We start from the raw sequence: 63,242 nt of genomic DNA on the forward strand, positions 1-63,242 counted from the left end.
AAATTTTTATTTGTTTGATGTCTTTCATCGTTGGGAATGATAAAGTTAAGAGCCTACTGCCCTGTTGACAAGGTAGATTTTACACTTGTTGATGGCCAATGAGCTCTAGCTTAACTGGCACCTTCCTTCTTGTAAGTGCTAGGTGGAGGGTGAGGTTGCGGTTCAAGCTCACTGGGTGCTTGTGTAACTTACCATTTAAAAAAAAAAAGATTTTACACTTGTTGATTCAAATTCCATTCATGCATTTAATATTAAATAAAATTATATCATGTTGACTATTCATTTCAAAATATGTGCCTAATTCTAATTTATATGTTTTGTTATGGTTGCATTAAATTGAAGGAATTAAGTTTTGTGTTATTAGTTTGATCAGAATGGATCAGCAAGGACATAGCCAGGCCCCATCTATGGGAGTGATTGGTAGCGGAGCTCAATTGCCATATGCCACTAACCCATATCAGACTGGTCCAATGACTGGGGCACCGGCTCATGGATCAGTGGTTACATCAGTTGGGGCTATTCAATCTACAAGTCAGCCTTCTGGAGCTCAGCTTGCACAACACCAACTTGCTTACCAGCACATCCACCAGCAGCAACAACAGCAACTTCAGCAACAACTCCAAACCTTTTGGGCAAATCAGTACCAAGAAATTGAGAAGGTGACTGATTTCAAGAACCATAGCCTTCCTTTGGCAAGGATCAAAAAGATTATGAAGGCTGATGAGGATGTAAGAATGATATCAGCTGAGGCACCAGTAATATTTGCCAGGGCATGCGAAATGTTCATCTTGGAGTTGACCTTGCGATCTTGGAATCACACAGAAGAGAACAAAAGGAGGACACTTCAAAAGAATGACATTGCAGCAGCAATCACAAGGACTGATATCTTTGATTTCTTGGTTGACATTGTGCCAAGGGAGGATCTGAAAGATGAAGTGCTTGCATCAATCCCAAGAGGAACAATGCCTGTTGGAGGGCCTGCTGATGCTCTCCCTTACTGCTATATGCCATCTCAGCATGCTCCACAGGTTGGGACTCCTGGGATGATCATGGGTAAGCCTGTGATGGACCCAGCTATGTATGCTCAGCAGTCGCATGCCTACATGGCTCAACAGATGTGGCCACAGGCACCAGACCAACAGCCATCGCCCTCAGATCATTAGAAGCTGATGCATGGAAGCTGAGTAGCGTAAGTATTCATTTCCATTTATTGCCGGGTTGTGTATGAAAGCTGAAATAGTGAAGTGGTCATTTAAACATGTAAAGATCAGTGTTTTTGCTTTAATTTCACTTTTCCCTCCCTTTTTTTTTTTTCAAAATTTGTCTTCTGTTTTGCCAAGAGTCTTGTAACTCAACTGTCATTTTTTGGTATTTCCAACAGAGACATCCAAGGTTCAAGTCTCCGCATCCAACTATAAAAATAAATAAATAAATAAAATGTATCTTGTCTTAGATTTTTCTGATGAAAATTGGAACTATGGTGATTTAGGTAACCAAATTTTACATTCTTCTCTTTTTGATAAGACAAATTTTATGATCTTCTCATTTATCATGACATGGCATTTATTCATAAATTTAGCTGTAGTTTTATGGATAATTCCCATGCTACAATGTTTTTTTTTTTCTCATAATAAATTTGGTTTGCTTTATTCTAGTCAGAACTCTAGTTGTTATGTTGACTATTCATCCTTTGACACCTTAAAGCCTAGTTTTTTGTCATTCTCTTTTTAGATTAAGGGAGGTATAAACACAAAAAATATGCCATTTTACTTTAGAGTTGTCACTGCTGGAGGTTGTGCCCTTTGAGTTCTACATTTGGGTTTAGCAAAAGCAACACCAAGTAAAAGGGACGATCTAAATATCTTGGACTTAAGATGGATCGGGCTGTAGGCTCTGAGAAAGTTTTCTCGGGGAAGGAATAACAAGAAGCTTGCAATAACATGCTCCAAGCCTCCAATCCCTTGTGTGGATTTTTCCCTCCCTTTTAAAATATATATGAGAAACCTGAGCATGCTATATTGATTTAAAAAATCTTACATGAGTTCCTGCACTTGTCAGTCAAAATATCCTCTAATGCAGTGAGGCATTTTGCACTTTTTGTAAACATAAAGATGAGTTTTACTTAATGTTTAGGTGGATTTGATATGTTTTGAACATAAAAATAATATTTTTTATCTTTTTTTCTTGTCTTCTAGGACTATTGCTTCTGTTTCGCATTTCATGTACGTCTGTTTTTTGCTTACCTTTTTTTTTTTTCCTTTTTTTGGCAGAGTTGTTGTTTCTCAAGATATCTGGGGAATGTCAACGCACTGTTTAGGGACGTCTTAGTAATGAACAAGTACAATCAATCAAGATTTGAGCTAAAGACAAGCAAACTTTATGTAGATAACTATGCTTGAGAAGAATAGCCAATCTTGATTGGGCTGGATTGAGCTGGAGTTTCTTTCTTGCTTGTTTTATTTATTTCTTGTTTTAGCCAAAACTTGTTACTTAAGATGAATGAATAGAAATCAACTTAAAAGTAATGCCTCCATCTTTGATGAGCACAAATGAAACAAGAGTTTTCTTTTTCTATGGATTTGTTTCTTTCTTTGCCTATGCAAGATGATTTCCATCTAGCTAATAGGAAGGAATAGTAGCAGATAATATGTTGGAATTATGTGAAATTGTCATCGAAGGCCTGGAAGGTGCTTTGTATCTTATAAGATAGAGATGCAACTTTTCTACCGACATAACCTAGTGCCAATCAGTAGGCTGGGAACTAATACCTTTGTAATGAAAATGCTCAGAAGATATTTGTGTAATTCTTCCATGCCCCAGTTGATTCGACATTGGAGAATGGAGAGTTTTGTTCGGTAGAACCTGAGTGGTTAAACCTGCCCAAATTGCCTTCTTGGAGATGACATCAAAATGAGCCCAAGACACTTCTGAAACATATTTTTTGAGGATAAGGGCTACGCAAACTTTTGAAAGTTTTATTTTGCATGCATTATTTAGGTAATCCTTTTGAGTAGGGTCTTCCTTCTATGCGATACAATTTTACTGTTGCTTTTCTTTAATTGGGAATTTCCTAAGCGCCAAGAAAATCATATGCTGACTTTTGCCAGAAATCGCATGTGCATCAAAGGGTTGACATACTTTGTTGAATGGGGTAGAGCACCTGTATTTGGGTACAAAAACCTAATACAATGAGATGATACCCAGAAATAAGGGTCAACATGCTCAATCTCTATTACTAATTTTTGTATTCGTATAAACAAGAATAGTCAGCCACGATTCATCCTCAAATATTCTTTCGGAAATCCTCTATGACATGGGTTTGGATTTGTTGTAGGGTATATCAGGGGCCAAAGAAAGGAGATTGTGGAAGGCGTAAAACTAAGCCACTGTCGCATCAAAATCCCAACAGGAAAACAATATTTAAGGAAAATAAAATTAAAAACAGATGGAGATGATATACAATGGTTCTTAAAACTCATCAACCTAGAACTTCTATCCAGATTATACAGTGACCCCTCTAATGCATTAAGATGAAGAATTTTAACAACACATGAGGTTATTGATCATTTTGATGTCTCCCTTTCATCACAATTCCCTCAAGAACCCCGTCAGTGCCAAAATTACCACAGAACTGTTGAGGATCAACTGGACCAGGCAGCTGAAATGATATGGAGAAGTGTCCAGGTGGACAGAGGTTCTGTGTCTGCATTTCAAACACTTGGGAGTACCTGTACACTGTTTTCTCCCCAGTCGTTGTCACTCCTTGTATCAATACTTTGCCATCAATTTCAACTTCACAGCTAAATTCCCCTGCAGTGAGAGAAAAATCATATCAATCATTGATAGTAAGACCCATCAGGGTGAAACAAGAGGCTATAAGAGCAATAGGGAAACACTGGATGATTTTGATGTCAAGTTAGCACTTTCAGTCATCAATACAACGAAGACATCACCAAAAATAAAAGCAGAAAGATTGGGGGGAGGTGGGGGTTGTGCCATTCTCCTATACACTGCTATGATTCCATTCCTTAAGATTTCCTAAATCTATAAAATATATGATGCAAAATAAACAAGAGGAGTTTCATATATTTAGAATGCATGATACAAAATCTCAGTCCTAAAGACATTTTACAGCTACCACGGAGAGCAACTATGTCATAAGTAATTTTTTTAGTCCTAATCAGTAACTTACTTTCATCTCTTTTCACTCCTGGAAGAGACACACGAAAGAGGTACGAGTCGTCACATTCCCCAATGTCCATGAGTCCTATAACTGGTCCCACCTGTCCCATGGCTGCACTCCCAGTCAATGCAAATCCACTTTTGGTAGCAGCTACAATATTAGTCCACTCTTTTTTAGTTGGGTGAGAAGGAAGAAAAATCATAGCCGGACCAACTTTCTCCATGGGATTGGAATCATCTTTAGTTGGCAAAGAAGCCATATAACTATACATCATAGGTTTACCACTATATGGCACACTACTGATAGGTGCCACAAAATGGAAATGTTGCTGATGATCCTGTGGGTTGAGGATATCATCTATGCGTCTCGTTTTCTGAGAACCACGGGAAGAACTTGGGGAAGGCAACTCTCTGTTAGACTCATCCTCCTGCACTGCTGCATTATGTAAACCAGCACCATATATAGAAGTGTGCAACCTTGCTGCATCACTATCCAAAAGAAAATCCTCCAGCCCAGTTAGCCTCTTAAACCTTTCAATATCCTCTGGCTTAATGTAAACGATCTCCGGGTTGTTAATAAATACAATGTTCTCAATGATTTTATGTCGATTTTTGAACCTTGAATGAGGATGCAATTGCAGAGGAAAGAGATCAGGAAATTGAGGGTAATTGGCAGCAGGGTCCTGTCCCTGAGCAGGGACATTTCCTTCAAAGAACTGGTACAACAACGGTAATTTTACGGTGACAGATTCAGCAGCCTTCCTAAGTACATAATAGTACACCCGTTCTACTTCCACTGTTTTCATGTGGGTCCCAGCTAGATGATCAGAAGTATATGGAGGAAGTCCCTCAGCTATTCTTTGCAAAACTGACTTTTGCAGCCTCTCCCCTTTGAGATCCGGGCCAAAGTAAGTACCCATGATGAAGTACAAGAGGAAAAGCTGATTATCATCTAGTATATGACTTTGTACATTGTTAGATTCTAATCCCCCAGAAGTAATAGGTTCAGTAATCTGAGATGAGCCATCCATTGCCACTAGTGATGTTATAAATCAGAGGTCTGCATAAAAATGCCACAAAGATTATTAGAATTGAACAAGACAACAAGACACAATGATTTTTTAGTTATAAAAAAGAGTTTGACAAAAAGCATAGCATCAATAGATGAGATGAAATACATGCAAGTAAAGTTACTAGAAAGAGTGTAGCATTGACGCTTCTGTGTTCTTCACTAAATTCTTTGTCCTATATAGTAAACTCTGCAACATTTGAGGGCACGTAATGCACAATACCATGACTTAAGGGTACTATATTTTATGGAATCTATAAAAATCCCTTTCAAATGATTAATATCTTCAAAAGTTAAATCTTTGTTAGAAAGAGCATGCTGCATTGTCCAATACCATAAAGAATGGAAACCAAATTTATATTTTCATAGGTCATCGGAGAAAAAGGGGAAGAAGGTGCAGCTGATCTTAGAGAATCATTTTAAGATCTTGACACAGGCCAGTAGTCCAAACACTGTTAAAGAAAAGAACAACTACTAGGAGAGTGAATTTTAGCTCTGAACCAACACATATCAACATCCACACTCTAAACAAAGTTCTAAAAGCCACGCCCTTTGTAGAACCACTCCAGAAATACACTGAGATGTTCCCAAAGAAGGTTTCAGAACACAGATGTGATGTGCTGGATAGCACCCAGAATATATGGTCTAATTATCCTTGAAGCACCCTTTTAAGTGAAGATTTGCCACAAAATTGACATATTAAAATCCATTAGTTATATTCTTGAAATAATTACAATCAAGAAATTACACTATGGTTATCACAAATGGCTAGAAAGAATCTGGATAACACTATCAAAGAGGGATTTGCGATGTTTTGGACACAATATGAGTATCTTGCTTTAAAAACACAGCTAATACACCTCTTTGGGTAGTTTTAGCTGATGCAAGTCTTGAAAGTATATCAAAGGAATTTTAAGTTCATAGATCATATGGAGATATTCAATGAGTAAAGCTGTTGTAGAATGTGCTTCTTCTTAGTTGGAAAGTCAACCTTACTACTTTGCTAAACACAAAATTGGTAGCTGCAGATTTATCAAGATAGTAACAGTCCAACATAGAAGGAATAGGAGCTCAGTTTGTTTACCTATAGTTGGGAGTGTTATTCGTCACAAGCATGAGGGAAAAATATTGCTAGCTGTTAACAATACAAATCAATTCTATGTGAATTGCAGCAATATGCAGATTGAATTAAGAAGACATTTAAAACGTAAACCCATTGATGATTCAGGCATGCAGCTACACAAAATGGGGAAAATTCCAACTATAGAGTAATATTCGGATCAAAGACAATTATAATATGCTTAACTATCCAAATAAAAAAGGCATTTAAATATGCACTGCCAAATCATTTGACAATATTCAATAAATTTCAGATTTTATGCGTTGAATTTCACAAACAGTATATTAAACATGCATATCATTATCTTCAGTATCAAAAATTCTTTCATCAATTCAGGCCCTCCAATTTCAGGAGAGAAGAGTTACTTTTCACCATTTTTTGTGAAGACTGTAAAAGAAATTATTTACTGATACTTATTTTCACATACTGGAGGAGGTAAAACCATACTACAGTAATAAATAAATTTGTTAGTGTATTGTGTGTATTGCACTGCCCATATTTAATAAATAATTGATTTGGTTAAACATTTTCGGTTGTTCCTCAAGGAAAAAAAAAAATACTAGAATACATGAATTGGTATACATCTAAATGAACTAATCAATATATACAGGCCATGACCCCAATGTGACCAAATTGGCAATTATGTCAGTATGTCAAGGTTTTTTACATTCTTAACTGCTCACAACACTTCTTTTACTTTATTGGAATTGGAATATAGATTAGGGCCAGCCTATGCTGATAACTATATGCATTAGACGATGTAGCTTTGTATCAACTATAATTCAAACAATAGTAGGCACTTGAGAAGGCTTTGCGTGTGTGTGTGTTGTTCGGACTCAAAATGATTTCTGCTGATGATGAAAGAGCCCATTATCAGCAATTTTACAGAAACCCAAATTAAACTGGAAGCTTTTAAAAAATATGGCCCTATTGACAATAATCAGGAAATATGTTTAACCGTTAAGGCAGAAAGATTTAACAGGCTGTCATCAAATTGTGGTTTTTGGCTAGTGGTATACGAAGAATAAACAAGAAGTCAGAGAATACAGAAGAAAACAAATCAGTCAACTAATTTTGCAGGAAAAAAAAAAATCTATGGGCCTTCACTTGATAGACAAAATGAGCATGCTGGACAGGATCCGCTTTTTCTTGAAACTAAAAATCCTATGAAGGTACGTTAACAAACTTTGCATGGGCCAGAAACATGTCACACAAGAATGACAGGCATTAGATACATAAAAAACTTTAGCAGGGACCAACAAACAATGTGGACCATGATTGATTTTCAACCTCATTAAACTAATGAGTAATCTACAATTTCATTGCAAAAATAACAATTTCTATGACACAATTAATAATTATACCACTTTGCCTTGTATATGAGAGTTTATTTCACAAAAAGATTTGCCAACTTAATCTCTGTCATGGGAATTTGGAGCTCGATTCTGATAATATTTTGTGAACATTGCTAAACAGCAACTCGAGAAAGATGACAGGATTATTATCTTGCTTATATAAAATGTATGTAAACTGGCCTGAATGATGAAGGAAAACGAAAAGGCAAGTCAACCAAGATTTAATCCCAACTTTGAATATTTGAAATGGATTGTGAAACATTATGTTGTTTCTTTATATATTCATGGAATTTAGAAATCCAGTCAACTTGGACGAATCCTGTAATTGTAGTTGGCATGTAAAAGTTAAGCCCTGAATCCAAAAACTTGGACAAAGTTTAGAAGAGTATGGTCCAAAATTTAGAATATTCAGCTAATAATTTCATATTTTGATCAACGTATTGGATAATCAATCAAAACACAGTGAGTTTGAGAAAAAGCGTACAGAGATGGTTGCTTTGGATAATGTCAAGATTTTAAACATTTAGCAGAAGAATAAGAAATGTAAAAAGTTTAATCCAAAACCCACCATAAAATGAAAAATTAACCGAGTAAAAGATTTTGTCAGCGTGTACAAACAACAAAACAGATCAACACACTTTTTTTTTTTTTTTTGAGGTTGAAAAATTCTCATGACTATGATATATACTTCAAATAGAAATCAAATACAAAGAAACAAAATGACTATTCCATATAGCATACATCAAACATGCAAACTTGCATTCAATGAAACACCACCTTAATCACTACATGACATGGAAATAAATTCATTCCTCAAAATCTCAACTTGCACGAATAGAAGCCAAGCTCAAAGTAAATCAAACAAACCCATTTAATTCCAAATGCTATCAAAGGCATATATAACTAAGTCAGGACACATGCAGCAACCAAAGACACATGCAATTAAGGATAGTTCACCTTAATCACCAAACCAAACAAGGCATTGTGTTATTCCTTAAAATTCTCAAATGCCCATATACAAAAAAGTGGTGGGAAACACAACCAACCCAATATTACTGCCAGAAAAAAGTAAAATTGACCCAGTAGCAAACACTACATGCCAAACACAAAGGTCTTCTTATTAAATCCCCACGTGAAATTCAAGCACAACCCAGAAATCAATTCTCAAGCTTATAAGAAATCCAAACCAAACAATAGCCAATGAATTCTTTAAGAAAAAACACACAAACATTGAGAGATAGAGTTTAAGGAGAAGAAACTAACCAGAGAGAGGTTCTGAAACTCCATTGAGGTCTTTTTTGTTTTTGGGTTGGTGTCACTAAAACAAATAAAGAGCATTAGAAATGCGCAGGGGCGGTCAGTATTTCATTTGGGAAGGAAAACACAGAGGCAAGAGCAGTGTGGCACCTTTGGGTTTGGCCCGTTTGGGTGGTGACATGACATCATTTTAACCAAAAAAGCAATGAGATTTCTGTTTGTTTTTAGGGGGTTATTGGGAATTATGTTTTAAAAAATGTATTGGTGGGCCCAATACATTTTTTTGCTGAATGGTGGGCCCAATACTGGGTATTTATAGCCTAATCATGCTTATGTTAGATTAAAATAATTTTTATTAAAAAAATAAAACCTTGCAGTAGAAATGTTGTATTTACATTTTTCTTATATTTTAAACAAAGTCGTTCAATATTTAAATTCTACTCTTTTATCTTCTCTCTCTCTCTCTCTCTCTCTCTCTCTCTCTCTCTCTCTCTCTCTATATATATATATATATATATTGTTTTCCTAGGATAAGAGCTATCAGTGTAATTAGGTAAATTGTACTTAGACCCAACATTTATATCAATTATAATCAAGATTTTCACCAATTTTGTATTGTTATTGTCTAGTACTAGCATTTTATTCAATTTGATTTTCTCAAAAAACAGAAATTAAGAATAAAAAGTATTTTCAATTTTTCATTAAAAAAATTAAAATAAAAGGTACATAACTATGCAAAATTTCATTTTGTTCTCTTTTTTTTATCAATATTTCTAACTATTTAAAATAACATTAAATATTAACATAGCTATAACTATGCAAAAATTTTAAAATTTTCCACATCTAAACAATTACTTATCTTGAAACAATGGGGAAAAAAAATCTATGACCATGTATGTAGCACATATAATAAGGTTAATTATTAATTACTTGAGTTATTTTTTTATTATTTATACTACTATTTAAGGTTTTCCTTCATTGGATTCCTACTTTTTAATGCCCAAAAACCATAAAATTCACATGTTTAGAAAGTTTAAATTGTAGGGTTAAACATGTAAAATTATTGATTTTAAAACTCCAAAAATTTAGATAATTTGAAAAACTAGTTTTTCCATCCATTTTTCTCCTATCCACATTTCAAATTTAAATTCCTAAATTTTGGCCACTTTTATATCTCCCTTTTTAATACTAAAATTGTGGGGCCCGGCCCAAAATAATGGGCTAGTCTAACTACAAGCCCGTCCGAGAAGCATCCTGTCCGAGGAGAAGTCACAGATAAAGCATTATTCAAGCCCAATCGCGGTAAAAGAAACCTGTCCGAGGAGTAACTCCTCCTCGGACATTACGAAGTCCGGACGAAGAACTCGCCCCAACCATTGCAGTTCATCCTCCCAGCATATAAAAAGAATAAAACCCAAAATATCTCATGGAAAGCTGCCACCACCACATTAAATGTGCCACAACCACCCTCTTGGCCGCATTAATGAGGAAAAGACCCCTGAACAGTACTACCTTGGCCACTGCAACTCACAAGGGAGTGATAGGGGTGTCTGATGGGACAGGTGCTCAAGTAGATGCTTAGATGATCAACAAGTGTAAGGTTCAGATAAGAATGAGAGAGCTATATAATGTAGTGGAGTCCCTCAAAGAAGGGGGACAGAAAAATGTATTCGGAACTGAAGAAATAGAATCTTCTGTTAGATATTCATCCTTGTGTTTTTGTTCCTGCAACAATATTGTCCATGCATCAGACCGAATAAGCTCACTGAGGCTAAGTTCTTTGACCCATCCTCTACAAATATTTATTGTGGGTTGCGCCTTGGGCCAAGGCCTGATCAATAGGGTTTGGGCCAGGAAAATCGTGCAACTACAATTGGCGTCGTCTGTGGGAAAAACTAGGGCATCAGCTAGCACAACAGTCGAGCATGGCAGAACTAGGTCCACACCAGGAGAATCCTCACCAGGCTAACTCCCAACAGACACAACCCGCCGAGTCCAACAGGCAGAATAACCCCGCCAACCCAGGCGGCAGGGGGAATCGTAAGGGAAGCGTGCATACTATCCGGACGAGCCAGAGTCACACTCAGATAGGTAGTCACGTGTCCTAGAGGCGAAATAGTCATCAGGCCAAGCAGCGGGAGATAGATGACCTGAAAAGAAAGCTACGACATGTGCAGCGCAAACGATCTCCCTCTGACTCAGACGAGTCTTCTAATGCGGAGGATGCGAGTTACCGACGGAGGTCAAGGACCCCCCAAGTGGAACCTTTTCCTGCGAAAGGGAACCACGCCCTGTATGGAAATATGAGATCCCATCCAGCAAGGGTTCGGGGAACGATGCTATGAAGAAGGCGCTGGACCAGGTTTCAAGGTCACCCTTCACGTATAAAATTGAAGGGGCTAAGCTACCTCGACGCTTCAACCAACCGGCGTTCGCCATCTATAACGGCCGAGCAGACCCGGTAGAGCATGTGAGTCAGTTTAACCAGAAAATGGCAATCTACTTGCAAAATGAAGCCCTAATGTGCAAAATCTTCCCATTCAGCTTGGGATCAATGGCAATGAGGTGGTTCAACAGCCTAAAGACAAATTCCATAGGCTCCTACAATCAGCTCACTCAGGCTTTCTGCTCCCGTTTTATTACAAACACCAGAGTCCCTCGACCCCTCAGTTCGCTGTTGTCCTTATCCATGCACGAAGGAGAAACCCTGAAAGCATACTCGGATAGATATTGGGAGGTGTATAACGACTTAGATGACAACCATGACGATGTTGCTATCAGCACTTTCAAAAGCGGTCTCCCCACCGAGCATGGCTTAAGAAAATCCCTTACTGGTAAACCAGTTGCCGACGTTCATCAGTTGATGGATAGGGTCGACAAGTACAAAAGGGTGGAGGAAGATCAGCTGCAAGGAAGGGGAAAGGAGAAGGTTATCCCCCCCAAGGCAAATGATTTTAGGTCGGAACGGTACAACCCTAGCCAGCCGAGGAGAGATTTTTCTCGACAGGCTGGACGAGCAACCCGCAGACAGTGAATGCCGTATTCAGGGAGCCAGTACAACAGGTGCTGGAGAAAGTAAGAAACGAGCCCTATTTCAGATGGCCGGGAAAGATGGCTGGAGACCCTTCCAAACGTAACCAGAACCTGTACTGTCACTATCATCAGGACCATAGGCATACCACTGAGGATTGCAGGAATCTATGGAATCACCTAGATCAGTTGGTCCGAGAAGGGAAGCTACGTCACCTTCTGCACCCCTCGAGCGGCCATCCCGGTCAAGCAATACAAGAGTCTCGAAAGGATGTGTCCTTAAGACCCCCCACCGGAACGATACACGTTATCCTCGCCGCACCAGGAAGAACCGGGCCACCTCTCCCCTAGGTGCTAGCTGTTGATCGGCTCCCCTCCGAGGGCAGCCAAAGGGAATCCAAGAGGTCAAAAAAGGGAAGCTCTTTGATACTGGGGTTCTCGGACGAGGATAAGAGAGGAACAATTCAGCCTCATGACGATGCCTTGGTGGTTACGTTAAGAATTGGAGGCTTCGATGTGAAAAGAGTGTTAGTAGACTCAGGAAGTGCGGTAGAGATAATGTACCCTGATCTATACAAGGGGCTGAACCTGAAGTCGGAAGATTTGACAGCTTATGACTCCCTCCTTCTCAGCTTCGAAGGAAGGATTGTTACGCCAAAGGGGCAAATCCAACTACCCATACAGACTGGGTCGGAATTGGTAGAGGTAAATTTTATCGTGGTCGATGCCTACTCACCCTACACCGCAATAGTTGCCAGGCCATGGATCCACGCCCTAGAAGCCGTATCCTCCACACTTCACCAAAAAGTAAAATACCCATCCAGAGGACAAGTAGAAGAGATCCGAGGAGATCAGGTCGTGGCCAGGCAATGTATGGTGGCCACCGTCTTATATCGGCCCCATGCCGAGTCCTCGGCCCCAGAAAGCTTATAGCAACCAACCGCCTCTGCAAGGCAAAGTGATGGGCTAGCCGAGGAGATAAGGTGTGAAAGTTTGGAGAAGTTCGCTGTCAACCACGACCCGGAGAAGTTTTTTCAAGTCGGCTCTGAGTTGCCTCCTCAAGAAAAAGAGGAACTGATTAGATTTCTCAGAAGAAATGTCGATGTGTTTGCATGGGACGCCTATGACGCCCCGGGAGTTGATCCAAGCCTTATTTGTCACCACCTGAACGTCAACCCCTCTTCCACTCCGAAGAAGCAGCCACCCCGACGCCCTTCAAAGGAACATGCTGGCGTCGTAAGAGACAAGGTAGCAAAACTGAAGAAAGCAGGGGCTATTAAAGAGGTCTTTTACCCCGAATGGTTGGCAAACACGGTGGTGGTAAGGAAGAAGACAGGGAAGTGGAGAGTCTGCGTGGACTTCACGGACCTGAACTAGGCATGCCCAAAGGACCCATTCCCCCTACCCCGAATCGACCACTTGGTGGATGCAACCGTGGGACACCCTCGAATGAGCTTCCTGGACGCCTTCCAGGGCTATCATCAGATACCCCTTGCGCTTGAGGACCAAGAGAAGACGGCTTTCATGACGCCCATCGAAAATTATCACTATAAGGTGATGCCGTTTGGACTGAAAAACGCAGGCTCAACCTACCAAAGGATGATGACTCGGATGTTCGAGCCACAGCTGGGCAAGATCATTGAGGTTTACATAGACGATATGGTTGTGAAGAGTAAAATGGTGTCCGAGCACGTGAAAGACCTTGAAAAAATCTTCGCTATCTTAAGGGAGCACCGGTTGTGGCTGAATGCTTCCAAATGTTCATTCGGGGTCGGGTCTGGGAAATTCTTAGGGTACGTGGTAACCCATAGGGGAATAGAAGTAAGTCCCGATCAAATCAAAGCAATTAACAGCCTACAGGCTCCTCGGAATCCGAAGGAAGTGCAGAAGCTCACTGGTATAATTGCAGCATTAAACCGGTTCATATCGCGATCAGCGAATCGATGTCGACCCTTTTACCTCCTGATAAACAAGTGGAAAGGGTTTGAATGGTCGGAGGATTGTGTTCGGGCTTTCCAGCAGCTTAAGGAATACCTGTCACGACCACCCATCATGTCCAACCCTGAGGCGGACGAGGTGCTGTTTGCGTACGTCGCCGTAGCACCCCATGCTGTAAGCCTGGTACTGATACGGGATGATAATGGGGTGCAACGACCGGTTTACTATGTGAGCAAGTCATTACATAAGGCCGAGGTGCGATACCTACCCTTGGAAAAGGCAATTCTGGCAATAGTACATGCCACCCAGAAGCTCCCTCATTACTTTTAGGCGCATACGGTCATCGTTCTAACTCAGCTTCCCTTTCGAGCGGTGCTTCGAAGCGCCGACTACACAGGAAGGATCGCCATGTGGAGTGCGCTTTTGGGGGCCTTTGATATTAAATATATGCCCAGATCCTCCATCAAAGGTCAGGTCCTCGTAGACTTGGTAGCGGAGTTTGCCGAACCCTCTGTGGGAACAATAACCGACCGAAAAGACATGGATGGAAAGTCGGTTGGCACAATTTCAGCAGGAAGAACCTTGCATTGGAAGGTCTATGTGGATGGCGCAGTCAACTAGAGAGGATCCGGAGTCGGAATAGTCTTAGTATCGCCAGACGGTGCTGCCATTGAAAAATCACTGAGGCTCGGGTTCTCGGCCACGAACAATGAAGCCGAATACGAAGCCTTACTTCAAGGGATGACGATGGTTCAAAGATTGGGCAGAAGAGTAATAGAAGCATTCTCGGACTCCAGGTTGGTCGTCGGACAAGCGATGGGTGAGCTGGAAGCCAGAGATGCTAGGATGCAAGAGTATCTAGGACAAGTCAAACGTCTACAGACGAGTTTTGAGTCCTTCAATCTGACGCACATTTCCAGGAGTGTAAACACCCATGCAGACTCTCTGGCCACTCTCGCCACGTCCTCAGCGCATAACCTGCCGCGAATGATCCTTGTTGAAGATCTAGTCCAGGCAAGTCCCATTAGAAGAAACCCGGCCCAAGTCCATCAGATCAGAAAGAGTCCCTGCTGGATGGACCCCATAAAGAACTTCCTCCAAAACGACATCTTACCAGAGGAAAAATTAGAGGCCGAGAAGATACGCAGGAATGCTCCTCAGTTCTGGCTATCAGAGGACCACAAACTATATCAGCGCTCCTACTCTGGACCGTACCTACTCTGCGTACATCTAGAAGAGTCTGAGTCTCTGCTTGAAGAGTTACACGAGGGAATTTATGGAAGTCACACCGGAGGAAGGTCGCTGGCGCACAGGGCACTCACCCAAGGATACTGGTGGCCAAACATGCAAAGAGAGGCCCAAGAATACGCTAAGAAGTGTGATCAGTGCCAAAGATTTGCCCCAAACATCCACCAACCCGGAGGGGTTCTCAACCCCCTCTCTAGCCCATGGCCGTTCGCACAATGGGGTCTTGATATTGTCGGACCTTTCCCCAGGGCTGTGGGGAACAAGCAATACATAATAGTCGGAACCGATTACTTCACTAAATGGGTGGAGGCTGAACCTTTGGCCAACATTAGGGACGTGGATGCCCAGAAATTCATCTGGAAGAACATTATCACCCGCTTAGGAACTCCACATACGCTCATTTCCGACAATGGTCTTCAATTCGACAGTAAGAGCTTTAGGGAGTATTGCCGCGAGTTTGGGATCATTAACCGATATTCCACCCCCGCCTACCCCCAAGGAAATGGGCAAGTCGAGGCCGTGAACAAGGTCATAGTGAACAGACTGAAGAAAAGACTGGATGAGGCAAAGGGGAGATGGGTAGAAGAGCTCCCGTACGTCTTATGGACCTATCGGACAACGCCGCGACGGTCAACCGGTGAGACCCCCTTTTCGATGACTTATGGGGCTGAGGTTGTGCTCCCAATCGAGAACAACTTTCCCACACTAAGGTCTAACTCGTTTACCCCAAACGGTAACAACGAGTTATTGGGAAGAAGTCTAGACCTAGCCGAGGAAAGAAGGGAAAAAGCAACGATTCATATGGCCTATTATCACCAGAAGCTGAGACAAGGGTATGATGCCAATGTTAAACTGCGACCTCTAGGTCTAGGTGATCTCGTGATGAGGAAGATTCTCGGCAACGCAAAAAACCCCTCTTGGGGCAAGCTGGGGCCCAGTTGGGAAGGACCATACCGTGTCATATCCGTGGCCGGGATAGGCGCCTACTATCTGGAAGATTTGGATGAAAAAACTGTACCTCAACCATGGAATGTAAATAACCTCAAAAGATATTATTATTAATGAAAATGGCTTAGCCCATGTTTTGTTTTGTAATTATCCTCTGCCTACTGGTCTATTTACGACTGTTCATAGTTTTAAACAGAACCTAAGTCCTGCATGGCTCTTCGGACCACAGACTTAGGGGAAATTATCACTGATGACAATCTATCATAGTTTTAAACAGAACCTAAGTCCTGCATGGCTTCTCGGACCACAGACTTAGGGGAAATTATTACTCATGACAATTTATACAAGTTTTAAACAGAACCTAAGTCCTGCATGGCTCCCTGGACCACAGACTTAGGGGAAATTATTACTTATGGCAACTATTCATAGTTTTAAACAGAACCTAAGTCCTGCATGGCTCCTCGGACCACAGACTTAGGGGAAATTATTACTCATGACAATTTATACAAGTTTTAAACAGAACCTAAGTCCTGCATGGCTCCTCGGACCACAGACTTAGGGGAAATTATTACTTATGACAACTATTCATAGTTTTAAACAGAACCTAAGTCCTGCATGGCTCCTCGGACCACAGACTTAGGGGAAATTATTACTCATGACAATTTATACAAGTTTTAAACAGAACCTAAGTCCTGCATGGCTCCTCGGACCACAGACTTAGGGGAAATTATTACTTATGGCAACTATTCATAGTTTTAAACAGAACCTATGTCCTGCATGGCTCCTCGGACCACAGACTTAGGGGAAATTATTACTCATGAGAATTTATACAAGTTTTAAACAGAACCTAAGTCCTGCATGGCTCCTCGGACCACAGACTTAAGGGAAATTATTACTTATGGCAACTATTCATAGTTTTAAACAGAACCTAAGTCCTGTATGGCTCCTCGGACCACAGACTTAGGGGAAATTATGACTCATGACAATTTATACAAGTTTTAAACAAAACCTAAGTCCTGCATGGCTCCTCGGACCACAGACTTAGGGGAAATTATTACTTATGACGATTTATCCAAGTTTTAAACAGAATCTAAGTCCTGCATGGCTCCTCGGACCACAGACTTAGGGGAAATTATTACTTATGACGATTTATCCAAGTTTTAAACAGAACCTAAGTCCTGCATGGCTCCTCGGACCACAGACTTAGGAGAAATTATTACTAAGGGAAATCATTTTAAGGCGTGCGCGCAGCCTAGCACCATTGCAACCCTCATTCAAGTTCGCTGCCCAGCATCCTTTTTGTCTCGACCATTTATATGTATTTATGTCTTTGCAAACGTTTAAAAAAAAAAAAAAAAAAGAATGGTACTAACATACATCCATAGAAAGCAAAGCAAATATTTTATATTAATATTCCGAAGTCAATACAAAGAGAGGTCTTTACAAAAGAACGCAAAAACAGGACGACTCTCATTCAAAAAAAAAAAGAATACAAAAATCAAAAGCCTAAAAGCTAAGCCTTAGCAGGAGAATCTTTTTTCTGCTCTGGCTGAGGAGGAGGAGCCTCGGTGGTAGAGTCCGTGGCAGGATCCTTGACTTTATCAAGCACAGGGACGGCATCAGGCATCGCCAAATCCTGCTCCAAAGCCGCTGGGGCGCCATCAGGATTCTCTCGTATCTCCTGAGGATAGAAGATGTTCTCGGGCAGTCTCAGCACCGAATCCGCAGGAACTCCTGCAGCATCAAGGGCATGAGCCCATGAGATGCTGCAGTAGTCCCTGCACACCTTAGGGATCTCCTCGGATAGCCTGGCCTCCGTTTCTTGGACCCCGAGCTGGCGAGAAGCATTCTTTTCAGCCTCTGTGGCCTCTCGGATCAGTTGAACCTCCTCTTTGACCCCCCGCAGCTCATCCTCGACTTTTTGCAGGGCAATCTTGAGATCCAGCACTGCCTGCCTCTCAGTGGCAAGGTTGATCTGGGTCGAGTACAGCTCTTTACGCTGATCCTCTACCTGGGTCTCAGCACTTTTCAAACCGGCCTCTGCACTCTTACGCCGTTTCTCCGACTCCTTGAACTTCTCCGTGAGTTCAAGGTGATCGTGCTTGAGGGACCCCAAGGCTTTCTCCATCTCCGTCCGAGACTGGGTCTCAGCCTCAGCCCGACTGCGATTATCACGACAAAATTCCTCAGCCACAAATACCTGTTGAGTAATCTGCGAACGAAACAAGATTGGTTTAAAATTTAACAGGGTTAAATAAATTAATAAAACAGTAAAATGATTACTTACCATCGCGAGATCCCTTTTGAGGGATAGGAAAATCTCGGGCTGAGAGAACTGCCTATAGGCCTCCATATCCCGAGGAAGGAGTAGGGGTTGCTCCAAGGCATCAGCCACGTACCCTGCTCGGCCCCGGTTGTACTCTCGGATCGACGAATTGTAGGGGATGGCAACCCTATCTAGCTCCAATTTGGGGCTCCATGTACGCGGGGTAGCGCGCACCTCAGCACGGTTTTCCTCATCCCGGCTCTCCGTGGAGTTTGCCCTCTTACTCCTCTGTCCCTTAGTAGCCTTTTGCTGCTTGGCTGGGCGGGGAGCCAGTTCACCCTCCTCAGGAATGTCAGCCTGCCTCTTCTTTTTTAGGTCAGGGATAACCTTGAGGCCAGGCTCAGAAGGAACCTGAGGGGCGATTGGAGGAGGGTCCTGGGTTTGTGCCTTGGCAGGCGCCTTTAAGGACTGACCCTTTCCTCGGCTGGACATCAATTCTCGCAAAGACTTTCCCATATCACCTACTTCCCCGTTCGAAGAGTCGTCCGAGCAAGTTATTATGATTGGACCGCCAACCACGGAATTGCGGTCCTACTCTCCTTCAGGATCAGAAAGCTCAACCACGGGGTCTTGCTGAACCTCCTCCTCGAAATAGAACTCGTCTATCTCTTCCTCAAGGGAAAGACGAGATGATTCGACTTCCCCTTCAACCGGAACAGCAACGCCAGGCTCGTCTGGCGGAGGTAGTTGCTCTGCTAGGTAGGGATCTCGAACGCCGGGTAGCACGACTGGTGGAAGATCACGTTGAGCTAGGAACCCGGTCTTAGACACGTCAATCCTAGCCAACCTCGGACTGCCAGCCCTTATGGCGTGACCGATAGCTTGGAAAGAGCGGCTTAGAGGTTGATAGCCCAGAACCAGATGAGCCGCACGCAACTGTCCGTCCTCAGTAACGTAAATCTCCGACCTTAGAAGGTAGTTCAACGCTGGCACATTCACGAGGTTTATCCGAGGAGCGACATGAACTTTATCTGCAAACGTCCAAGAAAAGTGGGATTAGTTCATGAAATTTTCCAATCGTAAAGAAAGCGAGAAAAATAACCCCCCAATACTAAACCCTTTCCCGAAAAGGATCGGCCCTAAAGACGCCGCACCTGGGGTTCCTTCCCAAGTTAGACAATGGATACCATCGAACCACTCCCCCGAAGCAATAAGGAAATCGTTCTTCACGGTCTTATTGGATACTGGGAGACAAGAGATCAACCTAACGACCTCGGATCGGGATTTAAGATAATACCCTCCTTTCTCAATGTGGTGACACTCGTACAGATAAACCACATCGTGCCAGGTAAGGCCTAGATTCATCCGCTCGTCTAGGACATCTACGCAGCCTAGTATCTTGAACATGTTTGGGGCACACTGATGCGGCGTCAACCTATGGTTGAACAGATATTCCCTAATAATCCTACACATGGGAAGTGTCATCCCTCCCTCTATGAAAGCAATCATGGGGATAACAACTTCTCCCTCGCCTCTATCTGTCAATACTCCTTCAAGAGGACAGTACTGCAGCCCCACCCCCGGGGGAATGTGGTATTTTGCCCTAAAGGCCTTCATAGCGGCCGGAGTTTTTACTAATTTTTCGAATCTGCCCATCTGAGCTGAACTGGAGGAATGAAAATAAAGACCGAGAAGAAAAGTAAAGTCCGAGGAGGGAATCGAAACGGCGAAATAAATGAAATTTACTGATACCTTCACAAAACGCTCAATGGGATGCCTGGAAATCTCTCTTGGAGGAGACGCTTCACGAAAAACGGCTACGGTGGCTTAGCGGACGCAAGTATTTGTAGATCTCTGGAGTTCGATGGAGTTCTCTGGAATCCTCTGGGGTTTATGAGATGCAAATAAAAAGAAAAACTGAACCCCTCTGACGTCTTATATAGCCGGGAGGAGAGAGAAAAGATCGCTCCTGCCTAAAAATTCGAGAAAAAACGATGGCCGTTCGATCCACGCCACACCGTTGGATGAGGGGGACATAAAGCCTCCAGAAGTAAATGGCCGCGCCTCGTGAATTGTAGCGCGTCCAAAGTAACTGTCCGCACGCGCGCCCTAAGCCCTCCTTACTTCCATCCTCTCACTAACATCAAAACCCCGCTTTTCTCCTCGGAAGGAGATAAAAACCGGAGTTTTGAGGGGCTATTGTGGGGCCCGGCCCAAAATAATGGGCTAGTCTAACTACAGGCCTGTCCGAGAAGCATCCTGTCCGAGGAGAAGTCACAGATAAAGCATTATTCAAGCCCAATCGCGGTAAAAGAAACCTGTCCGAGGAGTAACTCCTCCTCGGACATTACGAAGTCCAGACGAAGAACTCGCCCCAACCATTGCAGTTCATCCTCCTAGCATATAAAAAGAATAAAACCCAAAATATCTCATGGAAAGCTGCCACCATCACATTAAATGTGCCACAACCACCCTTTTGGCTGCATTAATGAGGAAAAGACCCCTGAACAGTACTACCTTGGCCACTGCAGCTCACAAGGGAGTGATAGGGGTGTCTGATGGGACAGGTGCTCAAGTAGATGCTTAGATGATCAACAAGTGTAAGGTTCAGATAAGAATGAGAGAGCTATATAATGTAGTGGAGTCCCTCAAAGAAGGGGGACAGAAAAATGTATTCGGAACTGAAGAAATAGAATCTTCTGTTAGATATTCATCCTTGTGTTTTTGTTCTTGCAACAATATTGTCCATGCATCAGACCGAATAAGCTCACTGAGGCTAAGTTCTTTGACCCATCCTCTACAAATATTTATTGTGGGTTGCGCCTTGGGCCAAGGCCTGATCAATAGGGTTTGGGCCAGGAAAATCGTGCAACTACAAAAATTTATGGTTTTTTTTTCCTAATTACCAAAACAAAATGGCCAAAAGTTTTGGTTAACTAATTAATACTTGTTTTTTTTTTTAATAATTATAAATGGTTAGAAACAATTTTAAAGTGTCAATAACTATGTTTGACATCTTTTTTTCTAAAAATTAGTTCACTCAATCTCTATTTAAATATATCTCACACATTTCTTTACATACTCTTTAGAATTGCCTTATTTTTATACTCACTTCATCACCATTATCCAATTTCAGAAAGGTTTGTTTCCTTTTACATTGTTGAAATTATTATTTTGTAAGTTTGTGTATTTTTTCTGTAATTTTCTACTAATTTCACTTTTTTTAATCTCTTTCAACCGTTTCTTTGATTTCCTCAAATTTTATCTCACTTTAAAAAATTGTGACACTACTCTCAAAAAAAAAAAAAAAAAAGAGCCTTGTTGCACGCGCTCAAGATAGGCATCAATGTGATATTGGCCAAAACTTCTCCTATACTTTTTTTTTTTTTTTTTGATGAAAGGACAAGTAATTTTATTAAGATGGAAATAAATTTAGTACATCTTAAGCCAAGGTTGACTTAATGATAACTAGACCCTCTTCTACCCAAATTACAAAACTACCAATCCTTTTAGCATGTTTAGCTAAAATATGTGCTGGTTTATTAATTCCTCTTTTTTTTTTTTTTTGGTGAAAAAATGCTTCATTACAAACTAAGTAGCAACAATACAATCAGAACAGACCCTATTACAAAACATCCCATTGAGGTCATTCTCAAAAACATCTATTAGGTTCACAAGTGGACTATCAAAGGTAGAAAAATTAGCATCAAGACAATAGCTCAAGCTAGCGAGATTATCCGCACACCTATTCGCCTGACAGAAGTAATGCTTAATACAAACCTGCGGAATGCGAGAAATCTATAGCTTGCAATCATCCAATAGAGGCGATATGACATTATTCACATAAGAAGGATTTCCTAAGGCATCCACAATAGACTTGGCATCAAGTTCAACTTCAAGAGCATTAATGTTAAGGTTGCTGCATAAAAGAAGACCCTCCCTTAAATCCCATAGTTCAGCGGCAAAACTGTTAGTCATGCCAATACTTCTACTAAAACCCATAACCCACCTACCTGCATCATCTCTAATCACCCCTCCACAACTTGCCAAACCTGTGTTACCACAACAAGAGCCATCAAAGTTGAGCTTCCACCATCCTTGAACCGGCTTCTCCCATCTAATCCTCCTCAAAACTTTCCGAGTCAGCAGCCTTGGAGAGGAAAGGCAATGAAAAAATTCCACCGCTTGGTTTACAATCACCAAATCTAGCTTTGGGTTCCTACTTTTGCCATTGAAGACCGCATTATTTCTACTCTTCTAGACATTCCACACAGCAAAAAGAAAAACAACATATGACATATGACATTTGCATAGATTGAAAAACTTGTAACTTATGATAGATCTCAGATACAATATTAGATATGGCCACCAGTGAATTCCTTAACTCTCGCACAGCATCAGAGAGTAGAAGTACCAACATCTCTAGCATAATCAAGAGATTTCTTAAATTAGCAATAGAAAAATTTTCTTACTTGTAACTAGAAGTGTTTTAGGTGTGTTTTTCATACCTCTCAAATTCATCAGCCCGATGGTATTTGTAGGATCCCCATATGACCATTGAGATTGCAACCACACAAATGATTTGATCATGAGGCATGTCAAAGATGGCGGAATCATGGACAAAATGTTTGGAAACAGGCATAATGGTCTAGTAAATTCATGTGAATGTCAATCTGTTTCGTGTATAAAGTTCATGTGCTCTAAGAAAGCCTTTGAATTGGGGGATCATCCATCCTTTCTACTAAGCATCCTGATGATAATAATTGTCTGCGCTGATTATGGATAAAGATACTTGATGACCTTATTCCCATTAGTTGCACCCATTCCCGTTAGGGCATTTTGTAATTGCATGCAACCTCGAATTTCCAATCGTGACGTTTATTGTGAAGATGGTTCAACAAACTTTTTTGGCCACATATTGTTTTCCTATTGGGTCCATGAATTACCTCACGTTGTTTTCCTAATAGAATTTACATGTTATGAGAGGGTAGATGCATGCACTAGTTGCATAATATACAATTTTTTTTTTTTTTTAAGTAAGGGTTATATTGAATTGAATGTATTTTTAAAAGGGTAAAACTTATAGACAATATTTTAGTCTCGGATTTCTTGCTTAAATTTCAGTCATTGTTTTTTTTTTTTCAGTGTTTTTTTTTTTTTTTCTTTTTGGCATGTGAAAAAAGTCCGGTTGGGTATCTCTCCAACCCCAACATTCTCTCATCAAATCTCAGAAGAAAGAAATTTGGCCTCAATAAAACTATAATTCAGGTTTTCCTTCTCAAATCAATGTTGATCTACAACTTTCTCACTATCCCATTCAAAAAGCGAGGCACCCCTTTGGCAAAATATTATAATGGGCTAGGTCAACCCATCAGGTTTTCCTTCTCAAATCAATGTTGATCTACACACTGACACTCTTTTCTCTCTCTAAAATTTCTAAAGATTTCATTCTCGTTGTTATTTTCTTTCTTCTTCTTCTTCCCCCCCCCCCCCCCCCCCCCCCCCCCCCAAAAAAAAATTCCCCATTTAACATTGTTTGTTGAATTGTATAATTCATACAACTAGTTAAAATTTAAGAAGACAACCTAAGTTACGTTATCTAAGTTTTACTTTTTTACAAATCACATAAGATATAATTATTAATTGGTATGATTTTAATAATTAATTTTTTTTTAAAAAAAGATAAGATTACATTCTTTTTTAAACTTTAAAAATTAAATTAACATAACCATTCATTTAAAAAGATTTTTTTAAATATTTTTAAAAATAATCTTAAATACTAAAATCGAAATTTGTCCTTTGTTTTTTTCCTCCCTCTTATTACACACACCCTTTAAACCCCAGGAGTATACGATACTTCTGAAGCACCCGATAATTTCCTTCCACCCCCAAGGTCTGCTCCATCTATATAAGACCTTGACCAAACAGTAAAGAAAAATCAAAACAATACCCATTTGATTTTCTCAGTCCAAAATCTTACAGAGCTCCCAAAAAACTCGCCTCTGCAACCACTCTTCACCAAAAAAAAAAAAAAAAACTCAGTTCTCTGCTCCAACTATGGCTTCCTCTATCAGGTAAATTAGTGAATACATTCATAAATATGTAAACATCTTCATCATACATGCATGCATAGATTCATATCTTTATACATATATACAAACTTAGATAGATGCATGTCCTTTTGAATGCCCAACTTTGCCTTTTTGTAATTTGGTATTTGGTCTTTTTTGGGTCTTCTTGATAAATGCCATGCTTTGTGATGTTGATACAGTAATGGGTATTTTTTTTTTTCTTTTGGAGTAATGATTGTAAATGCTTGATGTTAATTTTTTTTTTGTTTAATTAGACTCCATTTACTGTGTAATGGTTGTGAAGAAAGTTTCTAAATGTTACAAAGATCTCATTTTTATTATTGTTAATTGTTATTAGTGTTGGTCTTGTTGATTACATAGAGCAATTTGCAAGGAAATGTAATGATTGGAAAAGAAAAAAAGGAATTAGTTGGTGTTGTTTCTCTAAAGAGTTGTTCAGTTTAATGGTTGATTTTTGAATTATAGTACAAGCAGTGGCTGATTTGTTTTGGGAGGGTTAGGGCCTGTTTGGTAGTGTGAATGAAAATTAGTTTTATTCAAGAATTGTTTTGTAACAGATGGGAATAAACTTTGTTTTTTGATTGTTGTTTTTGGGTCTCATGCAGTAGTTAGTAGGGTGCAATCCTGCTAAAGAAATACAATCTTTAAATGTCCTGTAAATTGCCTGTAATGTGGAAATTAGTCTGGAAACTATTTTTGATGGTGTCTTACACTTACTAATTGGGTTTCCCGCGTATTTTTGAAGTCTTCTATTTGGGGCAACATTGAAAATTTTTGTTTTTTGACGCCGGATGGGCCGATAAAGATATGTTTCCCATCATCGGAATCCTAAAATTGTTGTACTTTTGTCATCAAATGGACCAATCAATATGTTCTCTTGCATTATCAAGAATGACACGTCATTACATTTTTCTCTCCTAGTTTTGGAAGCTATATTGGTAGTTTTTGTGACCAAACATACCAATTAGGATCTGTTTTTTTTTTTTTTTCCTTTGAATTATCATTTTGTCAGCAAATGCACCAACGAAGATTTGCTTTTGCTGTTGTAAAATTTTCATCATTTTAGTTTGGAAAAGATGATAGATTGTACAAAGTTTCTTAGGAAATATGAAACAAATAGGGAAGTCTGATTAAGTTTTGAAAAAAAAAAAAAAACTCCACAGGGCAGTCAGCCCTGTTTCATTTAAGCCATTTCAATGACTACAAAACATAAGGCTATACATTGTGGGATTTCCCTACCACTAAGTGATAAGATCTTGAACAAACTCATATTATTCTGTAGAAAATTGACTTAAGCATAAGATTGTAGGAACAGGTGTTCTCCATATTTGTATTTACACAAAACTTTTTTGCAACTAATTAAAAAGTGCCAACTGAGGTCCTGTTTGGAAATGTGAGTCACTTCCATAGCCTCCTAAGTTAAATATGCATTTAAAGGAAATTGCCACATCAAGATCAAAGTGAAACCTTGAAGAAGAAAGCACTAGTCGCTTTTTGGTATAAGTTGAAAGGCTCCAACTCCATCTTAGGGATTGAAGGAATCATGTCCTTGGAGGTATATTTGCAGCACTATAGTTTTGAAGTCGTACTTCTCCTTATAAAGTTAATAAAAATGGGAATCATCTTATGATTTAACATTTTCCCTTTTTTTCCTATAATTTTATCTGTTTGGGGAGAGTGGAATGTAGGTTCTTTCCTTTGTGAATAGCGCATGTGCTCACAGGCATGCCAATGTGCTCTATCCCAAATGGCACCTCCTCCCTTGTAAGAGCAAATTGGAGGTGGAGGTTGTGGATTCAAGATCCACCGGGAGCATGTGTTCACATGCGGGCAGCAAAGATATGTACAAGAAAGTGGAGTTTCTTGCGCCTACCTAGTCATTCATCTGTGCAAGAACACACTCCTCACACGCATATCAACAACTTTGACTTCCAGACATGGATTATAGGCAATTACTGTCTGTACACTTCTGGCTTCAATATGATTATCTGTCACTAATTTGAACACTCTCCTAAATATTCATTACATAAATTGACACTTCTGCTTTAGGAAAAAAATTCATCATCTGATCAGAAGGGTGAATTTGTGGAAAACAAATAAGTGATGCATGAGTAATTTGGAAAGGAAATAGTAAGTCGAAGTGATCAGAAAATTGCCTCTTGATAACATGAATTGTTTTAAAGTCAAGCTTTTAGCCCTAGAAAACCTCTAGTCGATGTTAAATATGCTTGGACATAATTTGCCCAAGGAAAGCATATCTCACCTGCAATGGGAAATGTGATTGAATTGGGTTCTCAATATCCAAGAAGAAGATAGAGATGAAGATGAAGACTGCGAATTCATTAGGATAATGTGATTGAATTGGGTCTGCAATTTACCAGAAAACCAGCCTTCCTGATTATGACCAGAAGGTGTTTTAGGTTTCGATGGGAAACCATCCTCTTGAAGTGTTTGTATGATATGTGATATTGTCAAATGATATTTCTTATTGTGTGGTCTGCATGAGTAGTAAACTGAGTATCTCTGTGTGTGTGAAGGTTGATAAGGAACATCCTTTACAAAATAGATTGATTTTGTAATGCAGTACAACTTCAGTTGGATGATTTATCTTGTCGCAATATCACCTGGGTAGTTTTTTGGTTTATTTGTAGGTCTTTTAGGTTTTTGTCCATAAATAGTTCTCATTTTAAGATTTTCTATTGATGCATCGTTGAATGAGATAGATTTTGTCAGAGATATTAAAGAATCTCACTGTTTATAAATTAAGTGCATTACTCTAGGCAATTGTTTTTCATTCTTTAGTTTTTGTCCTAGGCACATATATTGTAAGAATTATCTTTAGTTGTGGAAAGTGACTTTAAGAATGTGGGGGAGGGTGAGGTTGTGGCATGAAGACCTATTAGGTATGTGTAACTTATCAAAAGAAAAAAAAAAAGTGCTTTTTTTTTTTTTTTGGATTCAGAAAAAATGTGATGTTTCAACAATGTGATTAGTAGAAATCATATATTTGGAAATGGAGGAAATCAATGTTCTTGATTTGCAGATATGGTATGTGATTTACATCAAAAGGAGAACATTCTGTTCTCTATGGAGAAATGGTTACTAAACAGAATTCACCATGTAACCAAAGATTGGCACAGCACCATTAACTTATGTAGGGGATCTAAGACTATAAAAATAGCAAAGTTGTGGTGCCCATGAGTTATAACTTAAATGGAATCTCCTCGCCATGTAAGAGCAATGTGGAGGGTGAGGTTGTGGGTTTAAAATCCACTGGATGCTGGTGTAATTATCAAATTAAAAAAAAAAAAATCCGAATTAAAATTCCAACTTCATTGAATCAGGACAAGAATCAGTATGAATATATACAATTAGTTAGTCATATTATAGCGGAAACTGCCAGCACCAATTGTTTCGTTCCAAAGTTACCTTCCACTGTGAGCTTCTACACTAAACTGTTTAACATTTTTCTATGATTCATATTTTCATCTGTTTGTCTGAATATGTTACAGCCAATTTCTTGATATTTTTCCTCCATTATTGTATTATTATATAAGGGTTTTTCGTTTTTGGCATGGTGAGTTGGTGACAGTAGTGTATACAGTGGGGGCCATCTTAAGGATGGAACTAAGACCTCTCCCTTTATATGGATAGCCTGGTTCAACTAATATAAGGTGATATCTTCTATTAATCAAGAAAGGAAAACATTACCCATATTACTTGCAGATAGTTAAACTAGGACTTCAGTTAAATAGGCTGGTAGTGATCCACATTATCTGAATTAAGCCTCCACGAGGTGATCTTTGAAGGTGATTCGGAGGTAGTGATCCAAGCTATCAAAGCTGATACAGCATACCAATCCATGTATGGGCATATTGTTGACGATATTCTTCATCAAACAGCCCAGATGAGGTTCTCTGATTTTTGTCATGTTAAACGTATTTTTAACAAAGTTACTGATGCTTTGGCAAAAAAAGTCAATGTTGGTTTAGATTTTCAAGTGTAGTTAGAAGACATTCTGAGGGACATTATTCGCATGGCTCTTGCTGATGTTTCTTAAGGTTTTTGTTGGTTTGATAAAAGCCCAGGCTGGGTTTCCAGTCTGGTTTCTCAAAAAAAAAGAAAAAAAAAAAACACTTCTGAGAGTTTTTCTTTTTTAATCATTGAAGGGACATTATTAAAATCACTTCCACCTGCTGACATTGGGATGCAATTTTGTGCAAAATTTATCTGATATCTGTTATTTGAGAAAAGACTAAGACTTCTATATTTATGTAAACTGTCAATCATGTTGCAAACATATTATGGTACGAACTAAATTTTTTGAATTGTTTAATTTCAGTCTTTGGTGTTTATGCCAAGGTTAAATTGGTTGATGTGATATAAGAATTATTGTGTGTGTTGCAAACTAAAGAGTCACAGATGATGCTGGTGGTTAACTTATTGATGCAGGGAACCAAGATTTTATGTTTTAATTTGCAATTAATTTTGTTTTTGAATTTTAATTTGGATGTTAATGTTGACCGTTTTTAGGGATTTGATTAGATGTTTTCCATATTAGTGTAATCCCTAAAAACTATTTAACTGGTACTCATGTAATCGTAAAAGACAATTGAATTTGAATAAGAATAAATTATGATGAGTTGAGAATGTCTTCTCCTTTGTCCCCTTTGTTTGGTGGTGATGCCAAATCCCCTTAGGTTGTGATGCCAAACCCCCTTAGGTGGTGAATGGTGATGCCTAGGGTTTGTTCTATTGCTCTTTTTGTTCCTCTTTTCTCTCTATTTTCCTATTGTGTGATGCATCACTTATTGCACAAGCTTATTTCTTACAAGATAATGATACCAACTTGAACAAATCAGGGATTATTATTGACACAATTCAGGTAGGGATAACAAATACTGATGAATATAGTTATTCACTTATTCTAAAATGCAATTCCTATGTTAATTATTTTCAGAACTTAGGTTTATCTAGACAATTCATGTGATGTGAACATCATTGTTTCTGGAACACAAAAATTTTTTTAACACAAAATTTGAAATTATTAATGCATTCTTAAATCATGCTACAATTTTAAAGGGATCATATTACACCATAGTTGCAATCCCTGATGGACTCTAGATCTTCTTGCAGGGGTGGGAGATCTAGAAGTGACAATATTGAGCCAGACCCTTTAAATCCTAGGCAAACTGTTCTTCATGTGGCACCTCTCAATAGTGTGCCATACATTGGTCCACCTACACCACACAGCTATACTGCTTCATCACCAGCCAAAAAGAATAGTGAGACTGTGGAAAAAGTTGGGCCAGCTATGATATTTCTCCCTTCTCTTTCAACTCGAGAAGAGTGGAACAATGCTGTAGCTGCCACTAAAGTTGGGGTTGCACTGACTGGGAGTGCAGCTATGGGAAAGATAGGACCAGTTGTAGGACCAATGGACATTGGTGAATCTGATGATTCTTACTTTTTTCGTGTCTCCCTTCCGGGTGTAACAAGGGATGAGAGTAAGTTTCATTCAACCAGTAAACTATGTTCAAGTATTGAATTTTGAAATTCTTGCTAATAAAATGTTGTTAAGGCAATTTTTATTTTTAAATAATGTTGTATGAACTTTAGTTGATTGTTTGGCCTTTTATGCGTTATTTTATATGGATGAGGAACGCCAGTATTGATCGTGTGATATAGGATCCGTTTGGATTGAACTTATTATTGCTGAAACTGAAAACTGAAAACTGAAAACACTATAGCAAAATAATTTTTAAATGGGTGAAAAGTACCGTAGGATCTATTTTTAATATTTTTAAATGCGTGAACAGTATTGTTACAGTATGTGAACAGTGCTGCTACAGTGTATGAACAGTGATTTTTGTCTTTGCACAGTAAATTCACTGTTCATGCACTGAAAAAAAAAAAGAAAAAAAAAAGGAAGGAAACGTGAAATGAAAACGTGAACGCAGATTTCAGCTGAAACCAAACGCTCACATAGTCATTAGCTTGCTGGCATAACTGCATACCTCTTGACATTGGTTTGGTTTGGACTTGCTACAAATTAGAATTGTTCTTACATCTGATCTCTGTACATTAATTCATTTCTGTCTATAATTCTTCACTTTAGACTTTCACGAATTATCTAATTTACTTGTTCTGAACATTTGAGTTTCATATGCTTGGAAAATCATGATCGGGTTATCTCATTCCTACTGCTAGCTTCTAATATTCATCTTTCTGTGGTTATTGAGTCTGGTCATCATTTCTGACTGCAGAGGAATTCAGTTGTGAGGTTGAACCTGATGGAAAGATAGTTATAAAGGGAGTAACAACAACTGGTGAAAAAATAGTGTGCAAGAACTCCCAAATTTTTCAGATGCAATCACAGAATCTATGCCCACCAGGGCACTTCTCTATCTCATTCCAGCTGCCTGGTCCAGTTGACAACCAACAATTTTCTGGTTCTTTCGGAATTGATGGGATTTTGGAAGGTATTGTGAAGAAAAGGTGACTAAGAAGTCTTCAATTGTTGGCGAACATATATACCTACTGATTTTGAAGACCAATGAATTTATCCGAATGGACTAATCTAGTTTTAGTTGAGGGCTTAACATAGATAAGAGAAGCTCTAGGAAAAATGTGGTTCAGGTTGCTGTTTAGTGACTTTGCAGATATATGTTTCTAGATATAGCTGAATGGCAAAATATATCTCTGTAGATTGCTCCAAATAAATATATTTTAAGACTGTTGAGTTCAGTTAAGTCTATTCTAATTTTGATAAGTTTAAAACTTGAAATTATTTCTCGTTTGAGGGAATACTCTCTACCTTTTTAGATCCATTTTTAAGTAATTTTAGTCTGTTTGTGGAACATGTTCAGTTCTAAAATCAAAGATATGGTGCACATTTAGAAGAATGTTTTTGTTCATGAATTAAGACTGTTGCTCATATCAGCCACATATTAATGGTGGAGCAGCGGCTTAAGGAACATTGAAAATGACTGTAATTAAGCTTGGTGCAGGTTTTAATTGCTAAGGGTCCGTTTGGATTGAGCTTATTGTTGTTGAAACTGAAAACTGAAAACACTGTAGCAAAATAATTTTTAAATGTGTAAATAGTACCGTGGGACCTATTTTTAATATTTTTTAATATGTGAACAGTGTATGTACAGTGCGTGAACAGTATATATACTGTTTATAACAATACATTTTGTCTCTCAAAGTCAACAAATGCGGGCAAAAGAAAAAAAAAAAAACAAAGGAAAACGCAACTAAGGAAAATGTGGACGCATGATTCTTTTGAATCCAAACGCCCTCTAAGCTATGCACTTTTCTCCAACTAGTTTAGAATTTATGCTACAGAGTTGTGTCTTAGTACAAGGATCGTATTCTCTTCATATGGAGAAGGAATTTTCATTAGAAGCGAGTGTGCAAGTGAACCTGATTTCAATTATAGTCATAGACTTATGTTGTCCACTAGGTTGCTTCAAAATCATTTAGAAGGTTTCTCTAAAAAAAAAAAAAAAAATCATTTAAAAGGTTTTTCTACATTATGACTCAAATGACTCTTTGGGAAAGGGTGATACACAATTAAGAGGCTTCAAATGAAGTCTTGGAATAAAAAACTTACACAGCCTTGACCTTATGTCTCAAACAGAGAAAAGAAAAGTAATAAGAAAAATAACTCTTATAACTAGTGACCATTAAACCACATATACTTTTTCTTACTCTAAAATCATTTATTGATAACCTATCATCATTAAACAATTCATTTTCTCCCTTGCACCTAAACTTACTTCCCTGGGTCATAAATTGGTCATAAATAAGACAATAAGTTATTATTATTTTTATATATTATACTTTAAATAATGAATTTGATAAATCATATTCTAGCTTTACTTTGTTTTAATTTTGATAGTTAAGATTTATTTTTAAGAAATAACGTTTTATAAGAAGTGTTACAAATAGGGAAAAGAAAATCCAAATTGCATACTAGATTATAATGAAACAGTAAATTCTTGATTAGACGCATGTATTGCTACATACTTATTAACAATACCTATTAAAGTGACTTTTGTAAGGTTGAATTTAATCAACCATCTTGTTGGTTTTATTCCATACCAAATTTGCTTGTATTTCAGCATTTAGTAACCCTGTATTTAAGTGGGTTTTGTTGTAAGGGTAGTGAGTGAGATAAAGTGTTGATTACTCAAGAGTGTGCAAGAAAACAGAGACTCGCGGCTTGATCTCGCAGGTTACTCGCGGCTACAAGCCTCCAGATGCAGCACACGTGCCAAGCATGCCAGAAGGTGAACAGTCATGCTAGTTGGAGCATTACAGGACAAAACAGGACAACTGGCCATACGGTTATCTCGCGACTGGATCTCGCGACTCAGTCAAGTCACAAGGCCAAGCCGTGAGCCACCCCTGTTTTGAAAAACCTAACGTTTCACATTCTCCTCTCACCTCAGTATAAATATCCTTTATACCCACATATGAAAGAGAGCTTCCAGAGAGAATTTTGAGAGAGAAACCCTAGAGTAAAATAAGATTGATTTATCTATAATCTATACATTAGAGTCTCTTCAAATTCCTCAACTCTCTTCCTCTTTATTGTCAAACCCTTGAGAGGCATTTTACCAAAACCTTGTTCTCACCATATTTACTGTGAGAGGACTGTTTGGTGATTTGGGAAGCAGTTAGGAAGGAACCAATTTACATTGGTTGATGCTATGGTCAAGTAGCGGAATTCGGGAAACTAGAAAAGAAAAAGGTTCGGCACAATCTCGTTGGAGCAAGAAGCTTGGAGGGCTTAGGTGCACTGGATAGATTAGGCTTGGAGGGTTTATTGCTGTCCATGTATTTCAACTACATTTTCTAGTGGATTGTTTACCGCTTGGAGGGCGGCGGAAATGTTTTACGCCGAGAGCTTCGGTTTCCTCTTCAATAACACATCGCGTGTTGTCTTTGTGTTTGCATCTTCCTTCCCTTTTATCTTTGCCTTTTATTATCTGCTGTGGGTTGTGATTTTAATTTGGCTTAGATAGTTTTTCCAATTCTATATTATAGTTTTTGTTCATTTTCCGCACACTAGTTGTTTGACATAAAGCTTGAATTGGTTAATTTGTAAATTGGGGGTCTAAACGTTCAAGGGTGTTTTTACACTATTTGAACTTTCAACTTTTGCCAAAGAAGTGTTCCAAAATAATCATATCTAAAAATCAATCAATTATGTAAGAAGAAGTATTAAGAAAATTTTGTCATATTATTAAGACATCACAGCCCCTCTTTCCTTAATTTTTATTTTGCTTAGGGAAAAAAAAGTATATAAGCTGGATCCTTTATTTAACTACTAGGGGGAAAAGAAGTACATAAGCTGGATATATTTATTGAGTCATTTACCAACAATCAACTTTGTGCCGAAACGGGTCTCAACCCAAGACTCTCTCAAGCCAAAATGGGCCATCAATAACCAAACAAAAGTAAGAAGCTTATCACCACTACTTAGTTGTTGGACATGTAGGCACGAAATTCTCAACTTGTGAGAAACAAAAAAATAAATAAAAAAATAAAAAAAATAAAATAGAGAAAACACACGTCAAAGAAAAATAATCACATGCACAAGACAATATTTACGTGGTTCAGTAATTTGCCTAAGTCCATGGAGTTGCAGGGATTCATTATTATCAGGGAAAAAAATACAAGTGTGGCAGTACAATTTTTCTCTCTCTCAAAAACTATATCAAGAAACCCTAATCACCAAAACAACAGTTTCTATGTCCTACGCACAAGATTCATAATGGGCTATAAAACGGGCCAAAATTTTTTCCCGGGGCTATCGGCTCAAGCCTCTGCTCCATGGATTAAGTCTCAGAAAATCTCCCAATAAAAACCACACAACATTATTTCGAGTCGGGTCATCATTCGGATTAAACACAACTAAGCTCCATGAAGTCCAACAAATAATATAACATAATTGGGCCCTTTAGGCTTTCTCTGTCCCCGCTGGGTAGGGACTATGAACACCTCACCACCTTCGCCGCACACTACCATGGGCTCTGATACCACTTGTCGGGAAGATAAATACCTTGGGAAGCTTCCTTAAGTAATTAATATAACATAATTGAGCACATACTCATTGGGCTTAGGCCTTTTGGGTTAAAGTGTATCTTTATATGTTATATTAATTATTTAAGGAAGCTTCTCAAGGTGTTTATCCCCCGACAGGACATGGGCATTTCCGCTGCTACGACTTGCAGCATATGACAGCAATTCCACCCACACTTTGCTCGTTACCTGCCATTTCTCACTGCCCAATTTTATAATCTCTTTTGCCAATATGTTTGCATCAAACAGTACAGACTTACATCGAGTTCCCTTCACTTGAACAGGTTTGAGTTTTGTGTCTACTTCAAGAATACATCGATAGGTTTCTTCTAGACGTTCTGATTCACGTTGTCGTTGGCTAAAGAATCTTTGCGCTTCTACTGAGGTATCGCTGAACCTTTGTTTTGCAATGCCTGACACTACAGACATCAAACTTGGCTGCTGATATAAAAGATATATCATGTAATCTGAGAGGCACTTACTCAACTCACGATCATCACAATTGTCACAATCAGTGTTGTAGCAGAGTTCAGTAGCAATGTGCCACAATAGAAGGCTCTCATCATAAGCAACATCCTTGACATAAGACATTAATATACTGCTTTCGAAGTCATTGATGAAGTCAACATTCTCCAGAACCCATTTGCCTCTAGCTGAGATTATTCTCTTGGCTGCTTCTGGATCTTCCGCGTCTCTAGATTTCTCTTCTAGCTCTTTGAAGATAAATTCCCATAGGTTCTTAGTTAATGGCTAAGGGGAAACGAATATCATCTGAAAAATGTCATTTTTCTTATGATCTATAAATCCTTAATGTGAAAATATTTAAGTATGCATTTGATACTGATAATATTTCTGCTTTCTACTTCATTCACCCCTTTTGACCTATGTTTCCAGCCTGGGGCGGCCCAACATAATTTGGGGCCTAAGGCGAAAAATTTATGCGGAGCCTTAATAGATAAATATTAATTAAACAAAATTATTTAATACTAATCAAATTAAGGTTAATTTGATACATTAAATACATAAATAATACCAACTAGACTAATGTTAATTTCATATAGAGAATTGAATATCATAGTTGAATTATAAATATTAATAAAAAGAAATAAAAATATATTGCGATTGGAAAAGATACTTTATTTTGGATATAAGACGATGCATAGTTAAATAAAATTGTAATCTAATTTTTAATTTTATATTTTAATTTTAAGAGAGAGAGAGAGAGAGAGAGAGAGAGAGAGAGAGAGAGAGAGAGAGATATTATTTGGTGTATAGTTTTGTAGGATATTAGTTTACAAAAATCAAAGTCTCAAACTATTAGGGGAGATTAATCTATAATTGATGATTTAACACATTTGCAACATCTTTTTGAAATATTTAGGGTTTCAATTGAGTTAAGGTTGTCTCGTACTTTGAGAGTCTTAATAGAAATGAAAAAGAAAAATACGCTAATTAAAAATACTATAAAATGTTCAAAATATAATGTGATATTGTTTCTCATTGATAAATTTCATCAATTTAACTAATGAATGTTTATATCACATTTTTTGTGATTAATAACATGACAATTTGTAAGCGAATAATAAAATTTGTACATCACTAATAAAAAAAATGTACAACTTTTAAAAAATATATATAATTTTATAAAAATTTGGGCTTCTAACAATAAAAAATGGGGCCTTTTTTCCCAAGAAATTTTTTTTTTTTTTAGTGGGGCCTTAGGCCTAGGCCTAACTTGCCTAGGCCTTGAGCCGGCCCTGTTTCCAGCAATGCTTTATGAAGTTGAATTGTGAGAGAGTTTCAGACCACCTTCTAAATCTTATTGTTGTTTTCCAATGTGATAGCTTGGAGACACCAGCACTTTCCTTCCACCTTGGCATTTTAAGATTTAAGGAACTTGTCGAAGATTTTGGATGGGAGAGAATTTTTCTGAGACTTTGTTAGAGAAGCAATAGCCCAATCAGAGAACACCCATAGGAGGAGAGTTACCATATTCAGGCCTAAAACACCAAAGAACAAGGTATAGGTCACTTTAACATCTAACCTCTGGAAACCTCGTTTCTCTTCTTTGTAGAAAAGTGACAAGGCTGCCACAACTAACCCGATGGATGTCCACTGAGATATAATTCCTACCTTGGAGGTTGCCACCTTCACCTTGGTATGGATTAGATCATAAAAGAAGTTGAGTTCGATCTCTAATATTCTCAATGTATCTTCTGCATTTATTTTAGAGAAGAAGTCTCGACTCTCCTTATGCTCACTAGAGCTGAACATGAGATTGACAATGAGTCCCTTGTACATATTTGACATGCCATAAGCATACAGCACCAACTCACGGTTTTTCAACTTCGGCTCCTTCACCATTGGAGTAATGAATTTGCCCACCTGGGAATCTCTGCCTTTTTCGTCTTCGAGACATGCAAAGTTTGTAGGAAGACCCATCTCTTTAAACGTGGAGTATGCTCTCATTATTTTCTCATAATTGGGTCCCGAGTTCGGTTCTTTAAGTACGGATATTCCAAAACTCTCTGAACTTGCAAGACACAACGCAGCGATCCGCTCAGCATACTTGATGGTTCCAGCAAAGAGGAGGAGAAGTGTAGGGATCCACAGTCTGTTTTGGTGAATTGATTGAGTAAACACAAAACCAGTGGTGGAGAGTTGGAGAATGAACCAAATCAAGTGCCTGAGCCACAATTCATTATCCTGCACAGCGAAAGAAGTTATTCTGTCCTGCCCACCAACCAGTAATAAAAGGAAAGGTGCCCACAACACCAGAAGAAGACCAGTATCATCATCCATTTTGTAATGACTAGAAGTATATTTCTCTTCTCCGTCAAAGACTACTCCAACAGCAAAGCTAGCAGCCCAATCAGCCAGATGGTAAGCTGTCCAGATTGTGAAAGTAACCCATTTGTGTGCTGTTTTCTTTCTCAGGGATGCAATAAAAAGCAAAAAAAATTGAAGAAAGAGGCTAAGGAGAACAAAGCTCCCGATATTCCATTTCTCCCATAATTTCTTGATGTCTTTATAGAAAAGGATTATATTCTCCTTGTGGTCATTTCCCTGTAAAGCAATCTTTGTCATTGCCCTCCACAAAACTAACTTAAAAATAAATTATTGTCAAAGTTTGTAGCACGATCTACAAATGCAAATTTTGTTAGTTTATATCTAATATCTAAAAATTAGAATATTTTTTTAGATATACAAATGCAAAATTTTGTAGCACGATATACAAATGCAGAGTTTCTAAGTGCATTTTTTTTAGTATCTAACTAGTAAAAGGGGAAAATTGAGAGTATTTTCAATTTACAAAAGTTTAAAGTATCTGACATTATGCCAAATGGTGTAAGTTAAATTGAAAGAATAATTAAATTTTGCACACGTTTATAGTCCTACAACTAAAATCTTCTATTTTATAACTTAACTAAATTTATTAAAATAATCTAATCTAATATATATTCTATTTTGAAAATATATTTGTGGGGCCAGAGAACTTGTGACCCTGGCCCACTTTGCTTTAGGGTCCAAGGCCCGAGCCGAGGAGGGATATTGCCGAGTACATACAGTGAAAGTCCAAATGGCCTAGAGATATAGCCGAGGATGATTCTGTCCTCAGCATCCCAACGCGTTTCTAAAAGAAAGGGCAAGTACGGTATAAGAATAGTTTAAGGAAAAGCTGAACATCTCCACATTGATGGAGAAAGGACTCCTGGACAATATGGCGACAAAGGACAAAGGAAAGGCTGCCATTACTGCAATTAAATACTTTGCGCCAGACAGAGCAATGCATTTCAGCTTTTACAACCACCCCCACCCACTTTGGGTATGGGCTGATGGGAAAAGTATCAGCCCTGAAAAGCTAAACCCACACGTGGACGTTGGAGGAAGGGTAAAGGCTAATATAAAAAGAGAAGTAAGCAATCTAGAAAAGGGGCTGGGAAAAAAGGCCAAGAACTAGAGCCCCCCAGGCCATGCCGAGGAGAAAGACTTCTTAAGCAAACATGGTTCACCTCTGTATGAGTACCATGACTAACCACTATCCGGTGACCAAGACCTAGCCTTTCAGCTCACGCTCTACAAATTATATTGTTTGGGCTCTTAACGTACGAATCCAATACCATTTTGGGGTCATTACAAATTGAGTCCTTACAATTGGCGCCGTCTATGGGAAAGGCTTGTGCGTTGGCACAGGCGGTGGATCGAGCCCCTCCATCACTTCCAGCAGCTCGCTGTTATTGCCCTAATATGAAGTTCCACTAGGGGCTACGCTTCGAAGCACCAGTGGCACGGGTAGTTCTAGGGGCTTCCAACGTTAGGTCAACGCCCCACACCTTGGCCGAGGGGCTAATCCTTGAAACTTAAAGAAATTCTAAATTTTGGACAGAACCAAGGTATTGCATGGTCCTCGGACTCAAACCTATGGGGAAACCAACTACTTAAAGAAATTCTAAGTTTTGGACAGAACCAAGGTATTGCATGGTCCTTGCACTCAAACCTATGGGGAAACCAACTATTTAAAGAAATTCTAAGTTTTGGATAGAACCAAGGTATTGCATGATCCTCGGACTCAAACCTATGGTAAAACCAACTACTTAAAGAAATTCTAAGTTTTGGACAGAACCAAGATATTGCATGGTCCTCGGACTCAAACCTATGAGGAAACCAACTACTTAAAGAAAATCTAAGTTTTGGACAGAACCAAGGTATTGCATGGTCCTCAGACTCAAACTTATGGGGAAACCAACTACTTAAAGAAATTCTAAGTTTTGTACAGAACCAAGGTATTGCATGGTCCTCGGACTCAAACCTATGGGGAAACCAACTACTTAAAGAAATTCTAAGTTTTGGACAGAACCAAGGTATTGCATGGTCCTCGAACTCAAACCTATGGGGAGATTAGTCATTAGAAAATGGATTAAGTTTTAGACAGAATGGAAATCCCGTCCTGTCCTCGGATCCCTAGCTCTAGGGAAACTAATGTAAATGAGTATTTAGGCCCGGTACAATCATATCTCGGTCCTTGGACTGGATGCCAAAAATGGTTAAGGCTATGAATGTTGTCAGGAACGAGGCAAAGCACCCTAGCGCTCGGTGACCTTCTCGGATAGTTCATTTTGGGTTATCCATCCTCGGATGATCACCTCATATGCAATACAGAGCATTCAACTGTTATCTCGGTTAGTCTTGTATGTATAACCTTTTTCAGGTCGGCATTATTGTGCTTGTTAGTCTCAATGAATTCAAAATAATAGCTTTTTGTTAACAAGGGTTTTTGTCCTAAGTATCGTTCAAAATAAAAAAAAAATCCATTCACAATATAACTATTGTAGAAAAGAAAAAATACGTAGAATAAAATAAAGTCATCTTTTATTAAGATAAAGAAATAGTACAGCGTACAAATGAGGGGCTTAGGCAAGTCTATACCAGAAGCTAACTACAAAAGCAAAAAGAAAAGTAAAAAGGAAAAAGATACAAGGGAACGATAAGTCCTTCAAAATTCTGCTCTTGTGGTGACTAAGCGTGTCAGGACGGCCCCTTTGATGGAAGGGGAGAAGAGGCAGAAGAAGAAGCAGAAACACCAGGATGTCCTTAGTGATGGAAGAGAAGAAGAAGCGGAGGCAAAATGAGGCACCAGAGAAGGAGGAGAGGAGGAAGCGGGGATGCCTAGTCCCCATTCCAGCTCTGACTCCCATCAGGCCAGTGCCATGTTAGTAGCGCTCGAGAGAGAGTGGATGATACCAACGATGAGCAATCCCCATGCTATCGCACCAAAAATCTGATGCGACCAGCACTTGTTTCGAATTTTGGCTAAAGGAAGAAGAGGCTTCTTTCTCGCCTGGTCAAGGGGGAGAAATGTTTTGAGTCTCTGTCTCCCTTGCCCTGATCAGGCCATCTTGAGTCTCGGAGAGACCCAGTGCTCCTGGAGAGGGTGTGGTCCCTTCACCCCCATCTTCGTCCCAACCATATCACTCCTTAAGGCTTAATCCCACTGGCAGTGAGGACTTTGAGCACAACAGGTGATTTAGGAATTTGGAAAGATTGAGGGGTCCGTACGTAAAGGAAATAACCTCCTACCTTGCTTCTTATATGGAAGGCAAGTCTGGTGGCATTTAATCTGTACAGATTTCCAAGAAAAGCTACAAACGAGATAATTCCCACTCAACTCCCAACCCCGTCTACAACCGTTGGATTGGCGTTGCCCCGTAAAGGGAACTTATTAAAGACGCACCTCGTGTACTGAAACGGCAAAAGCACGACGTGAGTAAAACTTAGGGAATGTCTCATAACCAGGAGCATTTCCCAGGCAAATGAAGAGACACCGACATTAATGAAGGACAAAGCTTGGTAAGCCATGACAGAGGCCCGACGTCACCAAAATCCTCCTCTCTGTCCGAAGGGTCGGACAGCAGGATTTTGAGGGGCTATTGTGGGGCCAGAGAACTTGTGACCCCGGCCCACTTTGCTTTAGGGCCCAAGGCCCGAGCCGAGGAGGGATATTGCCGAGGACATACAGTGAAAGTCCAAATGGCCTAGAGATATAGCCGAGAATGATTCTGTCCTCGGCATCCCAACGCGCTCCTAAAAGAAAAGGCAAGTACGGTATAAGAACAGTTTAAGGAAAAGCTGAACACCTCCACATTGATGGAGAAAGGACCCCTGGACAATATGGCAACAAAGGACAAAGGAAAGGCTGCCATTACTGCAATTAAATACTCTGCGCCAGACAGAGCAATGCTTTTTAGCTTTTACAACCACCCCCACCCACTTTGGGTATGGGTTGATGGGACAAGTATCAGCCCTAGAAAGCTGAACCCACACGTGGACGTTGGAGGAAGGGTAAAGGCTAATATAAAAAGAGAAGTAAGCAATCCAGAAAAGGGGCTGGGAAAAAAGGCCAAGAACCAGAGCCTCCCAGGCTATGCCGAGGAGAAAGACTTCTTGAGCAAACATGGTTCACCTCTGTATGAGTACCATGACTAACCACTATCCGGTGGCCAAGACCTAACCTTTCAGCCCACGCTCTACAAATTATATTGTTTGGGCCCTTAACGTACGAACCAATACCATTTTGGGGTCGTTACAAATTGAGTCCTTACAATATTCTATTGTTTAATTTCAATTATATTCATAAAATTTTATTCTATACAATTTTTAGTTTTTACCTAATTGGTTCACCGCACGATCATGTAGCTAGATCCTTTTTTAAGAATGTTTTTTTTTTCAACAATGATCTTTATTTAACAATATTTATCTTAGGTCTTTAAATTTTATTCCATGAATTTGTGTAATACTTATGTTATTTTTATTTTTCATCCCTATTTTATTTAAGTTTTTCTAGTAATATTATTGGTATTTTAAGAATAATTGAAACATATAAAATATTTCAAGTTTATATTGTGCAATGTTATTTTGGAGACAAAAATTTAATCATATATAATTTATAATAGTAAGTCAAAACTAAAAATCTCATATTGGTACAAACCTTATCAAACCAAAATTGAGTATCAATACGTTATTAGGCATTCATAGATTCCAAAACATTATATTCCCAAGAATCTAAACTCTAGATAGCTTAGTGATTCCCTTCCAAATGAACTAATAGGATAACAAAAACAAAATTTGTACTACTTGATAACTCTTTTTCTCAATAATATTTTGTTAAACCCACTATTTGATTAAATGTTTTTTCATTTTATTTTATTTTATATTGCAATAGTTACAATAGGAGAGGGAAGAATTTAAGTCTTATCTTAATTGAAAATACTAAGAGGTGTCAATTGAATTATAAGGTTATTTGCACAATTTATTTTTTTTCTTCTTCATGTAATTAACTATTATGCTCACCAAATATTAAGTTTTTTTTTTTTTTTTTTTTTTTTTTTTTTTTTTTTTTTTTTGAGAGACCAAATATTAAGTTGATTGTGCATTCAAAGCTCTCTTATCTATAAGTGTTGAAAATAATAGCTTTTCAATTCTTAAATATGCTAAATTATCTATAAAGAAAACAATATGCTAAACAAATAAACTTATAGATTTAATAGTAAACAAAATTATAATATGAAATGTTTTGCTCTAGTAAACAACAAGTTGTAGACATTCACTAGATTATATATAGACATAATAAATTCTATTTGAGGGTTTTGATATTTTCTAATTTTAGATTCATGAACTTATATGTAAAGACATGTGACACAAAATAAGAGTGTAAGTGGAAGGATACTTAACATGAAATTAGAAGGATACTTGACACTAAATTAAAATGCAATTATAGTCTAATTTCAATTTTTTATTGCGCTTCCACTTTAATATATTATATAGAGATAAAATTATTGTTAAATTTGGTGCGTACGAGTCACCTATCAATTAACCACAAAAAAAAAAAAAAAAGTTTGACAAAATAATGATTTAATAAAAAACTAATCAAGTGGTGTGACTTTTATTATGGTCCAATAATGTAACTTGAACCAAACTGTTTGAAAATAATATATCACGAAAATATATTGTTAACTCAAGTGTTAATTTTGTTAATATATATATATATATATATATATATATAAAACCGAAACCTTTGAAATTCTCACAATTTTCCACATCATCATTTTAATTTAAAAAAATTTTAATTTTTAAAACTAAATAATGAGAGAGTCCTAAGAGGAGTCTCTTTTATATATATATATATATATATATATATATATATATATATATATATAAGAGACAAAATCTTTGAAAACTCTAAAGCAATCTCCTCTGTCCGTCTTTATTAAGAGAGAAAACCCTAAACTTCAATTTCTTTGGTACGCTTGCTATTGCTTTTTCTCTTTTTTGTGAATTAGTTTTTTTTGCTTTTGTTTTGTATGGAGTAGTACTTTACAATATATAGTATAACTACAAGTATTGTAGTGAGTTTGCTAACTTTTTGTGTGGTTCAAAGATGCTATATTCTATATTATTTTAGATTATATAACCTTAAGCTTTACCTTATGGAGACGTATGTACAAGTTTTCAATTCCTTTTGTGTGGATATTTTCTCACAACTGTGGAGTAAGGTATATGCACTATACGTTTTCTTATGTTTTCTCTTATGGTGTCATGCTTCTTTGTTTATTAATTAAAGATTATGTTGGAAGCCTATATTATTTGCACCTTCAAAGTGTTCGACAATGTTTGAACCAAATTTTTCATCAATTAGGAAGAATTGGATAAAAAAAACTTAGAAAAACTTTCCATCCTTACTGAAATTGTCTCGCAATAATGAATTTTTTTTTTTTTTTTGTTTTTATAATTTGTAGGTTCTGAATGTTTTGATTTTTAATTTTATTGTCTTTTGAAAGTTTGACCATCTAAATTTTTGGGTTCAATTTTTTGCAATATTTGAAACAGTTTAGCAAATTTTAACTGTTATAACTATGGATTATTCTCTTGAAAGTAACCTATCTTTCTCTTATATTTCTTTATTTGGTAGTCATATATATTTTGTTTTGTTAAAATAATTTCTAGGCTGTGCCAGTAAATTTTCTGATTTTTTTTTTCCCCTTTCGAACATTTTAACATCAGAACTTTTTAGTTATTTTTTTTTCAATATCTAAATTTGGCTTATTCATCAAATTGTAACTCAAAAAGATAGGAGCAATTCACGCAATAGTATAGTTTCATAATCAATTTAAAATTTTATAAAATTATTTTAGTCTATTATAAATAGGTAAATTCCCGTGCGTTGCACGGGTTTCCGACTAGTTACCTTTAACTCAAGTGACATCTTCTCACCAGGAGTCTTATAGCTTAATGGAAAAGTCCGTTCTCTTTTATTAAGAGAATTAGGATTTGAAGCCCCTTTCTTTCATTATTATACTATTAAATTATCAAAAAGAAAAATATAAAATCTCATTTCCTTGGAAGAACAAGGTGGAGGGTTGCATCTTAAAAATAAAAGGCAGAGGGTGACACCATGAGTTTAAAATTCACTAGTTGAGTGTAATTATCAATTGAAAAATGCAAATGCAAGTTAACAACTAAATAGCCCTAATAGTAATGCATTTAACATCTATATCACAATGTTGTCTAAGCGATAATCAATACTTATAGGTACAAGAATCCAATTCATTCTTTGAAACATCTCTTGGAGTTTCTAAGTTAGCTTTAGTTTCTCAATTAACTTGGAGGGCATTTATAACTTCAACTATATATAATACTACTAGAGGAATGTCATCTTTCTTGATAAAAAAAATGCCCCATTATTTTATCAAATTATGGTTATGCCATTGTACATGCAAAAATATCTTCTCAAACACAAAATAAAAAGGAAAAGAAAAAGAAAAGAAAGTAGGAAGGTATTAATGCTTGTAGACCTAGATTGATATGCCATTGTATAAGAATTGGATAAATGTGTGAAGCGTAAGTGTCTGCCCAATCTCACATTAATTGTTTATACTTTATACACTAAGTCGAAGAAGGTTATATATGTGATTATGTGTATTGAGCTATGTGAAATTTAGTCTGTGTTTAATCCATATTATGACCTAATCTAATATAAAAGTGTTATGGTTTTTTAATGAGAGCTTTTTTTTAGGCTTAGTTCATGAGCGCTCCGACTTGTGCCACAAATTTTTTGGCCTGTTTTAGGCCATCGTAAATCCGCTGTGTGGGATATATTTAGTTGATTTTTTTTTTTTAATATTATAATTAAATTGATAGTTAAACAAGGGTAGGAGGGATTCACATTGGACATCTCCGTTGGAAGTATTAGGAAATGCCAGTTGAGCTATAAGGATCTTGGCTAATTTATATTATCTTAGATGAAGTGGAATTTTAAAATTCTTAAACATAGATAATATGATTTTAATGACTAAGTCACTTGATATTTTGGTCATAGATTTACATATTTTAAGGTAAACTATCTTGATAATTAATAAGATTGTATTTTGTTATTGCAAAAGGAAGATAGTCATTTATCGAATTTCAAAAAAAAAATTGAGTTTAAAATATTCTTTATCATTAGGCTAAAACATCAATTGGTTTTTGGTGTAGGCAGGGATTGAACACCAGATCTCTTATTCAACCATCAGAGACTTTACCAGTTAAGTTAATTGAAACCCACCAGGTGATTAGTTGAGTATATCAACTTGTTTATTTATTCTAACAAAAAAGAAAACAAAATCTAACACATCTAAGACCTACAGGCTCACTACCACGCACCGTTGGTGTGGTAGTCATTCCACAAGTATAAATATTTGTGCGGTGTTGGGGGCAAAGACCAGGTTCAAGTTTTCAGGAAGGAGTTTCATACACATATACACTTAGATTAGACTAGAGTAGAAATTCTATCTTGTATTTAAAAAGAAAAAAAGAAAAAAAAAAGACCTACAAGCTCTAAAAGCTAAAAAAGACCTACAAGCTCTAAAAGCTAGGCCCCATACTAGAGAGAAAAATATGTGAGTCAATCATTTTTTTTTTAACGTGAGATGTTGTTTTTCCTCAACTTTTGAGAAGATCCAAAAAATTGAGTGATGTTAAAAATACTATAAATTTTATTATATAGTTCTTACAAATTATACAGGTCTTACAAATTATTGTGTCACTAATCACAAAAAATAATTCAAATATTCATATATTATTTTGTTAAAATGTCATTATTCATATTTATTTTTACATCAATTTGTATGATTTTTTGTAATAACTTTTGCATATAAAAAAAATTATATATTAATAGAAATTCAAATAATCATCATTAAGTGAATGAAAAATTAAAAAACTTTTACAAATTTTACTGTTAAAAACTTATCTATGCGCCAAGAATATGATATATATGATTATTATGAGTATTATTATTATAAACATTTAAGACCAAAATTATGAGGCCTTTTATTGATTTTTGGGCAATTTAGGCCAGGAAAAAAAATGTAGGCCCGCCTGAGATTGTAGACTTGTGTGGCTTTAATGGTTTAATCTATTTGATGATTCGTTGGACTAGAAAACCCAATACCATGAAGTAGTGTAGCTCTTTGATCCCACCGGGCATGGGCTTCCAATGGCATCTCCCATTTGCAGGATTGGGTATAAGGCCATCCATGAAGTCATCATTTTCGGGAGCCACTGTAACCGAAGCCATAAATGATTATGAAGTCATCATTTTTGAGAACCCAATCACCTCGATGAAAGATACAATGGCCAATTCCGGTGGTCCTAGCATTACTCCATGAAAGATACAATGTAGCTGTGAGCTCAATGTACTTTGATGATGCCGTAGAAATCACCAGTGAGCTACATGATCCTCACACGCTTGAAGTGGCGACCTGCAAGAAGAAAGAAGTGACCTAACAGAGAAAACTGGTGTGGTGTCGGCCAAATACCCTCCGAAGGTCAAGTTAGAACTATTCTCAACTCTAGAGTGCTAGAGAGGGGTTAATTATGTGTACCTTGATTATGATGGTATTGAGACTTTTGTAGTAGTAAAAGGTCAGCCTCTCTTCCTTGGTATAGAAGTCCTTCCCCTATAGGAATCCCAAACGTGATGGACAAGACTTTTCATTGTAGAGAAGATCTTTATTAACATAAGTATCTTCCAGAATTCTTTTAGTGCTAGGATTCCTATTTTCTTTGGGATTCTATGATGATTCAAGCATGTGCAACAAGTATATCCAGTCTAGAGGGCTTATCCATTATCGGCCCATGGGCAAGAATTTGTCAGGCCCAACTTAGCGAAGGCCCGTCACAAAATATTTTTACCCCTTCAGCTACCCCCTTCACCCTATGGATCCATCACTATTGAGTGGACGGGCCAATGGGGTGACGGTTCAATATACTGGGATTGACGGATCAAAAAGAGGACGACGCGTACTGCTCCCATCCCTAACAGGTTGGTAAGCAATTATGATGTACGACACGTGTTGTTCTTTGATTGGATTTTTCCCTAGATCGAAGCGTTGCTTCGTCTTTCGTGTACTTCCTATATATATATATATATATCACACTCCTTTCCCATTTCTCCATTTTCAACTGAAACATATTGTCAGAGCACTACCATCAATCTTGTCAGAAAGCGATCCGTTCGACACCTGTACCCGTTATCAATTCAACCGTCGTATTTCACTTATTCATAGATTCGGTAAGTATTTTCTTTTCACAAGTCCTGCAATTTGTACCTTTTATTTTCCTAGACTTTTATATGAACCCGTCAACCCTTCTAGATCCGTCAGTCTTAGGTTTTGTCATCACGTGTAGGTAATGTCTAATGCGTCAAGTAATCAGTCAGTTGTTCATGACGGGGCGGATTAGGAGGAAGTATACCCGTCCAGTCACAAAGACCAAGAGAGTCCAGGCGAAGAGAGGAGTCCGTCTGCCTCTTCCTTGTCCTCAACAAATGAGGATATGGAGATGGCTGAACCACAGGATGTTTTTGATGACGGCAAGGAAGAGCCAATAAGATCCGTCATAGGTGCTGATGTACTTAGGGAGTTCATCATGCTACTAGAGTGGATGGTGCATAACTTCACATCCACCATTAAAGAGAAACACTTCAACACTTTTAGGGCTAATTTTCAAATTCCAGATAATATTTCAATCCGTCTGCCCTATGTATTAGAAAAATGTTATTACAAAGGGGTAGAGGGTGTCGAAGTATATGAACAGATGCTGAAGGCGGGACTTAGGTTTCCACTAAGTACCCTTCATCGAGAGCTTCTCAACTGTCTAGGTTTGTCCGTCACCTAAATATCTCCGAACACATGGAGGGTCTTCATAGTAATGGAGATTCTGTATGGCGCAATGACAGATGATGCTAGGAGATTGACGGTGCGGGAATTCCTCCATTGCTATCGTCCAAATGAGATAGACAGATCAAGGGGCATGTACAGTTTTGCTAGTAGGAGTTTGTTGTTGAAGGTTATATTTGAGACCCTCGACTCAAATAGAGACTGGAAGAGCCGTTATTTGTTCCTAGAGGTGATGAGTGGATGGGTTATCCAGGGGAGATAGAGCATATGCCCGTCGATACTACTTAGGGAGTATTAAATCCGTCCAGTATGCACCCATTCTAGTTTTGTAGATTCTATTTATATCTGTTTAGTTATAATTTCCCCATCATTTTTAACCATCCTTTTTCTTTTGCAGTTAGATAGCATCCACAGGTTAGTATCGAGGAGTTTGGTTTTCTTAAGAAGATTTTCCAAAAGACCAAGCCGGAGGAAAGGACTTAGGCAAAGTTAGTGAACCCAGATACAATCCACTAGTATTGCGACGGTCCTGAACCAACTCCAGAAGCCGTCAGATACAATGCAAAAATTCACAGACGTAAGTTCGTCGACCTTATTTTGCTTAATTGGCTTTTAGCTTTAGTTAATAACTTCATCTGTCCTTCTTTACAGAGATGGATGACGCTAAGAGAAGGGCGTTGATTAAAACTCAGGCTACCAGGAAAAAGGAGTCTAGCAAGGTGGTTCCCAAAGGGACGACTCTGTCAATAAAAAGAAAGCAACCGTTCAACGGTCACCCCAGCAAAGCATGGGTCAGGCAAGGGCTTTATAAGGCCCTGTCCACTAGCCAGGAGAAGCCACCTCCTCTCCTTCGTGATGACTCCAAATATGTCCAGGAGAAACTCTCGTCTATCGTCACGTCAGAGGACTACGAGGATTTAGGTAATCACTCTACGGAGGCAATAGGGGAGACAGGGCTCTTCGCGATTGCACAGGTAATCCTTGTCCGTCGACTTACGTTCGTCTACTCCACTTTGTTTCTATCTAACCTTTCTTTTCTTTTTTTGTTTTTGTTTTAGTCCCTGATTATGATGAAGGGCTTAATGGATCGATGCGTTAACCGTGAGACGGCTCTAGAACATGTACGAGCTAAGGCAGAGCAGACAGAGGAGGAGCTGGGTCAACTTAACAAGTGGAGTCCACTATGGAGAAAAAGTTTGACCTTTCAGAGCAGGTGAGGAAGGAGCTTGAGCAAAAGACGGATGAGGCGAGGAAGGCCCTGGAGGTCAAAGACAAGGAGATCCAAGACTTGAAGGAAAGGCTTCGTCAAGCTAAGGAGATGGCGATACGAGAATATCGTGACTTCGACGCCTTATTGTCCGAGATGGGAGACTCTTTCCTGCAAGGTTTTGATGATGCGTTCCGTCAATTTAAGAAAGCCTACCCTGCCCTAGAAGTGTCCATGATAAACGTTGACGACCAAGCCCAAACGTCTGCTATGCCCATCGCCTCAGAGAACACAGATGACCTTTTTGCTGAGGAAACAGCCCAGGGCAACGGAGAGTCAGCTTAAGCAAAGAATGTTCAAGGTGCCGACCCTAAGGGGTAGATTTTTTTTTTTTTTTTTTTTTTTTTTGTGTATATTTTGAGAACAATCCATCATTAATTTTGTGTATTGAACAATTGCCCCTCGAGGGTTTTATCCGTCAATGTTACTTGCTTTATTTCACAACCTTATGCCTCTTTATTATTCGAATGTGATGTATAAATCTCCATCCACTACAGTTGTCCACTTTATGGAGAACCGTCCATCTTTATGGATTTGTATATAATTTTAGTTTATGGACGAACCGTCCTCCTCAAATACTGGGTAGTTTACCCCGTCCTTTCTTATGGACTTGGGATTTTCACCTTATGGGATGACTTGTTATTATCCGTCCATTTTATGAACTTAAGAAGTTTCATCCATCTGGGATGATTTGTCCAACTTGTGGACTTTGTATATTAACCACCAATTTTACGGTCTTTAGAGGTTTTACCCGTTCGAGACTACCCGTCCAGCTTGTGGACTTTGTACTAACTGTCCACTTTTATTGACTTAAGAAGTTTTCACTCGCCAGGGATGATTCACCCATCTAGTGTACTTTATTTGTTATCCATCCAATTTTATGGATATCAAATATCACCCGTCTAGGATGATCCGTCCATATTGTGGACTTTGTGTAACCGTCCATATTTATGGACTTTTTAGAAACTTCATCCTTTTTTGGGATGGTCCGTCCGGCTTGTGGACTTTAATAATAGTTTCCACCCTATAGATGGTCCGTCCACTTTGTGGGCTTTATAAAATTCACCTTATGGGTGATCCATCCACTTTATGGACTTGATGCCGTCCACTTTGTGGACTTGATGATAATTTTCACTGTGGGTGGTTCGTCCACTTAGTGGGCTTGATAATAAATTCACCATATGGGTGATCCGTCCACTTTGTGGGCTTGATAATAAATTCACCATATGGGTGATCCGTCCACTTTGTGGACTTGATGAGAGTTTTCACCCTACGGGTGGTCCGTCGACTTTTTGGATGTTTTCTCTCGTTCACTTTTGAACTTTGTAAGAATTCAAGTAGAAAAACACGGTTGTGTCTGAATATTCCTCTTAAAAATAAAAATGTGTTTGTAGGAAAAAGTACTTGCCCCCTTGTAGCAAAAATTGTCAAAGAAAAACTAGCAATTGTAGCTAAGATTAAATAAACTTGGAAATTAGGGATCATCACTATTCTTCATATTATCTCTGCTGGTAGTATTTTCGTAGGTGCTCCGTGTTCTATGGGTGCTACAGCTTTTGTTCGTCCAGCATCTCAAGGTGGTAGGTGCCCTTCCTCTGCCATGATACGATCCTGTAGGGTCCTTCCCAGTTGGGGCCGAGCTTCCCTTGCGAAGGATCTCTAGTGGCGCCCATTACCTTCCGTAGTACAAGATCACCGACCTGAAAGTCTCTATGCCTGACTTTGGAGTTGTAGTGTTTTGCCATGAGATTCTGATACCGCGCCAACCTTTGCTCTGCTGCCACTTTGACTTCATCCACTAGGTCGAGCTGAAGGCGCACGACTTTTTCATTCTTATCCTTGTCGTAGTTCTTCACCCGATAGCTTGTGAGCCCATTTCTGCGGGAATGACAGCTTCACTTCCGTATGCTAGTCGAAATTGCGTTTCTCTAGTGGGTGTTCTTACTGTAGTCCGGTATGCCCATAGAACGCTTGGTAGTTCGTCCAGCCAGATACCCTTTGCCCCCTCGAGTTGGGTCTTTATTATCTTGAGCAAGGATCGGTTTGTGACTTCGACTTGCCCATTAGCCTGTGGGTGTGCGGGCGATGAGTAGTGATTCTTGATCTCTAGCTCCGAGCAGAAGTCTCTGAATGTGCTGTTGTCGAATTGCTTACTGTTGTCAGAGACCAGCACTCTGAGTATCTCGTACCTGCATATGATATTTCTCCAAAAAAAATTTCTGATGTTCTTCTCCGTGATAGTGGCTAAGGCCTCTGCTTCTACCCATTTAGTGAAATAGTTGATGCCAACTACCAGAAATTTCCTGACCGCTGTCGGGAGTGGGCCCATGATATCTAGTCCCCATTGAGCGAATGGCCAAGGTGCTGTCATGGGGGTCAGCTCTTCGGATGGTTGCCTGATGAAATTGCTGAACCTCTGACACTTGTCGCAGGACTTGACATAAGCTTGTGCGTCCTTCAGCATTGTAGGCCAATAGTATCCTGCTCGGATCATCTTGTGTACTAATGACCGTGCCCCCAAATGGTTTCCGCAGATACCTTCGTGGATTTCTCTCATTACATAATTTGGTTCCTCCTTTCCTAAACACTTCAGGTATGATCGAGAGAAACATCTTTTGTATAATACATCTTTTATCAGCACAAATCGGGATGCCTGGACTTTCAACTTTCTTGCGGCTTCCTTCTCGTCTGGTAACACGTCGGTTTTCAGATAGGATATCAATGGCGTAGTCCAATTGTATTCAGAGTCTACTTCCTGCGTCATCAATAAGTGAGGAGAGTTGAATGAATGATAATACCTGTTCGGGGACAAGCATAAATTTGACTGAGGTAACTCTTGCTAGATGGTCGACACATTCATTTTCTTCCCTTGGGATTTGAACGAATTTGACTTCGAGGTTGTCGATTCGGTACTTCACTTCTTCTTGATACCTCTTCATCCTTTCATTCTTACACTCGTAGTCGCCATTAATCTGACTCGTTACTACCTGTGAGTCGCAATGTACGACCACGTTTTCTGCACCTGCAGCCTTTGCGAGGTCTAGCCCTGCTACCAAGGCTTCGTATTCTGCCTCGTTGTTGGTTGTAGGGAAATCTAGTCGGATCATACATTAGATCTTATCTCCATTCAGGGTTTGGATCACCACGTCGGCTTCTCTGGCTCGTTTATTTGAAGATTCGTCCGTATAAATATTCCATTGTCTCTTCTCCTCTGCCCCCTGGCCGTCTCCGAGGGTGAATTCGGTGAAAAAGTCAGCCACTACCTACCCTTTCACAGCCGTTCGTGGATGGTATTGTATGTCAAACTCGCTAAGTTTTACTGCCCACAAAGCCATTCTTCCTGTTGCCTCTGGACTACTCATAACTTTTCTCAAGGGCTTGTTCGTCAAGACAACGGTTGTATGTGCTTGGAAGTACGGCTTAAGTCTTCGCGCTGCAATTATCAACGCAAAAGCCAAATTCTCCATCTGAGGGTACCTTTCTTCTGCCCCTCGGAGCGCTCGACTCATAAAGTAGACTGGTTTCTGAGATCCGTCTTCTTCTTTTACCAAAGCTGCGCTTACAGCAGCTTGTGAAACAACTAAATATAAGTAAAGCTCTTCTCCTAGCTTGGATGGACTGAGCAACGGTGGAGATGAAAGATATGCCTTTAAGTCGTCAAATGTCATCTGGCATTCGTCCGTCCACTTGAATGATTTCCTTAGAGTGCGGAAGAAGGGTAGACATCTGTCCGTCACTCTTGAGACAAACCTATTCAGGGCTGCAATTTTTTGGTTCAAACTCTGGACCTCCTTAACCGTCCTTGGTGGTTCTAACTCCATTATGGCTTGTATCTTCTCCGGGTTGACCTCTATACCTCTTTGGGACACCATGAAGCCTAGGAATTTTCCCGCCGTCACCCCGAATGCGTACTTGTTTGGATTCAGCTTCATGTTGTATGACCGGAGCGTGTCAAAGGTCTCCTTGAGGTTGTTTAGGTGATCAGCTTCATGTAGACTCTTTACTAACATGTTGTCAACGTAAACTTATACGTTCCTGCCAATCTAGTGCGCAAACATTTTGTTCATTAACCTTTGGTATGTTGCCCCAGCATTTTTGAGTCCGAATGACATCATCTTGTAGTTGAATAGTCCTTGGCTTGTAACAAAGGAGCTCTTCTCTTGATTAGATTCTTCCATTTTGATCTGGTTGTAGCCTGAGAAAGCATCCATGAAACTTAAGAATTGGTGTCTTACTGTTGAGTCTACCAAAGAATCTATCCGTGGGAGTGGGTAGCTATCTTTGGGCAAGCTTTGTTGAGGTCCGTGAAATCCACGCACATCCTCCATTTTCCGTTGGCCTTTTTAACCATGACGACGTTTGCCAACTAGTCGGGGTAGTATATTTCTCGGATGAAATCTGCCTCTAATAATTTTCAAACTTCCTCCGCTATGGCCTTGTCCCGCTCTTGAGCGAATACTTATTTCTTTTGTCGGATTGGAGGGAATGAGGGCCACACATTTAACTTGTGAACTATGATCGAGGGGTCAATTCCTAGCATGTCTTCGTGACTCCAGGCAAACACGTCTTGGTTCTCTCTAAGGAATGTCGTGAGCGCTTGGCGTACCGGCCAACTAGCTAGTGTGCCAATTCTAGTCATTCGTTTCGGCTGTGTGTTATCGAGCTTCACCTCTTCCAGTTCCTCAACCGGCTCTGCTAGTGCTCATTTTTCTCCTATGCACATTGTTTGGTATTGATCCTCCATCTCTAACATGGCAATATAGCATTCCCGCATTGCTACTTGGTTTCCTCGCAGTTCTCCCACCTCATAATCCGTCGGGAATTTAATCATCAAGTGGTATGTTGAAGTCACCGCCTTCCAGGAATTGAGAGTGGGTCGTCTGAGAATGGCATTGTAGGCAGATGAGCAGTCGACTACGAGAAACGTTACCTCCCTAGTGATCTGCTGAGGATAGTCACCTGCCGTCACAGATAGTGTGATCGCGCCCAAGGGGAACACCTTTGTTCCTCCAAATCCCATGAGAAGGGCATTCGTTGGGGTTAACTGTCCCCTGTCAATCCTCATTTGCTGGAATGCCGGGTAGTATAGGATGTTCGCTGAGCTGCCGTTGTCGACAAGGACCCGATGCATGTTATAATCTCCTATTTGCAAGCTGATTATAAGTGCGTCATCATGGGGATGGTGAAGTCTCCGAGCATTATCTTCTAAAAAGTCGATGATGGGGTTGTCTATTCGTGGCATTTTAGGTACGGATCCTGTAAGTTGGACGCTATGGACCATTCGGAGGTAGGTTTTGTGGGCTTTTTTGGAAGATCTGGCCACAGTTGTGCCCCCTACGATCATTCTTATGTCCCCTATAGGTGGTCTAGGGCGCTCATTCTCCCGTCGTGGGGCCTGCTTTTGAGGCAGATCGGTTCTTTCCTTGTTAACAAACCTCTTTAGCTTCCCTTGTCTAATAAGAGCCTCAATCTGTTGTTTCAGATCGTAGTAGTTGGCTGTGTCGTGCCCGTAGTCACGGTGGAAGTGGCAATATTTGTCCCTTGGCCTCTTGCTGGGATCTCCCTTTAGTTTATCAGGGAACATCAGGGCTCCTTCATCTTTGATCTGCATTAAGACTTGATTTATCAGGGCGGTTAATGGGGTGAAGCTTGTGAACTTCCCAGTAGGGGGTCTAGAGCGCCTTTCATCTCGTCGATCTCCGGTTCTAGCCATCTTTCGCCCCCTATCTTGTCGCGTGTCCTCCTGTCTTTCCCTCTTTCTGGGCTTCTCCTCGTGGGCCAACAATGCATCTTCCACGTTCATGTATTTGGTGGCTCTGTAGAGCACGTCCGACATGGTTTTTAGGTCGTTCTTGTATAAAGAAAACAAGAACTTACCCTTCCATAACCCATTAGTGAATGCTGTTACGAGTATCTTATCACCCGCTTCGTCAATTGAAAGGGCCTCCTTGTTGAAGCGAGTTATGTAGGATCTCAGCGTCTCGTTTTCTCGCTGCTTGATGCTCATCAAGCATGCAGTAGACTTCATGTACCTATGTCCACCAATAAAGTGCGAGGTGAACTGGGCGCTCAACTTCTTGAAAGTTTTGATGGAGTTCGTCGTCAATCTACTGAACCAAATTCTCGCAGGACCCTTCAGCATCGTAGGAAAGGCCCTACACATAATCTCGTCTGGTACTCCCTGAAGGTGCATCAGGGTCTTGAAAGTCTCTAGGTGATTGAGGGGGTCCTTGATCCCGTCGTAGCTTTCAATTTGGGGCATGCGAAATTTCTGTGGCAGGGGGAAGGAGTTGACAGAGTTAGTGAACGGTGAGTCGGTTCTGTTTACTAGGTCATCAAGATCATTGGACACTCATCCCTTGAGGGCATTCATCATGACCTCCATCTGTTCCTTTATTGCCTGCATCTCCGCGACAATAGGTAGGGGGTCGTATCCATAAGAGATGTAAGGCTCAGGTTCTGCCACTCCGGTCTGCTTGGGGCGTTACTGCCTTCTGCCCTTTTTTGGTCCCTTAGTTCGGCACTGGTGCCTTCTTGGTTTTCCTCTTGAACTTTGTTTCCTACGTCCCTTAGATGTAGCTGTTCCTCCAGATCGTGGTTCTGTTTTGTGAGACGCTCTACTGCTGCCATGAGAGTTTGGACTTGCCTCTCCAATGTAGTGGATTGGGGCGGCTCGTCTCCTTGAACGTTGTTGGTGGTAGCCATCGAGCGAGTGAGTACCATGTAACTCTTATGTCTGGGAAGCGATAGTCTGGCTAAACTCGACGAGTTGTCCACAGACGGCGCCAACTGATGATGCCGTAGAAATCACCAGTGAGCTACACGATCCACTATTCTCAACAGAGAGCACCGGTGTGGTGCCGGCCAAATACCCTCCGAAGGTCAAGTTAGAACTATTCTCAACTCTAGAGTGCTAGAGAGGGGTTAATTATGCATACCTTGATTATGATGGTATTGGGACTTTTATAGTAGTAAAAGGTCGGCCTCTCTTCCTTGGTATAGAAGTCCTTCCCCTATAGGAATCCCAAACATGATGGACAAGACTTTTCCTTGTAGAGAAGATCTTTATTAACATACGTATCTTCCAGAATTCTTTTAGTGTTAGGATTCCTATTTTCTTTGGGATTCTATGAAGATTCAAGCATGTGCAACAAGTATTTCCAGTTTAGAGGGCTTACCCATTATCGGTCCATGGGCAAGAATCTGTCAGGCCCAACTTAGCGAAGGCCCGTCACAAAATATTTTTAACCCTCTCCCATTTGCAGGATTAGGTATAAGGCCATCCATGAAGTCATCATTTTCGGGAGCCACTGTAACGAAGCCATAAATGATTATGAAGTTATCATTTTTGAGAACCCAATCACCTCAATGAAAGATACAATGGCCAATTTCGGTGGTCCTAGCATTACTCCATGAAAGATACAATGCAGTTGTGAGCTCAATGTACTTGATGGTTCCAACAAGTAGTAGTAGTGTTGGGCCGTGGTTTGTTTCAATGAACCAATTGAATAAACACAAAAACCAGTGGTGAAAGACTTGGAGGCTGAGCCTTAAGCTGGCCACAATTCAAGAAGATAATAAATAAGTATTTGAATGAATGATGTTAAATATATTGTAAATTGGGAGTTCAGTTATGGCGAGTGCAATTGTTAATAAGTCATTTCAAGAATGTTTTTATATTACTTTCATAAGAAATATAAAAGGTTTTTTAAAAAATTAATTAATTAATTTTTTCTTTTTCCATAAAAAATTATAAAAATATTTTCTAAATTAATGCTCTTATTAAGGCATTCGTTAACCTTTCCCTACATAAATTTTATAATATGGAGCTTACAAAAATGTATCACCAATTACAAAAAATAATTCAAAAATTCTTTTAATGGGGTATTTTTTTTTTTTTTTTGAGCAAAACTTTTAATGGGTTGTTAAAGTCCACAAATCATAGTAATTATCACTTCAATTTATAAAGGCTATGAAGTAAACTTTATAACATTTCTAGCATTTTTCTATATAAATTACTTCTTGTGAGTAGTGACACATATATTTGTAAGACCTATATATTTAAAGTTATCTTATCTCTATGATTATTCCAAAGTAGAGGGAAAATGCAAAAACAACTTACTTTTTTTTTTTTTTTTTTTTTTTTTTTTTTTTTTTTTTTTTTTTTTTCCATATCTCCAAAAAATATTTTGAAAAAATAAATCATTTTTGCCCCAAAATTTGGGGCATTTCTCTAGTAGGGCCTAGGCGATGGCCTAGGATCGACCCAGTGCCACTAAATTTGGGGTTGCACTGACTGGGTGTGTAGCTAGATCAGACCAGTTATAAGACCAATGGACATTGGAGAATCCGTAGTTTCTTACTTTTTTGGTATCACCCTTTTCCAGGTTTGAGAGTAATTTTTATCCACCCAGTAAAATATGATCAGATATTGAATCTTGAATTACTTGCAATAATTGTTGTTAGGAAAATTTTTGTTTCTAAATAATGTTGTATGAATTGTAGTTATTTGTTTAGCCTTTTCTATGTTAGTTTATATGCATGAGGAACATGAAGGGAATTTAACCTAAATCCTAACCTGTGAGAAACAAAAAAATAGAGAAAACACATGCTAAAGAAATTCAATCACACGCACAAGACAGTATTTACGTGGTTCGACAATTTGCCTACGTCCACGAAGTTGGAGGGATTTCACTATTATTAGGGAAGAAGAAAAATACAATACACAATGCGGCTACAAGATTTTTCACTCTATATAAACGCGGTAACCGACTCACAATAATAACCCTAATCACCAAAGTCGGTTCCACAATGGGCTAAACGGGCCAAAATTATTTTCCCAGGGGTGTTGCCCCCGAACCCCGAGAAGGCTTGTCCATGAGTGCTCTGGCTTGGGCCTATCAGCCCAAGCCTCCACTCCATGGACCAAACCTTAGTAAATCTTCCATTAAAAACCACGCAATATTATTCAAGTCGGGTTGGGTCGTCGAATCAAATCAAACAAAACTAGGCTCCATAAAGCCCAATAAATCTCCCACTTGGAGACTAGTTCAATCACCAACATCAACCGCAATCCTCCAAAAAGCACAATCCCCTCATCCCTGCAACTCATCCTCCTGTCCTCAAGCTAGAAAGCCAACTGAAGCTGCACACAGTTTCAACTTCTCAATAGTGACACCCTTAGTCAACATGTCAGCTGAGTTCTTAGATCCACAAATCTTCTCAAGTATTACCAACTTATCTTCAACAAGGTAACAGATAAAGTGGTATTTTGTTTGTGTATGCTTTGACTTTGAAAGAAAAGCCGAATTTTTAGCAAGAAAAATTGCACTCTGACTATCATTGTTTAGAATGCCCATCTCCTGCTTCTTACCTAATTCATCTAACAAACCATGTAGCCAAATCATCTCTTTTCCAGCTTCAGTTGTTGCAACATACTCAGCTTCTGTAGTAGAAAAAGTAACAATCTTCTGTAGATTTGAAGCCCATGATATAGCTGTACCACCAAGAGTAAAAACAAACCTAGTAGTACTCTTTCTACTATCAATATCACCAGCAAAATCAGCATCTACATAACCCTGTAGTTTCAAACTTGCACCTGTGAAGCAAAGCCATGTATCTGATGAACCCTTCAGATATCTTAGAATCCACTTGACTACCTCCCAATGTTGTTTTCCAGGCATACTCATGAATTTGCTCACGACTCCCACTGCATGTGCAATGTCTGGCCTTGTACATACCATAGCATACATCAAGCTGCCAATAGTTGAAGCATAGGGCACCTTGCTCATATGGTCCCTATCTTCATCTGTCTTCGGTGACTGTTCTTTACTTAGTTTAAAATGACTACCTAAGGGTGTGTTCACTGGTTTAGCTTCATTCATATTGAACTTGCTGAGAACTTCTTCACATACTCTGACTGTGAAAGCTTCAATGTACCATTAGCCTTGCCTTTAATGATTCTCATACCAAGGATTTGTTTTACAGCTCCCAAATCCTTCATTGCAAACTATTTGGACAATTGTTTCTTCAGATTATTAATCTCCTCAATGCTAGACCCTGCAATAAGCATATCATCCACATACAACAGTAATATGATGTAAGAATTGTCAAAAGACTTAACATAGTAACAGTGATTAGCTTCACATCTCTTGAACCCAATTCTATGCATAAAATTGTCAAATTTCTTGTACCACTGTCTAGGAGCTTGTTTTAGGCCATACAAGCTCTTTCTCAGTTTGCAGACTAGATTCTCTTGTCCCTCAACAATGAATCCTTCTGGCTGAATCATGTAAAGGTCTTCCTCCAAGTCACCATGAAGGAATGTTGTCTTCACATCTAATTGCTCAAGATGTAAGTTTTCTGCAACCACCATTCCCAGTACTAGTCTGATTGTTGACATCTTCATAACTAGAGAAAATATCTTTGTGTAGTCAATGCCTTCCTTCTGCTGGAACCCTTTTACAACTAATCTGGCCTTGTAACGTTTGCTACCATCATGCTTATTCTTTATTCTGTATACCCACTTGTTGTGCAAAACCTTCTTTCCTATTGACAATTCAGTCAGTTCCTATGTCTGATTCCCTAACAAAGAATCCGTCTCATCCTTCATGGCTAACTCCCACTTACTTGAATTCTCATCTTGCAAGGCTTCATCATAACACTTTAGCTCACCACCATCAGTCAACAGGAGATGATTTAGAACGGGTGAATAACGCTGTGGAGGTTTAATGTTTCTGGAAGATCTGCGGACTTCAGCTACAGGTGTACTCAGATCTACCTGTGAATTTACATTCTCTTTATCTTCTTCACCCCTTTTTTGGACAGTACTTTCAGTCAATTCATCTAAGTTTACAAATTTAGATTTCTTTTGATCTATCTCTGTAACATCTGACACTACAGTTGACCTGTCCTTGTACATAACCTATTCATTAAATATCACATTTCTACCTCTGATGATTTTCCTGTTTTGTTCATCCCAAAACCTATAGCCAAATTTCTCATCACCATAGCAAATGAAAAAACATATTTTAGACTTTGCATCAAGTTTACTACGAGTATCAGAATCAATATGAACATAAGAAACACAACCAAAAACTTTTAAATGTGAAAACTTTACCTCTTTACCAATCCAAACCTCCTTAGGAGGTTTGAACTCCATGGGAACTGATGGTCCCAGAAAGTTTTTGGTAGTCTAGCATGCAACCTCATACTTCTAGCACGCTCATTGAGAGTTTTGTTCATGCGCTCAGCCACACCATTCTACTGTGGTGTCCGAGGAATGGTCTTCTCCATCTTAATTCCCTGTGCAACACAATACTCACTAAACCCTCCATCTATGTACTCTCCTCCATTATTTGACCTCAAACATTTTACTTTCAAACCTGTTTCTGTCTCACCCATGACCTTCCACTTCTTAAAAGTTTCAAATACATCAGATTTATTTTTCAGAAAATAAACCCATACCTTTCTGCTTGAGTCATCAATAAAAGTGATGTAGTACCTTGAACCTCTAAAGGATGCAACCGGAGAAGGCCCCCACAAATCAGTGTGTACTAGTTCCAATTTTTCAGCCTTCGGTGTCCTGCCAGTTTTCAAGAAGCTCACTTTTTCTGCTTTCCTAATATGCAACTTTCACACATGTCAAAATCAATGGACTTCAATTTTGGTAGTTTTCCTTTTGACAGTAGTATCTTCATCCATTTTTCACTTATGTGACTAAGTCTGCGGTGCCATAGGATTGTATCAGTATTTGTATCAACAACTGCAATTGTGTCTCTTGGACATGAGGTCATATACAAAGTACCAGTCTTCTTTCCACGAGCCAATACCCTAACTCCCTTTGTAACCTTCAAAGTACCACTAACAAATAGTATTACATGTCCTTCATCATCAAGTTGTCCAACAGAAATTAAATTCCTCTTCAGGTTAGGAATATGTCGAACCTTCTCCAGTAATCAAACAGATCCATTGGGCAACAATATCCGAATGTCTCCCATACCTACAACATCCAAGACTGAACCATCAGCCAAATACACCTTACCAAAATCACCTGTAACATAATTCTGTATGATTTCTCAGTGTGGAGTGGTATGAAACGAAACTCCTAAGTCCAAAACCCAATCATCAAGTGGACTGTCTACTGTAAGAAGTAATGCATCCTATACCTCTTCTATTACAGTATTAGCAGAATCATCTTCATTCTTATTCTTAGGACTTTTGCATTGCCTCCTAAAGTGACCTGTTTTCCCACAGTTCCAGCATTGTACTTATTGGCCTGATCTAGATTTGCTTCTGTTCCTATTAGAATTTCTGGATTTTGATTTGCCCCGGTTTGAATTTCTGTCATTACCTTTACCTCTTGTCTCAAGGTTTAGGGTAGAACTAGCTCCTGAAGTTTCGCCTGCATCTCTTCTGCGAATCTCCTCAGCCAGAATTAAATCTCGGATATCATTGTACTTCAGCTTTTCCTTTCCCATAGAATTGCTTACTGCCATCCTCTTTGCCTCCCAACTGTTTGGCAAAGAAGCCAAAACGATCAGTGCACGGATCTTATCATCAAAATCAATTTCTACAAACGACAATTGATTTGTGATAATGTTAAATTCGTTCAGATATTGTGCTACTGATGCATTTTCTGCAATCTTCAAATTGAATAGTTTCTTCATCAGATGTACCTTGTTGATTGCTGACGGCTTTTCATATATACCGGACAAAGCCTTCATCAGATCTGCTGTGGTCTTCTCCTTTAAAACATTATGTGCAACAGACCTAGACAAAGTTAACCTGATAACTCCCAATACCTGTTTGTCAAGAAGAGCCCATTCCTCAGGTTTTGTCCCCAAAAAAGGTAGATGCAATTTCCTCCCATAGAGATAATCTTCAATCTGCATCCTCCAATACGCAAAGTCTGTGCCATCAAACTTTTCTATTCCAGATGCCTTTCCTACTTCCTCTACCATTACTCCCACTCAAACCTAACCCTAGGCTCTGATACCAGTTGTAGGGAATTTAACCTAAATCCCAACTTGTGAGAAACAAAAAAAATAGAGAAAACACATGCTAAAGAAATTCAATCACACGCATAAGACAGTATTTATGTGGTTCGACAATTTGCCTACGTCCACCGAATTGCAGAGATTTCACTATTATTAGGGAAGAAGAAAAATACAATACACAGTGCAGCTACAAGATTTTTCACTCTATATAAACATGGCAACCAACTCACAATAATAACCCTAATCACCAAAGTCGGTTCCACAATGGGCTAAACGGGCAAAAAAAATTTTCCGAGGGCATTGCCCCCAGACCCCCAAGAGGCTTGTCCATGAGTACTTCGACTTAGGGCTAGCGGCCTATGCCTTAGTAAATCTCCCATTAAAAACTACGCAATATTATTCGAGTCAGGTCAGATCGTCGAACCAGATCAAACAAAATTAGGCTCCACAAAGCCCAACAGAACACCAGTATTGATCATGTGATATAGTCATTAGCTTGCTGGCATAACTACATACCTCTTAACATTGGTTGTTTTGGACTCGCTACAAATCAGAATTGTTCTTACATCTATTCTCTGTACATTAATTCATTTATGTCTCTAATCCTTCACTTTAGACTTTCAAGAATTATCAAATTTACTTGTTCTGAACATTTGAGTTTGTAT

General features: G+C 38.9%; 4 protein-coding genes across 5 annotated transcripts in view; 2 read left to right on the forward strand and 2 right to left on the reverse strand.

The window, feature by feature from the left end:
• The window catches only part of LOC115981960 (nuclear transcription factor Y subunit C-9-like), a 3,202-nt gene extending 628 nt beyond the window's left edge, over positions 1-2,574 (forward strand). Inside the window, exons 2-3 of one of the 2 annotated variants that reach the window (XM_031104408.1) lie at positions 365-1,189; positions 2,271-2,574. In XM_031104408.1, the coding sequence (XP_030960268.1) occupies positions 375-1,163 (789 nt within the window). In that variant the 5' untranslated portion in view covers positions 365-374 and the 3' untranslated portion in view covers positions 1,164-1,189; positions 2,271-2,574. The remainder of the gene's footprint in view (positions 1-364; positions 1,190-2,270) is intronic. The other variant, XM_031104410.1, reaches the window with a different exon arrangement.
• Positions 2,575-3,252: 678 nt separating this feature from the next.
• LOC115982104 (increased DNA methylation 2-like) lies at positions 3,253-9,071 on the reverse strand. Its single transcript, XM_031104619.1, has 3 exons — positions 8,990-9,071; positions 4,193-5,242; positions 3,253-3,810 (listed from the first exon to the last, which is right to left on the reverse strand). Exons 2-3 carry the CDS (start codon positions 5,211-5,213, stop codon positions 3,557-3,559), a joined length of 1,275 nt encoding a protein of 424 aa, XP_030960479.1. The 5' UTR covers positions 5,214-5,242; positions 8,990-9,071; the 3' UTR covers positions 3,253-3,556.
• A 15,234-nt stretch (positions 9,072-24,305) lies between these two features.
• Positions 24,306-31,285, forward strand: LOC115979329 (alpha-crystallin domain-containing protein 22.3-like). The gene is made up of 3 exons (XM_031101351.1): positions 24,306-24,487; positions 29,642-30,012; positions 30,772-31,285. The coding sequence occupies exons 1-3, from the start codon at positions 24,471-24,473 to the stop codon at positions 31,005-31,007; spliced, it is 624 nt and encodes a 207-aa protein (XP_030957211.1). The 5' UTR covers positions 24,306-24,470; the 3' UTR covers positions 31,008-31,285.
• A 22,996-nt stretch (positions 31,286-54,281) lies between these two features.
• On the reverse strand, positions 54,282-55,841 carry LOC115980164. Its single transcript, XM_031102445.1, has one exon. The coding sequence runs from the start codon at positions 55,839-55,841 to the stop codon at positions 54,282-54,284; it is 1,560 nt and encodes a 519-aa protein (XP_030958305.1).
• Between the last annotated feature and the right edge of the window lie 7,401 nt (positions 55,842-63,242).

Source organism: Quercus lobata, chromosome 3, assembly GCF_001633185.2.
Source record: "Quercus lobata isolate SW786 chromosome 3, ValleyOak3.0 Primary Assembly, whole genome shotgun sequence".
NCBI lineage: Eukaryota > Viridiplantae > Streptophyta > Magnoliopsida > Fagales > Fagaceae > Quercus > Quercus lobata.

Coding starts and splice junctions, on each gene's coding strand:
- LOC115982104 (XM_031104619.1), bottom strand. CDS start 5,213: ATGGATGGCTCATCTCAGATTACTGAACCTATTACTTCTGGGGGATTA. Junction 3,811..4,192: donor AGGAGTGAAAAGAGATGAAA/GTAAGTTACTGA, acceptor CTCTCACTGCAG/GGGAATTTAGCTGTGAAGTT.
- LOC115979329 (XM_031101351.1), top strand. Junction 30,013..30,771: donor GGGTGTAACAAGGGATGAGA/GTAAGTTTCATT, acceptor TTCTGACTGCAG/AGGAATTCAGTTGTGAGGTT.
- LOC115980164 (XM_031102445.1), bottom strand. CDS start 55,841: ATGCCCCAAATTGAAAGCTACGACGGGATCAAGGACCCCCTCAATCAC.